The 72,089-nt window shown below is 36.7% G+C and overlaps 1 long non-coding RNA gene across 9 annotated transcripts; it reads right to left on the minus strand.

Annotated features, from left to right (window-relative positions):
• Positions 1-4,821: 4,821 nt before the first annotated feature.
• Positions 4,822-37,884, minus strand: LOC100619895 (uncharacterized). Of its 9 annotated transcripts, none has more exons than XR_001629774.2 (6): positions 37,569-37,884; positions 19,758-19,907; positions 15,393-15,477; positions 10,965-11,229; positions 7,230-7,280; positions 4,822-6,756 (listed from the first exon to the last, which is right to left on the minus strand). It is a non-coding gene; the product is annotated as an uncharacterized LOC100619895 (long non-coding RNA). The 9 variants fall into 9 exon arrangements; XR_001629771.2 differs by lacking the exon at positions 37,569-37,884 and adding an exon at positions 29,827-30,039; XR_467126.3 differs by lacking the exon at positions 37,569-37,884 and adding an exon at positions 26,029-26,211.
• Positions 37,885-72,089: the final 34,205 nt, after the last annotated feature.

A 72,089-nucleotide genomic window follows, 5' to 3' on the forward strand; every position in this document is an offset into this window, starting at 1 on the left:
AGGGAGAGAAAGAAAATGAGTCTTGTAACCATGGAAAAATATTCTACATCATCTAATTAAATAAAAATAAAAAATATTAGCAATCTTATGACTTAAGGGTTAATTACAATATTTTGCAATCACCCATTCCAACTAATACAGTTGAAAATGTAGGGATTAGCTATTTCCCCATATCTCAGAGGAGATATAATTTGTTTTTCTCAAGAAACCCAAAGAAAACATAGTTTCTGTGTCTTTTTATTCATACCAAATAATGAGAAATTAAATCATACACAAATTTGAGAAATACACAGGGATATCTTTCAAAAAAAATGACCATTTAATTTTACCCTTCACTCCTCTGGAATTGCTCCAGGAGAAACCTGAAATATGTTCCAAAGTCCCTGGAACCCCTCTTCGGGGAAATTCTTGCCCTTCTCCTAGACATTTCCTCTAGGAATATGTCTTTCCTGTGGCTGGTTATCTTTGCCGGGGCACAAGATAAAGAAATCCTTAAAAATATGCAAAACATGTGTTTATGTAGGGCAATGATGGAATAAAGCGAGGGCCAGGACTTAATTGAAGAGGGGTATGGAAAGGCAGAATTACAGTATGAATTTTTCTTAGGCATTCAAAAGATACATTCCACCTTCATTGTCTCAATCTTTTTCAGAGTTGCTGGTATGGACAGTAATTATGTTTGAGAAGGATGTTTCATTCCCTGGACATGGGGACAGACATTTGGAGATCCAGAAGCTCAAAACAGATTGCAGTATTTAAATTTAAATAGAGGAAGTAAAGTGAGGCAGCCTCCTTTCTTTACCTCCTCTCCCCTCTATTTGTTATTGGACAATCTGCTTATAGATGTTATTCTGTTTTCTTTTCTTAGAAGATGGAGTTGATCATGTTATTAATGGTTCCAGTAGATCAGCTCAATCTTTATGGCTTGATGTCATTTAAACATTCCATAGTTTCTCTATTCTGCACAGTCTGGGTCTGGAGTTGGAGTCCAGAAAATGTCTCTTCTTGGCAATCAAAGTTCCATGAAGTCTCTGTCTGATGGATATAGCCCATAGGAGCCTCCTGTGCTATGGCCCTGGGCTATAGGATGAAATATCTTGACAAGTTATTTGCAGTCCTATATTAGCACTTAGATAAGTGATTAGGATTTATTGGCTATTGTGGTCCCAATGTGGTTGTAGCAGCTAGGATATTTAAAATAGAATAACTATGTTCTAGGTAATGTAATCTGCATATAAAAGAACCTTGACCTGAAGGCAGGACCAGGTAAGTCTTGGAGTTTCAGGATGTAGGGATGTTTTAATAATAAACATGTTATTCATAATATAGGATCGGATTCTTGCTGGTAGTCAATGTGGGACAACTCAACAGCAGTTGAGTATATATTTGAACCATTGTAAAGTTGCAGTGGTGTCATTAGGAAAGGATGATATGGAGTTCTGAACTTCTGGTAGAGGCAGCTGGTCCCGTTATCCCAATGATGATCCTCTGTTGTTGTGGAGATGGCATCACCACCAACATGAGGGAAAAGATACTATATGAGTATGAGTGGGGAAATAGAACCTATATGATCTATTTGGGAAAGGCAACTGTGGGATCATTGGGAGCAAGGGAGGGAATGATGGAGATCAGAAAATAGTTATACTATATACTTAATTTTACACACCTCCATTAGAAGGACCTCCTAGTAAGTTAGTACAGCTAATATTATCATTCTCTTTTGATATAAAAGGAATTATATCATATTTAAGTGTATTATTAAACAAATATTAAACACAATTTTAGAGATAAGGACACTAAGGCACAGGGAGGTCACATGGTTTATTAGTGTTTATGTAGTAAATAGTAGAACCAAGATTCAACTCAAATGTGGACAATTAACATGACTGGGTGAGTGATTTGCTAGTAACCAGCAGAGGCAGCCCAACAACCCAGGTCTTCAGATTTCTAGCCTGTTGCTATTTCCACGTCATCTTTTAATTATTCAACAAGCATTCAGTCCAGACATTGGGGAGACATACACCAAGCATGTAGGAATATCTACTCTCAAGTATCTTCTTTCTCAACCTGAGGATTCCATAGTCAAGATCAAATGAATGAGAAGCATTAACAATATTCACAAGGCTTGATCAACAACACATGTAAAACCCAGTGGAATTGTGCATCAGGTATGGGAGGGGATTCATGGGAGGGGAGGGAAAGAACATGAATCTTGTAACCATGGAAAAATATTCTAAATTGACTAATTAAATAAAAAAATTTTCACAATGATGTGTGTGCAGTGGAACCTCCCCTAGAAAATGACCTAAAAGCAAAGTTTTCACCTTTAAGGCATTTCTTCTATCTACTCTTGGTTAGGAAGGCAATTCCTGGGAAGAAAAAAATGTTATGCATATTTTTTCCATGCATTTCCTTTATTTTTTTTTCTCCAGTTCAGGAGGAAGGTGGGAGGGGGAGAGAAAATGTTTGCTACTTGAAGAGAATTTGCCCTTACTACTTGTTGCACCTAAACTTAACTAAGGGCTACTTTAGTTTTAAACTCGTTGAAAGTTAGTCACCTTTATATATCATATATCAATATTTAGAATAACAGAGTAGTAAATATGTAAATCTATTAACATAGTTATTGATACACATACATATATGACCACGTTAGAACACATTTCAACAAATTAGCTCAAAAGGAAGGTTTGGTGTCTCAGATGCCTGGGGTCCCCTCTCATTCTCTATTTTCTCTCAGCTTTGTCCTTTTACTTCTCCCATGACAACCTTTATTAAAACCTAAACAAAGTAACAGACATTAATTACATGGTGATATAAACAACTAAGAAAATAATGGAATTGCTTCCAAGGGATATTTTCACAGGAATTGCAAGGCTTCAAGGAATATCTCAGAAGAGAATTACAAGTCATACACACTATTTGTTTTTAAACCCATACCTTCTAATACCAAGTATTGAGTCCAAGGGAGGAGAGTGGTAAGGGATAACAATGGGGGTTAAGTGACTTGCCCAGGCTAGGATGTTTCTGAGGCCAGTTTTGCAACTAGGACCTCCCTTCTCTAGGTCTGGCTCTCAATCCACTGAGCCACCCAACTGCCCCTCAAACAGTAATTTTTAGTCTTTCCTGCCTCCTGGTTTCACAGTCATCTAAAGCCATCTCTGATGCTGATGTTTCAAAATGATCCCAAAAGTTTGAGCCTCAAATCTCAACAATGCTGGCCCTCAAAACCTCCAGTGTCAATTTTTAATTAGAGCCCCAATCTGTAGCATCTTTTTTCAAAATTGTGTTAATACTAGATTTTGTCTACTTGTCACTTTAGGTAGTTATGAAAAGATACTCCTGACCAAGAAAGTACATGTTCAGGATCAGTAGATGTAAAGTTTTAAATGCTAACCCTAGATTTTTATTCTTTATGTGATTATATACATATAAATATACATATGTATGTATGTGTATAAATATATATATATAGTATATATTTGTGTATATGTATCTATACATATTAATATATGTGTGTATATGTATATATATAGCTTCATATGTATAATAGACCAGGAAATTCTAGTATAAATTGATTAGAACCCTTCCTCCAAATTCCCATGTTTCTCTTTTTCTTACCCAGAATCCATTATCCATTGTCTTATTCTCTGCTTTCTCATAGCACTCAATTCCAAAATGTCTCTTGCTAGGTAAAACATAGAAATAAGACAGGTCTTTCAAAACATCCCAAAATTGGGGCCTCAGAGAAGTACAATTCCAAATGGTCTTGGAATCTAGCAACTTACTTCATTGTTAAAGAATAAAAAATGTTCCAAAGCAAAGTGGGTTTGATTATGTAGATATGAAGAAAAACAAGAACATTTATGCACAATCTTCTTTTTTCTTTGTATTTGGAGATGATTAGGGTTTTCTTTGGTATAATGTGGAATAAAAAAGGAAAAAAGATAAAAAGAAAAATAGAAATAAATATTTTAAAAGAAAAATAGCTATTAATGAGAGGTTCCTGCCATAGGAAGCAGAAAAATCTAAATTTGTATATCCTAATGTATTAATAGCAGTAGACATTATTATTCAGAACTTTGTCATGTTCCAAGATACCTTACATTATTTTGAAATATATGCATGGATGGCTGTCAAGATTTTATCATCTTGAATATCAAACACTTTTTAACATTTGGGGGTTGACAGGAAGGAAAATGTGTCAAAATCCTTATAGTGGTGTACAAAGACTATGGGGCCTGCAAACCTATAGATTGGATTAAATCAGGATGAGGGTGGAAAAGGGAATTCCATGTGTGTTTTGATCTGAATTTTGAATGAAATCAGGGAATATAAGAGGCACATATGAGGAAAGAGACCATTCTAGGCATGGAGTCATTGATGGGGAACAACAAGTAGGCAGTACAACAAATTTATAGTAACAACAACCAGGACAATAAAATGTAAGAAGATTAAAAAGGTAAGAAGTGATAAAAGTTTGAGAGGTCACAGGATTTTATATTTTCACTTGGAAGTAGTAGAGTCACTGAAATGTTATTGAGTAGGGAGGCTGAAGTATGGAAGTGCATAAATCATCTCTGCTAGTGTAGGAAAATGGTATATATAATTGAGACATATAACAGGACCTATGGCAAAGGGTCAGACTCACCGATTTGGTAAAAATTGGGTGACAAAAGAGTCAAGTGAAATTGGGAAGAGGTGAACATGAAGACTTCACTGTATGCCTAGCAGGGTCCATAGTTAATTCTAAAAATCAGTGATCATTCCCCTTCCTTGCTACAAAACATAATACAAGGATACAAAAGCCAAGTACAAATATTTAGGATGACATTCATACAGGTAAGTCAGTTTATTTACTCTTACAACTTCTCTAGTGGTTTAGGGAAACCCTTCAGGTGTCCTTCACTCTTCTTCACAAGAACAGCTACTGTATGTGGGCATTTTATTTGTGAATGTCTGTTAACTATTATGTATTTTGCTTGTTATCAATATTAAGTATATAGTCAATTCTGGTGACCACCAAAATGTGGTTGGTGGTAAATGGGTGATTCAGGGGCCAATTAGATTCTGACATGGAATGTTAATGTGAGGGGTGGTAGAGGAGAGTATATATTAGAATGTAATTACTAGAAACTAAAAATGAACTATATTTTATCTATGACTTTTTCATACCTATTTCCTCCTAACCAAATAAAGGTGTTGCTTGACCAGTGCTTGAATCACTAAAGACATGATTCCTTGAGTGTTGGGGCTGACATTTGAGATCTCAGAGATACAGACCAAACATGCCATTCAACTATATAGCACATATCAACAAACCACACTATATAGCACTTGAATTCTGGGTCAGCATGGAGGACATTCCTTCATCCAATGGAGAAGAATCCCCTTGTAGATATTATTTTAAGTATTTTCTCCTGGGCAATAAAATTAAATGATATTGGCAGTTCTAGTAGACACAGCTTTCTCACCAATGGCAGATGGTTTAATGTTTCTTAAATATTGCAAATCTTCTCTTCTCTCTACAGAATAAGCTTAGTGTTGACATTCAGGAGCCACCTCTGAGTGTGATTCAATCTTAGCCAAAAAGTCATAGCCTATTACAACTTTGGGCTAGACTCAAGACAGTTGAGTTTCCATAGTCAGGGTCCTGAGTAGTTGATATGCAATGTACCAGGCCTGTCATGGATGGTGCTGTCATGCCTTGCAGCCTCAGTTCTGGTTGTCAGACACACAGGGAATGTCATAATATTGTCTAGGGTTGTCCTTTCCTCCATAGAAGCATTATTCCATGGCCTCTGTGTTTTGGAGATGTGGACATTAGAGCCTGGTGTATACTCAGCCTAGGAGGTTAGGACACAGTAGAGATGGGACACCTCCTAAACAAATGAAGGTGTAGTCAACTGGTCTGAGGTTGATGAAGTAGCACCATGGTAAGACCCAAAATGCTACTGTTGAGTGAGCTTTCAGGATAGCCTCTCCTCTTTGTAGGCAGGAAATGGTTATTTATTCCAGATCTGCAGAATCTTTGGCTGGTAGTCCAAGTCTGGTGGAATTGTGAATGAGTGAATCAGGCTTGGAAGAGATTTAGCTTGGTAGGCATGGACTCAGGCAGCTTCAAACTAGTGACTTGAGTGTGATGAAACTGCCAAGTAGGGCTCAGCTCTATCCTGGGAGTAGAGAATAAGTGGGATCTCAAATCAATGTTCATTGGAGAGGATATGAGCCACTGGTTGAAGTATGACAGGTACTATGGAATCTTGTGTATCTGGTCAGAGTCCAAAGAATTGTTTTCCAAAGAGTCAGGATGAACTAGAGATGGAATCTTGTGGTCAAGACTGGGTAGAGATGTTACATTTTGGTTTAGGGATGGTAAAGACACAGGGATTTCCTTAATCTTGTACTCCTTGTATATTGAAGGTAAAACTGTGGCCATATAATGTTGCTTTTGGGGTATGAGTGGTTTAGCCATGTTCCAATTGTCAAGATAAGCTAACAGCACAGCCATTTTCTGATCACCAAATTCAGATTGATGCTGAATTTTTTCCCTTTGTTTCTGGGATTCTGAGGATACAGGTATAAACTTTCTTTTTGAAAGTGGTAATAATTTGGTTCTAGCCTGATAAAAGTGTGGTATCTCCTTAGTTCTGGACAAGAAATCTTCTTTCAATAATGAATAATTCTGAAGATGGAAATATGGAAACTTTGGCTCAATCTTGGGATGATTGTCCTTTGAAGAGTATTTGGCCACTACTGCTGGCAGAAAAAGACAATGTAAGTGAGGATAAAGATCTGTTTTACACACATCATATATGGAAAAGGGGACTTTGGAATATGTAAAAGAATATGAAAGATCTGGTAAACACAATATCTTGCATTTGTACAATACTTTATAGATGTCAAAGCACTTTCAAAAACACCATCTCATGTGATAGATGAGCAGCTCATGAATAGTCATAATTACTGTGCCCCTTTGACAGGTGAGGAAACAAACAATTTGGGTCATAGATAATTATGGAGGCAAGACATGAAATTAAGAATAATATTTACAGAAGTCAACTTCCCAAAGATGATGGTCACACCTGGGATTAGAATCCATATCACCTGACTTCTAGATCAGTGATCTCTCTACCAGATCATGCTGATTTTTGAGGAGAGTATTTGGCAAGAGTAAGGAAAGATGTAGTGAGGTCCCATTTGAAATAATTAAAAATTAGAGTTTTTACCTTTTGGGAAAAGCCGCTTTTTTCTCCCCATTCACTTCCTGAAGGGTTTTCCTTGAGAAAATAACATTTTAACAATAACAAACTTTAGAGCTGTCATTGTACCACAAGAAGTAGTTAAATAACCAATTGTCTGTCCTTAATCACAGTTTGAAATAATTTCTTTTAAATTTACTTTTTACTTTGCACCATCAATGTTAAAGCTCAACATACTCTGTGATATCCTTACATGTTGGACTCACTTTCTCACAATTGTAAAACTCAGAGGCAACTGCTTACCCTGTCTCTCTATATTGACCTTTACTTTTTACCATAGTCTATCCTAAAATAGTGAAAAAATAATTTACATGGAGGACTATATGACTAAAAAAGGAATAGTGATACCCTAACTGCAACAATCTAGGAGGAATAAAAAAACAAGATAAACGGTTGAAGCTTTGCAGGAGAAATTTTAAATATCAGGCTATGATTTTATTTAGAAGAATCTTAGTTGTAAGGCAATCATAGTGGATAGAGCATTGGGCCTAAAGCCACAAAATCTTGAGTTTTAAATCCATCATCCAACACTTACAATGAACCAGTATTTGCCTTGGTTTCCTCAACACCAAAATGGGGATAAAATATCAACTTACCTGGAAGGATTGTTGTGACTATCAAATGAAAGAATATAAAGTGCTTAACATAGTGCCTGGCACACAGCAAGTTCCATATAAATGCTTTCCCCACCCTTTCATAAGACTAATTCTGCTTTATTTGATTTTTCAAAATCATCCCAACACAGCATCACTCCAGCCTTTCATGAAACCTCTTTAGTCTTAGTTTAAGCGTAATGAAATTAATTTTTGAGATTTAAAGAAAATTTTGCAACACTACATTGGATAATCATAAAATAACTGAATGATCATAAAAACTAAACCTGGGAAAGTACTAGCCCTAACCCTAACCCTAAGCTTTTTAAAACTCAGCTCCTATCCCCCAGTACATGCTCTTGGGAGAGATGGCAAAAGATCACCTTATCCGACTAGCCCTTCTATCTCCCTCTTTGGCTAATAAATCCAAAGCTGTCTCTGCAAAAAAGTGCTCAAGGACAGAAATTCTGGCTAGTCTGCTTCTAAGTGGTGCCTATACGCTTCTTTAGATGAGGGAAACTAAATGAGGGATGCAAGTCTCCAGCAGAAAGGAAGCAAGTGAATAAAAAGCCTGTTTACAGAAGTAGGACTACCATATAAAGTGGGGCATGGGAGTGGAGGCAAATACTATTATAAGAAGGGGAGGGAGAGAGTAGTGACAGATAATTCTTAAACCTTACTCTCAGTGGAATCAGTTCTGAGAGGGAAGAACAATCAAATCAATTGGGGTATAGAATTCTATCTTACCCTACAGAGAAGTTGAAAGGAAGGGGGAACAGTTAACTGATAGAAGGGAAAGAAAAAGGGAGGGAGTGGGAAGGAAAGTAAAATAAAGAAGGGGAAAAGGGGGACTTATTAAAAGCAAAACACTGCTGTGGAAGGAAATAGTGAAAGAAGAAAAGACAAGATTAAAATAGGAAATCAAATGATGGGAATAGACAGGTGGTAGTTATAACTCTGAAAGCAAATGGGATGAACTCATTCATAAAACAGAAGCAGAGAGCAGAATGGATTAAAAAACCAAAATTCTACCATATGTTGTCTACAAGAAACACAAATGAGGCAGGTAGACACACACAGGGTAAAGGTAAGAGACTAGAGCAGCATTTATTGGGCATCAACAGTAAAATAAGGCAGGAGTCTCAATCATGATATCTGACAAAGCCAAAGTAAGAATAGATCTGATTAAAAGAGAAAAGGAGGGTAATTATATCCTGATAAAAGGCAGTTATTAGACAATGAAGAAATATCAGTATTCAACATGTATGAACCAAATGAAATAGCAACCAGATTTTTAAAGGAGAAACTATTAGAGCTTGCCTAAGGGGGAAATAGATAGTAAAACTATACAAATGGGAGACACCTCCACCTTCCTCTATCAGATCTAGATAAATCAAACCAAAAAATAAATAAGAGATATGAATGAAATCTTATAAAAATTACAGTTAATAGATATATGGAGAAAAGTAAATAGGGATAAAAAGGAATATACCTCCGTTTCAATAGCATATGGTACATTTACAAGAATGACCATGTACTAGGTCATAAAAACATTGCAACCAAATGCAGTAAAGCAGAAATAATGCAACTTTTTCAGATCATAACACAATAAAAATTATATTTAGTAAGGGTATATGGAGAGGCAAATTAATTGGAAATTAAATAATCTTGTTCTCCAAAACTGGTGAGTTAAAGAACAAATCATATAAACAATTACTGATTTACTTGAAGAGAATGTTAATGAGTAAACAGCATATCAAAATTTTTGAGATATAGCAAAAACAGTAATCAGGGTAAGAAAATTTATATCCCTGAGTGCCCATATTAAAAAAAAAAAAGAAAGAGATTAACAAATTGCCCATGCAACTAAAAAAACTAGAAAAGGAACAAATTAAAAACCCTCAAATAAAGATCAAATTGGAAATCCTAAAAAATCAAAGGAAAAAATAATAAAATTGAAAGTAAAAGAACTATTGAACTAATAAATAAGACTAGGAACTGGTATTTTGAAAAAATAAACAAAATATTTGTTAATCTAATTAATAAAAGGAAAGAAGAGAACCAAATTAGCAGTATCAAGAATGAAAAGGATGATCTCATCTCTAGTGAAGAGGAAATTAAGGTAATTATTAATAGCTATTTCACCCAATTTTATGACAATAAATATGGCAATCTAGGTGAAATGGACAAATATTTTCAAAAATACAAATTTCCTAGGTTAACCAAAGAGGAAATATAATACTTAAATAATCCCATATCAGAAAAAGAAATTGAACAAGCCATAAAGCAACTCCCTAAGGGGAAAAAAAAAACACCAGGGCAAGATGGATTCACAAGTGAATTCTATCAAACATTTTAAGATCAGTTAATCCCAATACTCTACAAACTATTTGACAAAATAGGCTTTAAAGGGGGAGGCTTACCAAATTCTTTTTAATGACATAAAATATAGTACGGATTCCCAAGCCATGAAGACCAAAAACAGAGAAGGAAAACTATAGACCAATATCATTAATGAACATAGATGCAAAAATATTAAATAAAATATTAGCTAAAAGGCTATGAGGTTATCATATGGATATTCATTATGACCAGTTGGGATTTATGCCAGGAATGCAAGGATAGTTTAATATTAGGAAACCCATCCACGTAATTGACCATATCAACAGCCAAACTAATAGAAATCACATGATTATCTCAATAGATGCAGAAAAAGCCGTTGACAAAATACAACACTTATTCCTATTGAAAACACTAGAGTATATAATAAAGGGGCCTTTCCTCAAAATAATAAACAATATTTATTTAAAACCATCAGCAAGTATCATCTGGAATAGGGATAAATTAGATGCCTTCCCAATCAGATCAGGAGTGAAGCAGGGATGCCCATTATTTCCACTGCTATTTAATATTGTACTAGAAATGCTTGTAGTAGCAATTAGAGAAGAAAAAGAAATGGACAGGATCGAAGTAGTCAATGAGAAAATTAAACTATCACTTTTTGCTGATGGCATGATGGTGTACCTAGAGAATCATAGAAAGTCAACTACAAAGCTAGTTCTAGTCAACTGGTCTGAGGTTGATAAAGTAGCACCATGGTAAGACCTACCGAAAATACAATGAAGGAACCAGACCCAGGGCCTTTGGAAGTGCTGCTGTTGAGTGAGCTTTCAGGATAGCCTCTCCTCTTTGTAGGCAGGAAATGGTTATTTATTCCAGATCTGCAGAATCTTTGGCTGGTAGTCCAAGTCTGGTGGAATTGTGAATGAGTGAATCAGGCTTGGAAGAGATTTAGCTTGGCAGGCATGGACTCAGGCAGCTTCAAACTAGTGACTTGAGTGTGATGAAACTGCCAAGTAGGGCTCAGCTCTATCCTGGGAGTAGAGAATAAGTGGGATCTCAAATCAATGTTCATTGGAGAGGATATGAGCCACTGGTTGAAGTATGACAGGTACTATGGAATCTTGTGTATCTGGTCAGAGTCCAAAGAATTGTTTTCCAAAGAGTCAGGATGAACTAGAGATGGAACCTTATTATTATGCTCTAAAGATTGATGATCTGGAGGATTTGTATATGAACTGGGAGAACTTCCATTAACTGATGCAGAGTGAAATGAGCAGAACCAGGAGAACAATGTACACAGAAAGCAAAACATTGTGGAACAATCCAATGTAATGGACTTTGCTACTAGTAGCAATGCAACAAATCAGGACTCTCCTGAAGAACTTATGGGAAAGAATGCTATCTACATTGAGGGAAAGAAGAACTATGGGAGTATAAATGCAAAAACAAAACTTATGACATTACTTATCATATATATGACCTATATATATATGTGTGTGTGTGTGTGCTTTGGGGTTTAGGCTTTAAAAAATCACTCTATAGCAAAAATAAATAATATGGTAATAGGTATATCAATTGATTAAAATTGTACAACCCAGTGGAATTGCTTATCAGCTTTAGATGAGGGAGATAAGGAGGGAGGGAAAGAAAATGAATTATGTAAACATGGAAAAATATTTTAAAATAAAATAATTAATAAAAAAATAAAAAATAAAGTAGGACTAACTCATCACAGACCAGATATATTTTGCTCTATATAAAAGACATGATTTTTTCCTTTCATTGCAGACATCCTAAAAAGACAAAGCTCTAGCCTAAGAACAACAGATTTGCAAAAAACCTGGGTTTGAGTCTAAGCTCTATGAGTTCCTTTGGTTCTGAAAAGCTTCCTGAAGCCCACCTTTAGGTGTTGAGAAGAAAGTTTTGTGTCCCCTGAGTATCTTAAGCCCAGCCACAAAGAAGGAGGTGCTATGCCTGGGAGCCCTGAAACTAAGGTAAGCTGGAGCAAAGTATTGGGGAGTATTCAAATGAAAAATCACCAAGAAAAGCTGTAGCATATCCTCCCAATAATAATAACTAGAATCTTTAGATGGTACTTTAAAGTTTGCAGAGTGTTTTGCCCATATGCTATTAAATTGTTGAGGTGCTATAATTATCTTCATTTTACAGATGAGGAACAGACTTGTCCAGGGTCACAGAGGTAATGTCTTTGTAGGAATTGAAGTCTTGTCCCAAGTGGAACACTTTCTCCTCTACAACCCCTACCTGCCTCACCTTCCTAGTTCTTTTCTCTTTAGAGGAGTATATACTCTGCAAAGATAGGAATTATATCTTGATGACTTTTCGCCCCATAACAAGTGACTGTGGAATAAACACAATTACTGTTTTACATAAAGAAGTGGTCAGATTTCTCTTTCTGATAGAAATAGAATCTGAATGGTGATCTGGGGGAGGGGATTCCACACTCTGTATACTGCTGCCCTGTTAGGGTTAGGGTTGGGTTTTTATAATCTGGCCCTCCAATGGTCTGAGGGACAGTGAACTGGCCTCCTGTGTAAAGAGTTTGGGGACCAGCAACTTGCTATAAACGACAGCTATCATCATCATCTTCATCTTGTGAATGATTTTCCTGTCTTGTTTCTAAAGAAATTGGCCCAACTGCCCATCTTTTTTTTGAGTTTGAGTTCCCTAATGCTGTTTATTATTTTTTACAGCATTTACCCCACTCCAAGCATGATCCTTCACCTCCTAAATCCCTTGCTCAACATAAATTTGCTTTAATTTAAATTCTAGAATTATCATCAACTTAGAAATGGGAAAGACTTTCAGAGACCAACCTTCAGAAGTACAAGCCCCTGTTAGAAATTAAGAAATCACTGGGCTTTCATTCTGAGCTGAAGATGCAGACTTTAATTGATACATTAAAGCTGGAGATCTCACCATGCCCAGCCTGTGGCAAAGACCCCCTTTTAGATGTTCAACAGTGAGTTTGAGGGGTTTTTGACAGTTAATTAATTAGCACGTCATTTACAAGACCAAATGTTCATATTAGAAAACACAGTATTACATTTGGTAACAAGTTTGGGTAACATTTGATAGGAAGAAATAAATTCTGGTATAATGTCCAAGTAACCTATCTTGTCCACAATACTCTGGGGAGCCTGGATCAAACAATAGCTAGACATGCCAAGGTCATTTTCCTATAATCTCATCAGATCAGCTGTGTACTCACAACCGGTCCACATGAGCCCAGTTTATATCCTGATGTAGGAGTTTCAGCTTCCCTAGATAACTACGCAGACCTGAAGATTTTTATTCCTTCAGCAGAAGCTCTTCATCTAGTTATTTGCTATAATATTGAATACACCAAACCATTTCCTTTCTAATACTACGAATATTCTATTATTATCATTGACATCTTATACACAGTTTACTAAATGGGTCTCACTTTTTTTTCCTAAAAAATGTAGTTGCAGTTACCTAGCTATAGGATTGCATGTGATCAAACAATATAAAATAAATATTAAAATATTTTTCCTTTCACCCCTCAATTTTATAGATAAGGAAACGGAGATACAAGGAGGTTAAATGACCTGCTTGGATGGCCTCATGGATAAGAGCTTAGTCAGAAAGAACTGTTTGCATCCTGTCCAGACACTTCCTGGCTGTGGAACCTTGGGCAAGTGATTAGCCTCTTTCAGGCTCAATTTCCTCATCTCTAAAATGGAGAGAGATAAATAGCATCAATCTCAAGGGCTATAGTGTGAGTATCAAATGAGATAATATAAGTAGATAATAAGTAGATAAGTAGATAATAAGATAGATAAGTATATATATAAGTATATAAGATAAGAATAATAAGTAGATAAGAAGATAATATAAGTAGCCTTGAAGTATTCTATAAATATAAAATATATTAAATAATTTTAATTAATAAATTTAATAGTACACACACACACACACACACACACACACACACACACACACACATATATAAAACGTTGGCCAATGTTATTCTTGTTCAGGGTTACCCAAGCACACTGTCAGTAGCCAACTTAGATTTTGAACCTAGGTCCTCTGATGCAATTCAGCACTCTTCCTATCAGACGTTAGAGAAAGGATGACTTCTAGAGAGTTGAGGCTCATACACTTCAGTGCCACACAGCGTGATTACACAATCTCATCTTGTCTCCCAGCCCCTCTCTTTTCCACTTCTGCTCTAAGAACTTCTAGAACATGGCATGTCAAGGCACCTATTGATCCACTTACCATCTCTATGACTTTTTTTTCGTGACTTGAAAATATTTATTCAATTGATTTAGAATATTTTTCCTTGGCTACAAGATTCATGTCCTTTCCCTCCCCTCCTCCCTCACCCCTCCTGCAGCCGATGTGCAATTCCACTGGGTTTTACATGTGTCATTGATCAAGACCTGTTTCCATATTATTAATGTTTGCACTAGAGTGGTCTCTTAGTATCTCTATCACTTTCAACATCTAAGTATCTTGGCCTCTGTGGGTTGCCTTCCACTTTCAGAAGGTTAAGTTTCCTGAAGGCAAGGGCTGTTTTTGTTTTTGTTTTGTTTTGTTTTTGTATCTGTAACCCCATTCCTTCCCATGTTCCTTGATTCTTTTCGTAGTTTCTTGAATTCCAAGGAAGCATTTTTTAGGTCTAGATTTGTAATTTTACTGATCTAAGGAATTCCACAAAGGGGAAACTACAGTGCATGTGGACAAGTATCCTACAACTCATATTTCCAGAGTCTTCTAGGGTACCAAGAGCATTAAGTGACTTACTTAGGGTCACACAGCCAGTATGTGTAAGAGGCAAGACTTGAACCATTCTCTGAATCTACTATGTAACTTTGCCACTTTGAATTATCAAGAAATTATCTCTTGAAATTAACTTTTGGCCTAAATCATAGTGGATACTTCTAACTCTCTTGGCCAAAATTTCACAAATTTCCTTTCTTAAAGATCAATTAAGGGACACAGCAGTGGTCTAGCTTTTCAAAGGAATGTTGAGTTTGGCTACTAGAATTGCTAACTTAGACTCATTCCTCCATTTCTGGTGCTTTGCTCTCTCTCTTTTTTTTCTCTTGTGCTCAGTCCCAAAAGAAAGTCTAGAATATTTATCTGGTGATTCTGACCCTCTTTATCCCATCTCTTCCCTGGATTTCATAGGGCATCTCACCATTCAGTGCTTCAGGAATAACAGGAAGCAATCTATTTCAAAGATTTCTAAATCAGGAATTTTGAAGGTCAGATCATGTCCTATTCTGTAAAGAAGCAAAGATAAAATTAGTAAGAAAAAATTATTCAGAAAGTCACTCTCTCCTAAAAGAATTGTCTGTAGGATGAAAGTAAATGAAGCTACCCATGTATCTTCAGGCACTCTACCAGGACTCTGCCTCCAGGCACTGCCAGTCTCCAAAGTAGAGATCTGAAGTCATTCAGAGACCTCAGAGGATTAGCTAACAATGGCCCATCATAGTGACACCATCAGCTAATATAGAACAGACTCAAAAATAGTCCTATCTGAGCACTTTGCTGTTAGGCAGAGGAAACATCCCTGCTTCAATAAATTACATATATCACATTTGTCCTTTCAGCACAGGATTCTCTGTACTTTGGAAAAGCATTGAACCCAGGAGCTTTTAGTCCCAAACTTACTTACAGTTCTTCTTAAAAGGATATTTGTACCCCTGTCATTGATAAAGATGGTTAAGAATAATTGTCCAACATGAGGCAACTTGAGAAGAAGTTGGGAGAAAAGAAAGTTGTACATAGTAACAATGATGATCAGTGAATGGTTTAATTATTTTCAGCAAAGCAATGATCCAGGATAACTCCAAGGGACTCAAGGCAAAAATAGGGTATCTACCATAGAAGGAAGACTGAATCTGAATGCAGTTTGAAACATACCATTCTTCACTTCATTTCCTCCATGAATTTTTCTCTTGTATGAACCATGTGCCTTGTTTCACATCATGATGAATAGGGAAATTATGCATTACATGATAATATATGTTATTAATATTAATATTAATATAATATTACCTGCCTTCTTGAACAGGGGAGGGATGGGAAGGAGAGAGGAAAAAAGAATAAGACAGATTTTTGGACATAGCTAGTATGAGAATGTTTCTCTTGGATAAGTATATTTATTATAATTTTACATTTATAACAAACCACATATATGTTATGTTCTATATTTAAAAATAAAATCTAATTTAAAAGAAAAAGATCTTTGGAGACTTTATATCTGTTAGATGGAAACAGAAATTGGTGTGAAAGATATTTTTTAATAACATTCTTTAGTAAAATGACCATAACAAGGTGGTTATAAAGATCAAAGGAAATAATAAAAATTAAAACATTGTGGAAAGGAATCTATTTATGTGGGCATAAGTCCCAATCCATTGGGACACTGTACTTTATGTTTATCTTTGTATCATTCTCTTACTCTTGCTTGTATTATTACTCACTGGATTTCAATTCTTCCTGCCCCAGTAGAGAATACCATGGTTTTGAGTGTAAATGAACCAACACAAAGGACAAATGACCCTGAGCTGAGGGCCCCACAAATGAGAGGTGTATACCCCAGTTGTGATAAAACTTGTAAATACTTAATAGAGGGGGTTTTATTGTATGTGTATAGTTATTTGTAGACTTATGGATGTCATAGATTTAGACCTAAAAAAGGATCTTAAGGGTCATTTAATTCAACATTTTCTCATTTTATGAAAAAGAAAATTAAGGCATAGAAAGGTTAAATGATTTGTCTGGGGTCATAATAAAGAGAATGTAACAGAACTGGGATTCAAATTTGGGTTTCTGGGGGACTTTATGATCCAATGGTACTAGCTTCTTTGCTGTTCCTTGAATACAACATCCTTTCTCTTAACTCTGGGCCTTGTCACTGGCCATCTCTTACTCCCAGAATCACTCCCTTCCTTTTCTCTTCCCAGCTTCCCTGGTTTTCCTTCAAAATTCAACTCAAATCATACCTTCTGCAAGAGATTTTTCCTCCCCTCCCTTCTGCTAGTACCTGCCTTTTGTGATAACTTTCCATTTCCTCTGCATATATATTGTAAATGCATAGTTGTATGTCATCTCCTCATTCAAATGTAAGTTCCCTGAGGGCAGGAACCATGTTTTTGCCTTTCTTCTTATCTTCAGTGCCTAGCACATTGCAGATTTTAAATAAATACTTGTTGACTGAATGGATGACTTAAAATCCAGTGATCATTAAAAGGATTTGAGACAATAATTTCCTTTCTTCAAATCCATTTTTAAAAGTATATATCTACCTCTAATATGTTAATAAGTATTAATAATATATTAACAATAATATTTCCACATTGGCAGCCATTCTATGTTGCAAAGAGAAAAAAAAAAGAGAAGCAATGAGACATGTTTGTAGAGTGATCGGTAACCTACTAAGGAAGCACATCATTAGTCATATTCATTCTACCTTTGTAAAGAGCTATTCTTATATTTTTTGCATATGTTCATTGTTTGCCTTGAAAAAATCAAACTTTGTGTTGGGATTATGATCCCAAAAGCATAGTGCAAGTCCTTTGGGCTCTAAGCTCAAGACTGAAAAGTCAGTGATGTGGCTTAGTAAGAAAATAAAGGTGCTAAATAAACTTCATGCTACAATGTCTACAGCCGTTATCTACCTGATTGACCAGTTGGCTAGAGACATGGAGTATGCCAATCCCACATCCATTGCAGTCCCAAGTTTAAACGTCAACTTGCCTCTGCTATGCTCCTGTACTCTGAGAACTATACAGGTCTGAAATGGTACCCAAAACAGACATTGCTGATGGATTATTTCAAGCTATTGTGTCTCTCATGACTATCTACCAACAGTGAAGGACACAGTCTAGGAGATGATGTCAAGGCCTTCCCAGTTTTGGCATTTTCAGATAACAGTGACCTCTCTTTTGATTTCCAAAGGACAGCTAATGTAAAAAGTTTTATAGTAGTATAGTACACAATACTCTCATATCACATTCTGACTCAGTGGAAGATGATTCTAGTTAAAAAATGCTTCAGTTTCAAAAATTTTATTTGCTGTACAGTCACATATTATGAAAGTTGAATATTGTCTGAAACTGATTTTTTAATTAAGATATTAACACAAAAGGTCATAGAATTCTAGGGAATTACTTGTGAGAAAAATGTTTCTCATGTTACCAATTTTATTTTGTGTACTGTGTTTTATGAGTTATTTCAAGATTACCATGTTAGAAAAAGTCAATATTAGAAGAATTAATTTTTGCCATAAATAACTGTATGCAGAAAAGTGTTTTTAGCAGTCTTTAGCAAAAGATTGCAGTTTTTGCTAGTTGTCAGAACCTAACTTCCTATTTCCTATAGATTCAAACTATAAACATTTGCATTTTTAACTTTTGCATCATTTTCTAGAAAGGTTACTCCTGTGAAAGTTGAGCATTGACTGTATTCTCTCTGGACTGGAAGTTCCATAATGGGATCCCTGTAAAACTTCTAAATACATTTTGTATAAGGTATGACCTGAAAATTGTTTCCCAAAGAGATGAGATGGTTATAACCTTATTTAGGGTTTTTTAGGTGCTTGACTGAGAATTTAAAAACTAGAAACATGAAGGTGATGAGCCCCCTAAGTATATAGAAAACAAACATTTAGAATTGTCCACAGTGCATCTTTAGATTTTCAGAATGCACTTTAGAAAAAAAATTTCTTTATTTCCTTGTAGAATAGCAATGTCTTGGATAGTAATAAGGAAGACTAGAAGGACAGAGAGCATGTGAGAAAAGATAATGAACCCAGTTTTGGACATGTTATATTTAAAAGGTTAAAAAATGAACTACTAAATAAAACTAGGAGCTAACTATGAAAAAAACCCAGTAAAATAGAAAAAACATTTGTTATTTTGATTTTCTTAAAATGTGAAAATCAAATTACTGATATAAAAAATGGAAAAGACAAATGTACCACCAATGGTAATAAAGTTAAGACAACAATTAGGAGTTATTTTGCCCACTTAAATATCAGTAAAGCTGATATTCTAATGGAAATGAATATTTTTCAAAAAATATAAATTGACCAGATAAACAGAAGAGGGGAATATGCAAATTATCCTATCTTAGAAAAATGAAATTATATAAGCCACAATTGAGCTCTCCAAGAAAAATCCCCAGGACCAGATGGATTCACAATTTAATTCAACCAAATACTTAAAAAAAACAATTCCAGGTCTATATAAACTATTTTAAAAATAAGTAAAGGAGTGCTAAAATTTTTTTATGACACAAATATGGTTTTGATATCCAAACCAAGGAGAGCCAAAACAGAGAAAGAAAACCATAGATCAATTTAATAAATATTATTTTGTTAAATATTTCCCAGTTACCTATTAAAGAATTTTTAACATTCTTTAAAAAAAATTGAGTTCCAAATTCTATTCCTGTTTTTCACCCATTATTTTCCCTCTTGGAGAAGGCAAGAACTTTGGATTAGGTTATGAGGAGGGACAAAAGGTAATGGGAGAAAGGAAGAAGCCCTTACTTGGGAGGGAGGGAATTCCACTGATGGATGTTCTTCTGGGTGAAGGGAGATGAAGACTTCTCACTGAATAAGGCCTAGGTTTTTTGGGTCATCAAAAGTCTACTTGTTGTAGGAGGCAGTAGAATTGGAACCCCTGAGGACAACTGGCACCTAGAGAAGTAAAAAAAGCATGGATTGAGGAAGATTAATTGTCAACAAGAGAGGGTCAATGGTGGTGAAAATTTTCTTAAAATACTGAAGGTTATCTCAGACTCTTGCAATGATTGGTATTCCGAGAGGAAGGCAAAGTAGACAAAGGAAATTCAGTGAGTAAGCCCTACAAAGCAGTGGTAGAAAATTCTTAAATGGCAGTGTCTAGAATGGATACCTTAGAAGTTTTATTTGATAAAGAACAGAGAGAAGAGAGCAACTAGATTATAGGAGCCTTGAAACAAAGAATGAGAGCCTAGAGTAAACAGCAAGAGGATGATGATGAAATCCTTGTTAAAAATGAGCACAAAAAAATGAAAACTTAGGAGAAGACAAGGGGAATCTACTTGAAAGAGAGGAAAAATAGATTATAAAAATATAACATCAAATAAAAACAGGAGAGAATAAACAAAACACTGAAAGGAAAGGGTATAACAACTAAGAAGAGAGTATCAGGGGTGAGGGAAGAAAAGTTAAAGTAACTGAAGAAACTTAATACTGTGTTTCTAGTAGAAGAGGTTGAAAATAGTAATTTAAAAAAATATTTTATAGATGGTAGAAACTATAAACCTTACTTAAAATTTTAAATGTGACTGCATTCAACAATCCAATAAAACAAAAAAGCAACAAGTTGCATAAGAGAACAAAATCCTACAAATTGTTGTAAAAAAAAAACACATTTAAAAAACATGACATAACAAAGAAGGGATGAAGAAAAGTTAATATGCAACAAATGAATCCAAAAAAGCAGGAGATGCCATCAAAATATAAGAAAAAGCATAACATTCAGAAAAATAAAAAGGGATAAGCATGGAAACCACATTATGCTGAAAGGAACTATAAGCAATAAACCAATATCAGTAATCAATGTATATGTTCCAAATATCTTAGTAACCAAATTAAAATAGGAAATATCTGAATTTTGAGAAGATATAGTAATATAACAGTGACAAGAGACTTCAGTATCCTAGAAAAGTTTAACAGAAAGGGAAAAAAATTGGAACTAATTCCTGGAGAAAGTAGAGTTAAAATACTTATTGGGGAGGCGAGGTTATTCAGTGGATAGAAAGCCAGGCCTAGAGATGGGAGGTTCTGGGTTCAAATCTAGATTCAGAACACTTCCTAGCTGTGTAATTCTGAGCAAGTTACTTATTCCCAATTGTCTAGCCCTCACTGATCTTCTGCCTTGGCACGAATACTAAGTACTGATTCAGATAGAATGAAAGGGTTTAGAAAAGATCTATATCCCAAAGAGATAAAGATAAGGGGAAAAGATCAATTTGTACAAGCTCTTTTTGTTGTGGCAAAGAATTGGAAAGAGAAGAGACAAACATCAACTGGGAAATGGCTGAACAAGCTGTGGTATATGATAGTATTCGAATACTATTGTGCTATAAGAAATGACAAACAAGATGATCACAAAAAGACCTGGAAAGACTTAAAGGAAGTGGTGCAAAGTAAAGTGAGCAGAACCAGGAGAATGCTGTATATACTAACAGTAATAATGTAAAATGATCAACTGTGAATGATTTAAGTATTATCAACAATACAAGGAATCCAAGACAACTCTTAAGGCACTCATGACAAAAAAGCCTCCCCATAGGGAAAAGTCTGAATGTAGTTTGAAGTATACAATTTTTCACTATTTCCTTAATGAGTTTTTTTCTTGTATAAGCAATATTGTCTTCTTTCACAACATGAGAATCGTGGAAATATGTACTGCAAGATAGCACATGCATTATCTGTTATCTCAAGGAGGTGGGGAAAGGATAGAGGAAGAAAATGTGAATCACAGTTATTAAAAATTGAAACTAAATGTAATTGGGGAAAATATTTTAACTTTTCTATAGTGGAAAAAAACACAGGACTTGAATGCAGAGATATTAGAAGACATATCCAGCCTACCAGACATGGGAGTACTACAGGTATTGTTAGATAATACATATGTTTTCAGACTTTCTCAATGTATCAATCAGTTATGCTAATTTTTTCCTCCCTAAAAAAAAAATCACCAATTTCCATATGGGATGGCTCTTGAAGCTCTCTTCATGGTGATATAAAAAAGAGAAAACTTTTTTTTTTTTTTAAAAGGAGAGACGGATGTGAGATATTGTTTCAAAAAAAGAAATGAAAAAATTTGGCAAGTGACAGGATTTGAAGGATGATAGTGAGGCAACCACATTAAAGTTGTGAACATCTGTGACTAGGACAGGGTTTCTTAACCTTCTTTGTTTAGAATTCTGGTATTCTAATGAACTCATTAAATCCATTCATAGTAATTTTTTAAATATGAAATAAAATACACATCATTTCAAAGGAAACCAATGATACCGGAATGCAGTTATAAAAAATTTAAATTCATGAACTCAAGGTTGAGACTCACTGATTGAAGAATGAATGAATGAATGAAGAATGCCCCAGACATAGAGAATGAATGAATGAAGAATGCCCTAGACATAGAGAATGAATGAATGAAGAATGCCCCAGACATAGAGAATGAATGAATGAAGAATGCCCTAGACATAGAGAAATATGGAAGAGGGGTTGGACTGGGGGAAAATATTGATTCTGGTTTTAAGTTGAATTTGAAAAGCCCATCGGATACTTAATTTGGTAGCTGCAATATACAGTCTTCTTGTTTCATCAGAGAGTTCTTATTTTGGGTTTATAGCAACTACCAGAAGGAAGTTGCTCTGAAACACTAATGGAAGAGTTCTTTATTTTATTTTTTGTCATAGACCTTTTTGTCAGACTAAAGTCTATATCTCGATCCCATATTTTATTTTATTATTTTAAAAAACATCATTCTGAGAAAGGAATAATCATCAATTTTATAAAAAATAATGAACCTCTACACTAAGAGGAGTTAAAGTTTGGTCCTGGGTTGATAAGTCCCTTCTCATTGTTGAGCCTACAAACACTTACCTTCTTCTATGGTTAGTCTCAAGAGAATCTATCCCGTTTATCCCTGGGAACTTTATACAACCTGACCTTGACGTTCTTTTCCCCTGCACAAAGTTAGTACCTGAAGGCTGCTTACCAGTAACAACTTCAAGAAGATCAGTAAAGAGAGTATTTCAAATGCCTCTAAGTTCCGGAACTGTGAACTAATCTAATTCCAGCTTGTGGTCCCTTTACTTTCAAGATTTCTGGGAGTCAAGCTGGAGCCTTAGAAGCAGCAAAAATCAATCCATCTGTAAAAACCCTTCCACACCAATAAAAAACAAAGCACTTTGAGGGGGACAAATATAACAACAGGACAGAGCTGGGAGACCCTCCTGCTTGATTCAACTTAAAAGGTTGCAGAGAAGGTTGGATTCTTGGGTTTAAGGAAAAGAAAGAAGGAAGGTCCCAGGACCCCTCCCCCACCTACTATGCTGAGGGCTCCAGCCTGGAGAGAGGTGCCTTGTTATCATAGCTACTTGAGGCTCAGGGCTCTGACCACAGCTGGCAGGGAAGCAGCTGGAGGAGAGGGGCAGAGAGGAGGGCAGCCTGGTTGCAGCCTTCAGCCACCCCTCTTCCATCTTGGGCCTCTCTCTCTGGAAGCTTTGACCTCAGGGAACATCTAGCTCTGCAGATCAACTCAACTGGCTGAATCGAGTCTATCAATAGTGCAAAAAAGAAGCCTCCACAGGGCAGAAAAGTTCAACCTCCAATGCCCCTCCCCCACCTACTGCACTGAATCTGGCTGACTGGGAAGGTTGCAACCATGACAGAATACCTTGGTACCACCAAAGGAAACTCAGGGCTCTGACTGGGCAGCTGGCAGGGAGGTAGATGTCATAAAGGAAGAAAGGAGGATGAGGGTAACTACCTTTAGCCTATAAACCTTCACTTTCACCTTTAGCTTCTGCTGACAGCTTAGCTCCTTGAACCTAATCCAGTTAATTAGCAGAGCAGAAAAGAAGCGCCTTCAGGGCAGAAAATCCCAAATTGACAAATCTAGGAAATAGACAGAGGAGCAAGATTACATCCAATAAGGAGCAGGAAAGGAGGAAAAGTTATGGGTAAACAACAAAGAAAAAGAAAAAAAGAAATTATAATAGACAGCTTCTATTCAGGTAATGAACAAAGAACAAATGGAACAGAGGAGGACCAAGGGACACCAAGCAAAAACTCAGGAACTCTAGTGAATTGGACAGGCTTTGAAAGAACTCAAAACACAATTCAAAAAACAATTAAGAGAGGCTGATGAGAAAAGAACTTAAAAAGCAAAATAGATCATCTGGAAACAGAGGCACATGAACTAAAATGAGAAAACAGTGTTCTAAAAATCCAGATTGATGAATTTGTAAATAAGGCAAAGAAAGTAAAAGAAAAATAGATTAAAAGGAAAAGGAGGATCAAAAAGCCAAGGATGATTATAATCAAACAACTAGAAGCAAATGACTTCACAAAGCAGCAAGAGTGTATAAAACAAAATCAAAAGAATGAAAAAATTGAGGAAAATATGAAATACCTCATTGATGAAACAACATACATGGATAATAGATCCAGGAGAGACAATTTAAGAATTATTGGACTACTGGAAAATCATGACCAAAGAGAAAGTCTGGGAATCATTCTACAGGTAATTATCCAAGAAAACTGCCCTGATATTCTTGAACAAGAAGGTAGAGATTGAAAGAATCCATAGATCACCTTCTACATTAAATCCCCAATTGACAATGCCCCAGACTAAGGAAAAGATACTCCAACCTGCTAAAAAGAAACAATTCAAATATCAGAACAGGCAGGATTTCACAGGACCTGGCTGAAACCACACTGAAGGACTGGAAGTCATGGAATATAATATCCAGAAAGCAAGGGAACTGGGTCTAAAACCAAGAATCAACCACCCAGCAAAATTTACTATATTTTTGCAAGGGAAAGTCATTTAATAAAATAGAGGATTTCTAAGAATTCCTGAAGACCAGATTTAAACAGAAAATGTGATGTCCAAACACAGAACTCAAGAGAATCACCAAAAGGTAATTAAGAAGGGAAAAAATTTTTAAGAGACCCAATAAATTCAAATGATTTGTACTCCTATATGAAAAGATGATATTGGTAACTCTTAAAATGTTATCATCTGGGTAGCTAGAAGATGTATACTTAAAGGATCAATGGCAAACTGTATAGGATATGTCAAAAATATATTTTAAAAAGTGAATACTGGGAAAAGAGAAAAAATGGAGTAAATATTATTTCATAAAAAAGCACATGGAGGGGGGAGGGAGAGAAGACCAATATAATGTAAGGGTAGAAGAGGTTGGTGACAGGTAATACTTAAATCTTATGCTCATTGGAATTGACTCAGAGAGGGAAGAACAATCAGATCCATTGGAGCAGAGAATTGTATCATGCCCTATAAAGAAGTAGAAGAGTAATAAATGGGTTGGTGAGGAGGGGAACAATACAAGGGAGGGAGAGGTTGGGTGGGTATTTAAAAAGTACTATAGTAAGAGAGGAATAATAAGAAGGAGGGGAGGAGAAGGGAGTAACAGTAGGGAGAGGAAATGGGAGAAACTGACTAAAAGAGAAAACTTGGAGGGGACGGTAAGAGGGATAAGAAAAAGGTAGAATCAAAGGAAGAAGTCAAAATGGAGGGGAATGCACAGACAGTAATCATAACTGTGAATGTGGAATTAACTCACCAATAAAAATGAAGGAGATAGCAGAATGGAATCCTACCATATGTTGTCTACAAGAAACACACTTGAGGCAGGTAGACATACACAGGGTAAAGTCAAGAGGGTGGAGCAAAACTTACTGGGTTGCAACTGAGACAAAGGAGGAGTAGCAATTATTATCTCAGACAAAGATAAAACAAAAATAGATCTCATTAAAAGAGATAAGGAAGGTAATTACATCTTGATGAAAAGCAGTACAAATAATAAATATCTGTACTCAACATATATGCATCAAATGGTACAGCATTCAGATTTCTAAAGGAGAAACTAAAGGAGCTTACGGAGGAAATAGATAGTAAAACCATACTAATGTGGGACCTTAAAAATAAGAAAGAAGGGAAGTGAATGAAATATTAGAAAAATTAGAGCTAATAGATATCTGGGAAAAATAGGGATAAAAAGGAATATACCTTCTTTTCAGGAGCACATTGCACATATTCCTTCAAGATTTCCCTGAAGGAAAAGGCTAGGGGATTGAATTGCCAATAAAAATAAAATGGCTAAAATGAAAACCAGCAAGTTGAGAATAATAGCTGTCTCTCCTAGGAGGATTGTGTCCTGGGAAGACACTTACAGTAGACTGAAGTCTTTGTTTATATATCCTGAAATGAAGTCTCCATGACAAAGTCTCCATGACATCACAAAGCACTAGCTTCCCTTTACAACCTGTAGTCAGTTGCCCTTACAGTAATGAGTACTGACTGGGACAGAAGGTGAAGGGAAGTTGAAAGTTGGCATCCTATGTATGAGTATTGCTTCTAACAATGAATATAATTAGTTCTGCCTTGAAGTTGTATCAAATGTTCAGTTTCCTGTTTATTCTCAGCAACTTAGTTCTCCACCAACAATACCCTCACCAAACATACTTCCATCATCCCATTTTACCTGAGAATGCACTAAGTTTTGAAAATACAAAAGTCCTGAGTGTAGAAGTAACATATAGTCTGATTTCCTTCCATCCTAAGGTAACATTTATACCCATGTCATGTATATGAATTAAATTTTGTAACTTTTTCAGTTTTTCAAAATGTTAAGAAGCTGCTCTGAGAATGGATATGTGGTTTCCCTTTTACATAGGACCTTTATTCTACAGACCTATCCATCTTTGGATCTTGTAAAAATGAGGTGGAACACAATGGAACAGCCCAAACAAAAGTTCCAACTGCTTTCTCCATCATCACATTTTTCTCCTTCTGCCCTAAAACTGTATTCACAAACTTCCACAAATCCCAAACCCATCTTTGTAGCAGTTGAAAATAATCAACTTATCCTTTTCTCAGTCTATTATCTCCAAGATCAAATTTTTAAAATCCATTTTTTGACATTTAAGCTTTTTCCAACTCAATATATTCCTATATGTCCAGCCTTCTTAGACTTTATTCCCTTCTATAGATACTCTGTGAAATAATCATAACAGATTCCTGCTATTTCTTGCATAAGGCATTCTATCTCCTATATGAATTGAATTGACTGTTTTCCATGCCAGAAATGCTTTCCCTTCTCATCTGCTTCTCATAATTTCTTTTTAAGTTCAAACTCTAGCTTCTATAGGCAGCCTTCTTCTAGTCCACCTACTGGCTAAATTCTTCTTTAAGGTTCTCTCCATCTATTCTCTCTTAAATGCGTATATTAATTTACATTTTCTTTTTGCCATGAAAGTTTAGTTCTCTGTAAAGCAAGGACTAAGATTTTACTTTTGTTTCCCTAAACGTTAGTACCAATCCCCAGCAAATAGTAGGTACTTAACAAATTCTTGTTCAATTCCTTTTCCCCATCCCCCTTCCCAGAAAGACCAGATTCCCTGGGAATCTCATCCTTCTCCTCATCAAAGGTGATACTGGTTACTTGTGCAGTCATCCTTCCCAAGTGTTAGTTAGCCAAAGATTGTTTCAGGAAGAGAAGAGAATGAGACATTGAATCTCATCATTTAGATAATCCATAAACTTCCTTCCTGCTCTGAGATTCTGTTCCTTAATGTTTATTATTTATAATCCTTTCTCCCACTCATGTTAATTTGTCTCCACTACTTCCTATATTTTTTCACAATCATAAACTATAAATTGACTTGAGGGCATACTTCCTTTCTATGGCTTATTTGTCTCATTTCATGTAATGCGTCAAAGTTACTGGTTGCCCAGTCTACATACAACAAATTGTTAATTGCATCTTTGGATCTCATGCTAATTATTTTCTAGTTAGATAAATGGGAGGGTAGAGGTTGTCTACAAGATGGTATAGGCCAAATTTTTAGGGAATAAAGAGGATGAAGGGGAGAAAAAAGGATATTTTTGCTGAGCTATTCCATTTATGCCAGCTTACAAGATTTGAAAATGGATATACAGATTCAGTGTTCCTTGTACCACTTTTTTTCTGTTTTTTTTTCTAACATATGTCCCAAATCTCTAATGAGCATATTTACAATTGTGAGAATTAAAATTAATATATAATTGCTCAAGTATTATATTTATAAGATTTATTAATAACAACTTGAAATAAAAAGCTAGAGTAAAAACTTGTCCACCTCGACCACGATCTTGAAAAAGGAGAGAGGGCAGAGACACCGAACTATATGCAAATGTGAACATGCAACATGGTGGGGAGAGGAACAGAATTCTGGAAAATATCGAAGGACTTCTGGTCTATTCTCTCTATATATGTATTGTAAGCTAAAATTATCCATATATATATATATATATACATATTTATAACCTCCTTGTCTTTCTTAAGATCATTGCTCCAACTGCAGCTGGCTTAGGTTTCTCGGCCTTTCTAGGGCAAACCTAGGCCCACTCTGCAACACTCAGAGTGAAAACCCAGTTTTCTTCTATTCTTCACTGTGGATGTTCTTCCTTCAGCTCCCCAAACCCCAAACTTTCTCTGTTTCCCAAATGCCACTTGGAAAATCCAGGTTCCCCTAGAGAGCCGAAGTTTTCCAGCACCTCTCAAATCAAGATACACTCAGGAGAGTGTCCCAAGTCCAGCTGGTCACTTTTCCAGCTGGTCAGACATTCCACCTCAGGATTCTCTGCCAGGAACCTTGCCCAAGATTCCAAGCTGGGCCCAAGACAGTGATCTGTCCTTAGTCACTAAACCTCTTAATTAAATCCTACGTCTATTATATTCCTAATAACTTATAACCAAACACTCATTGGGTGTACCTAAGAGCCTGTAACATCCCTATATAAAGGCAGCAAGAAAATGAATCAGTGAAAGAGTCTTGTTACAAAAGGCTTAATTATCGACAAATGGTCTGCCCCTTGCCTAGAATGTTCTTCCTCCTTGTTTCCATCTCACAAAGTCTTCTTTGGCTTTAAAATAAAGCTTAAACCCTATCATCTACATGAAGCTTGTTCTGATTTTTCTGATTCTTTCAAATACTAATTCCCCCCTCTAAAAGCAGTTTATTACAAACTACTTTGTGTGTGTGTGTGCGTGTGTTTTATAATTAATGCATGCATATTGAAGAGTGTCCTGAAAATCTTAGCATATAGGTTAAGCTTTAAAAAAAAAACCCAACATACTAAGAATTTTGGGACACATTATGCATTACGTTTTACATTTATGCTATCTATGTTTTGTATGCACTTCATTTGAATATCAATTTATTGTGAATAGGGATTACAGGGTGATTCATTCTAAGAAATGACTATTAAAAAAAAAAGAATATCTTTGGGGGCCCACATTTGGTTTCTGCAGTCTTGCACGTTGTGATATCACAATGTTTCTCCCTTGATTAGTTTTCAAATTTATGCCACATCTGCAGAGATTCTTTTCATGACTGATTTTGCAGTTGTGGTGCTGGCCAGGCTGGACTTGGCCAAGTCAGAGAAACCTTAAATTAGAGCTGTTCTTGCTAGAGATGCTTGCTAGGAAACTGGTACTTCATGAATAGCTCTCCCAAGGTGAATCCAGTAAAAGGACTCACCCTTGTTTTTCCTGCCTGTGCCTACCTATTGTGCATATATTGAACTGGACAAGCTTAGAGAGAAAAAATTGGTTGCCCAATGGGCTGCTCTGATAGAACGTTAATAATGTTCCAAGGTCCCAAAATTGGAATCTATAAACTATTTCCTAATAAAAAAGGAAACCGGGTTATAAATTCTTCCATCTATACACACACACACAAAGTTAGGAAGTACCTAGACTAATTTTTAAGACATTGACCTAGGCGCTATAGATGACAAAATGAAAAAAGAACTGTTTTTTACCTTACAAAGTTTACCATGTAATAAATATATCCTCAAGTAGTCAGAAATTCTTTGTGCTTCTCAGGAAATATATGGAGATCTGCTTAAAGGATTATAAGGGAAAGTCACCTCATAAGGATGAAAAGGGAAAATCTCATTTTGGAATGTAGCTAAAATTTAAAACAGTTTTGTTTCATTTAGTAAGAGTTCATATAAAAAGTAAGATTTTCACCTCAAGTTCCCCATATAGTAAGTAGCTCCAGGGAAAATGGATGCTTTGTGATGTCAGAGTGACCTTGAATCCCAAGACTCAGTCTACTATGGTTTTCTGAGGATACATATCCAATTGTCTATGCCAGCAACTACTTCTTTTAGGAGAGATATTTCACTAAAAAAAGAATACATTGCTTTTTCCACTTTGTTTTATTTCTATTCAGTACTTTTTTGTTTGTTTCCACAGTTAAAAGTCTAGCCTGTCCATTCCCAAACCACTATTCATTTCAATTATCCAGTGCTCTGATCAAGGGATATTTGGAATATCCCAATTGCTGCTCTTGTTACTACTTACTGGTAAGAAGTTTCTTGGAATGGGTTGGGCTGGGCAGAAAGAGAGGAATAAATGCTCTTGGGAGACACCAAGATTACTGATGATTCTTTTGGCAAGAAAAGGTAGGAAAAGGGGGAAGAGAGTTAGAAGAGGATCTATATAAAACATATTTACTGAAACTAAAGGGCTATAGCTTTGGAAGGAGCAGCCCTCTTGGATGGGTCCCACTTTCATTGGAGAAGAATGAATATTTTCTAGTTCTTCTTTTCTAGCATCCCTGTGGGCATGATTTTCTCTTAGTCAATACCTTCATTTTAAAGAAGTGAGTCTTTTAAGTTTGAGTAAAATGGAACAATAAGAAAATGATTTGTCCAAGTCTTCTCCTTCTGAGAGAAGCAACTCCATCTCTTTCCTTATTAGGACTTCTTTTCCCTAATACCACTGCATAGCTCATTCTTTTCCCAAGGGAATCCATGATTATCCAGATTTACATGTTAATCTTTTCTTTTAAACCAAAACTTATTTTTTTTCAATTAACAATGATCTACTTTTTCCCTCTCTTAATCACACTGGACCAGTGGAATGGGGGAAAAACCTTATACTAAATATGCAGTCAAGCTAAACATACTATAGAATTGGCCATATCTAAAAAAAAAAAGAGATGTCTTAACATGCCTCTCCTCCCAGCTCCCAGGGGTCTATCCCTCTCTCAGGTCAACATGTCTCATCACTGGTCATCTAAAGCTATGGTTAGTCATTGCATTCATCAGAGTTCTTACATATTCACTGTTTGTCTTTACAACATTGTTTTAGGGCAAACTATAAAGAAAGTTCTAAGAAGAGTTTCTCTTCCCTTTCTTCTTCTTCCTAACTAACTTCACTTGGTAGTACACTTCTACTTCACTTAAGATCCTTTTGTTCTGTGTATTCACATTTTGGTTATTTTTCAAATTCCTATTTATTTCCATATCTGAAAAAGTTGTCTGTCACCTATGTTAAAATGTTCAGGGCATGAGAGCCAGGCACAGAGACAGGAGGTCCTGGGTTCAAACCTGACCTTGGACACTTCCCAGCTGTGTGACCCTGGGCAAGTCACTTGACCCCCATTGCCTAGCTCTTACCACTCTTCTGTCTTAGAACACAGTATTGATTCTAAGATGGAAGGTAAGGGTTAAAAAACTGTTTAAGGCAAATAAACTTCACATTATAAATTTGTAAATTCATGTTCTAATTTAAAGCTTGATTATAATTATACTATGTAATCTCCAGAAGGTGAATATTTTGTGATTCAAAAAAAATGTGTTCTGTGATTCAGTGATCTAGATTTTTTCCCCTCTCTGGATCAAAACTTTTTATGAATAGATACATCATTTTGGAGAATGTAATCCTAAGAATATTTGACTTTGTAAGATGCTGAAAACCCTCTCACCATCACCTTCTTACCTGGGGGAGGGAGTAATTAAGGAGCAATTTTGAGTAATTGGTTAAGGAGATCCTGAGGACACCAAGGAGGAGAAGGCTAATGAGATGGACCAAATAAGATGCCATTTGAAGATTCCATACGAGTATAAATGTTCATATAGGTACAATTTTAATGCTGGCCCTAATGAAGGCAGAATAGTAGTGATCCACTTGTTCTAAAATAACAAACTCTAAGTACCTATTATGTACTGGGCATTGGAAATACAAAGATAGAAAGAAAACAGCCCCTGCCCTCACAGAACTCTCATTCTCTTTAGAGAAAAATTACATGTACGATATATATATATATAACGTGTAGCATCTCTGCCCCCTTAAGTAAGTTCAGATATATTCAGAATACAGCTATCCTTTTACTGTTTCCTGTCTACCGCAAGGACACTTGAAATTAACTGATGGACTACAACTGTGATTATGCCAAAGGGGCAATAATCCACATTCCTCAGACCCTCCATCATGCTGGCCACAAAGTATGTAAGAACAACTCTTTGAGTTTCTGGATCTCCTGAATTCCCCAGGTCATGCCCTCTTGAATAATAACTCACCTTTTGTTAGAAAGGGTTATACTAGATGGCATCTAAAGTCCTATTCAGTTCTTTGGAGGTCCCTTCCAAATCTATATTGATGCTCCTGTGGAGTTACAGAATTTAAAAATAACAAACACACTTCTAAAAAAAATCTCTCCTTAAAATTAATTATATCTGAAAAATTTAAAAATTTATGTCTTAAAAAATTAAAAATGTCTTATTTTCAATGAAAGGAGTGATCCAAAGCCAGAATAAATGCTACATCCTATACTGTAAAATAAAATAAAATGTCCTGTATCTTGCCAAGCATGTTAATTTTCCTTCCTCCACTCCTTCCCATCTTCATTTTTAAAACTTAGATGTGGTAATCTTTAAATGTGTAATGAAAAATGCTATTAACATCAGAAGAGGTATTAAAAAAAATCTTGATTAGCATTGTTACAAGTAGTGCTTCCTTAAGGCTTGGAATAAAAGCAGTGCTGTAATTAGTGTGAAGCTATTGAGACAATAGAAGAGGAAGTGAAGCTGGAGTAAACAGCATGAAACTACCCTCAAATCAACTTTGTAATTCATACTCATGAAAATGTCAAAGTAATGAAAGCAAATTCATGAAGATGGATTAAAAAATCAGAAAACAATTAAAAATGTAATGACATAATCTAGAAAAAGTAAATTAATTAAAAAACAAATTCATATGAGTGAGAAAAGGACTATAATGGTTTCTAATGTTCTACAAGAGCATGTGTTGAAACTGGGCACTTTCTAAATGTCAGTGCCCAGAGAGAAAGTAATGCCACAGTAGTTATAGCTCTGCTTTTATACTAAGACTGTCAATGGGAATATTATTCATGTCCATTCATCGATAAACATCTACTAAGCTACTACTTTGTGTACTAATAAGCTTCTACTTGTAAAAATATTCATTTCAGAATGAATTTTTAAAAATTTAATTCTTCTAATTTAAAAATGTGTCTAAGGAACTTTCTGGTTAGTATTTTCACTAGATATTTAATGAATAAATCATAAAATAGCATTTTAATACACATTAATATAGATCTGAAATTTACATCACAATTATAACATGTATTAGGTATTATATGTTTTGCAAATTTCTCCCTTCCTAGAACGCCACCTTGCTCTGCTTTGACTTGAAACAGAATGTGAAATTAATCATTTTCTTTTAGAATTATAGTCACAGTTAAGAATTTTTGTGACAGGAATTTTTCTGATATCTATAAGCAATTTTTTACTATAAAATCAGCTATATGCAACAACAATTACTTTAAACTAGCCTCTTACCCAGAAATATGTTCCCCAACCAACTCTTGTATAAAAATCTTTATTAGGGAATAATTTATTTGGACTTTTTAAAAAATGGAAATACTCTAAGAAGGTCAATAATAGTTTTGTTTAAACCTTTACCAAACAATGGGCAAACGAAAGCAAGAGAATAATACAAGTAGGAATCCCCAAACACTTTGCTTACTTTAAAATGTTGTCAAGTATTGGATCTGACTACTATTACCTGTTTCTCTTGCTGATAGATAACTTTTTTCTCAACTACATAGTCTCTAAGAGTAACACCCTCTGTGCTTTTACAAAGGCATCTCCAGAAAAGACTCATACAAAAATATTTATAGCCATGCTCTTTGTGGTGTGTGATAGAGGCTGGCACTAGAGGAAAAAGTGCCAGACTGAAGAGTATGTGAAATTGATCATCTTAATGGGGGAGGAGCCCCAGGAGTGGAATCCTGAGGAGAGAAGACTCTGATGAGGAGAGCAGTGAAGATCTTTCCATCTTGAGATGTCGAAGAGAGAAGGTGGATAAAGACTTTCTCCTGAGGGTTACCCACTTTTCCTGCTGGTGACTAGGAATCTTCCCCCCCAACACTTCCCAATTGAAGGGACCTTCTGAAGAGAAACCTGAGCAGACTTTACCTCAGCTCCTGTTGCCCAGGGGTGAGTCAACCTGACTTTCTCTCAGGGGCTCAGGCTGCTCAGTTCCCCCCAAACTTGAGGAGGAGGAAAAGGGTATAGATAGAGACAGGGATCCCCTTTTCCCACTTTCCTTTTCCCATTTTTCCCTGCCCATTATTCCTTTTGTATTACTTGATTGAGTTATCATTAAAAGTTATCTGTTCCCCAAGCTGAGTGTGAGTGAATGGATCAAGGGGAGACTCTTTGGTCTTGAGTAGTGGAGGGGGGGACAAGAGGGACAAGAGCGAATTGTGGAGAAGAAAGTGCCAGCCTCTATATCACAAGTGGCAAAAAAATTGGAAAATGAGGACTTCCAATTGGGAAATGGATAAACAAGTTGTGGTATCTCTTGGTGATGGAATACTATTGTGCTAAAAGGAACGATGAACTGGAGGAATTCCTTGGGAACTGGAAGAAACTCCAGGAATTGATGCAGAGTGAAAGGAGCAGAACCAAGAGAACCTTGTGCACAGAGATTGATACACTGTGGCACAATCAAACGTAATGAACTTCTCTACTAGCAGCAGTGCAATGATCCAGGACAATTCTGAGGTATTTATGTAAATGACTGCTATCCACATCCAGAGAAAGAACTGTGGGAGTAGAAACACAGAAGAAAAACAACTACTTGGTTATGTGGTTTGATGGGGATATGATTGGGGATGTAGACGATCACTGTAGGACAAATATTAATATGGAAATAGGTCTTGATCAATGACACATGTAAAACCCAGTGGAATTGCTTTTGGCTATGGGAGGGGGGTGGGAGGAGGGGAGGGAAAGAACATGAATCATGTAACCATGGGAAAATATTCTAAAGTTAATTAAATAAAATCAATTACCCTGAAAAAACAACAACACTGTATGTAACAGGAGTTCATAACTTCATAACTTCCCTATTCTGATTTGGATTCTGAAATGATTGTGTTAATGATTAATAAGTTTATAATAAAAAATAAAGTACAAAAAAACCCCAAAGGCATCTCCAGGAAATGTTCTTAGAATGCCACATTATCACTGTATTCACCCTTGGGGGTCCCATGGACTTAGTGCACTAAGGTTACTTCTAGTTCCAAACCTCTATGGCATCTGTGTAACTTTTATAAAGAGATCATTTATGAATATCTGGAAAGCTATTTATCCTTATCAAATCTCATGAGGGAGGAAGTGAAGAAATCCTCTAGAGACTGAATGGCATAGGAATGTAATATATTATGCTGTGAGAAATAACAAATATGAAGAATTAAGAGAAATTGTGAAAATCTGTATGCATTGATGCAGTGAAGGGGAAACAGGAAAACAAGTTGATAACCATAGTGAAGGCAGCATTTAAGCTGATCAATACAATGATAGTATTGATGATGAAAAGTACTTTCCATTTCTAGTGCAGAATGAGACATATATTTCAGATATGTTGATGTATTTTGGCTGCACTTGTATATTGGAAATAAAGATTCTATGGATTGCAAAGAAATTCATAGAGATATGTCAGCCATATAAAAGAGAAAAGGGAATTAATATATATATATATATATATATTTAAAACCCTTACCTTCCATCTTGGAATCAATACTGTGTATTGGCTCCAAGGCAGAAGAGTGGTAAGGGCTAGGCAATGGGGGTCAAGTGAGTTGCCCAGGGTCACACAGCTAGGAAGTGTCTGAGGCCAGATTTGAACCTAGGACCTCCTGTCTCTAGGCCTGGTTCTCAATCCACTGAGCTACCCAACTGCCCCCAATTAATATATTTTTAAAAAGAAAAAAGTGATACTGCCTAGTGCCACAGCATGCAATTCTTCAATGGATAAAAAAAGAAACCAGTGAATAAATTAGTTCAATTAGAAAATCCCACATGCTAGCTTTCCTAGATACTTGGAGAAGACTCAGTTAGGAATCTGAAGACTGCATAAATTCTCTGAACTATTTGTCATTTTCTTAAAGAATGTATGAATGTGTATTCTTTATTCAAGAAGCTTAAACACAAATGCCAGGCTCTGTGCTGGACTCTGGGGACAAATAGACCAAAAGGGAATAGCTTCTATCCCTTGAGGAGCTTAATTCTATTGGGAAAACAACACATTCACAGATGAGCAAATGCAAAATATATACAAATATAAAGTGGTATTGGAGAATGACATTAGCAACTGTGGCACTTGAGCTGACCCTTAAAGGAAATTAATACCTATAAGAGGCAAAGATGCGAAGAGTGTAATTCAGGGAGTGTGGGGATGGTATTATCATGGGTAGAGTATGTGCAAAGGCATTGGGGTAGTAGATGGAAAGTTGACTGATAATAGTAGCGATTAGACCAGTTTGGGTAGAGCTTGCTATGCCTAGAAAAGTAGGTTCTCACAACACTGTGGAAGGCTTTAAATGACAAAGGAAAAGAATGAAACATGAGTATATAATTATTGTGTTACCTTTGTATATTATACAATGGAAACTATAGTTCTCAGAAGCTACTATGTACATCAGTATCCTTTTAAAGGAATTTGCTACATAATCTCACTACTTGTTGGGTGAAAAGGGTCTGTGGTTTGAGTTCATACTTAGAATCACAATTCAGAAATCAAAAAGTCAAAGTATGACCTTCAATAAAGATTAGAAAAGGTAGTTGTTGCATTTTGGGAATGTAAGGGTTTAAAAATTAAAGGGTTGTACTAACTATATAAAAATGTGGTGACTGAAAATGTATTACTCAAGTCAGGATGACTTTTTTATGGTAGCTTATTTACAAAAGGAGAAAGTGAAAATAAGGAAATGAGAGAGAGAGAGAGAGAGAGAGAGAGAGAGAGAGAGAGAGAGAGAGAGAGAGAGAGAGAGAGGGAGAGAGAGAGAGAGAGGAGAGAGAGAGAGAGAGAGAGAGAGAGAGGGAGAGAGAGAGAGAGAGAGAGGGATGAGAGAGAGAGAGAGAGAGAGGAGAGAGAGAGAGAGAGAGAGAGAGAAGGAGGGAAAAGAGGGAGAGGGAGATGGAGAGGGAGAGGGAGAGAGAGAGAGAGAGAGAGAGAGAGAGAGAGAGAGAGAGAGAGAGAGAGAGAGAGAGAGAGAGAGAGAGAGAAGATAATTACTCTGGTCCTCTCCCAACAAGGCAGGGCTTCCGAGGCCTCAGCAAAGAGGGGCCCAGAGGTAAATCAAACTAGCATTCTAGCCACAAGGCCTCCTCCAAGCCAAAGGCCCTCTCCAGGGGCTAGTACTTCCAGAAAAGCCAGGAAAAGAGTCAGCCTTTTCACTCACCCAGGTGGTAGTCCTAGAGGAAAATCCAAGAGCAGTCTGAGGTCTCAAGCTGGAGCTCCTTCAAGTCCAAGTTCGAAGGCAAAAGACCTCTCATAGGAAGTTTTTCCCACTTTTAAAGATCCTTCCTTTTGTCACTTCCTGTGCCTTCCTTCTACTTTACATGAACCAGTTGCAGCTTCAGCTGCCCAGGGGGGCAGTCAGTGGGTTTTGGTTTGTTATAGCACACATGAGTCACAGACCTCCCCCTACTTAAGGATAAGTGGAGTGTAGAGGCTTCTCTGATTGGTAAGGGTCATTGGGTTACTTGGAGCCCTTTCTCCTTTCCAAGGTTGCAGTCCAATTAGTCCAAGGTTTCATTCTCAACTGACAAAAGCTTATTTTTTTTTTTTTTTTTAAGGAGTTTTTTATTTATTTATTTTTTTTTTAAAATATATTTTATTTGGTCATTTCCAAGCATTATTCGTTAAAGACATAGATCATTTTCTTTTCCTCCCCCCCCCAACCCCCATAGCCGACGCGTAAGTCCACTGGGCATTAGATGTTTTCTTGATTTGAACCCATTGCTTTGTTGATAGTATTTGCATTAGAGTGTTCATTTAGAGTCTATCCTCTGTCATGTCCCCTCAATCTTTGTATTCAGGCAGTTGCTTTTTCTCGGTGTTTCCACTCCCATAGTTTATCCTTTGCTTATGAATGGTGTTTTTTTCTCCTGGGTCCCTGCAAGTTGTTCAGGGACATTACACCACCACTAATGGAGAAGTCCATTACGTTCGATGATACCACAGTGTGTTTGTCTCTGTGTACAATGTTCTCCTGGTTCTGCTCCTCTCGCTCTGCATCACTTCCTGGAGGTTGTTCCAGTCTCCATGGAACTTCTCCACTTTATTATTCCTTTTAGCACAATAGTACTCCATCACCAACATATACCACAGTTTGTTCAGCCATTCCCCAATTGATGGGCATCCCCTCATTTTCCAGTTTTGGGCCACCACAAAGAGCGCAGCTATGAATATTTTTGTACAAGTCTTTGTGTCCATTATCTCTTTGGGGTACAGACCAGCAGTGCTATGGCTGGGTCAAAGGGTAGATATTCTTTTGTCGCCCTTTGGGCATAGTTCCAAATTGCCCTCCAGATGGTTGGATCAGTTCACAGCTCCACCAGCAATGAATTAATGTCCCTACTTTGCACATCCCCTCCAGCATTCATTACTTTCCTTTGCTGTTATGTTAGCCAATCTGCTAGGTGTGAGGTGATACCTCAGAGTTGTTTTGATTTGCATCTCTCTGATTATAAGAGATGTAGAACACTTCTTCATGTGCTTGTTAATAGTTTTGATTTCTTTATCTGAGAACTGCCTATCCATTTCCCTTGCCCATTTTATCAATTGGAGAATGGCTTGATTTTGTGTACAATTGATTTAGCTCTTTATAATATGAGTAATTAAACCTTTGTCAGAGGTTTCTATGAAGATTTTTTCCCAATTTGTTGTTTCCCTTCTGATTTTAGTTATATTGGTTTTGTTTGTACAAAAGCTTTTTAGTTTGATGTAGTCAAAATTATTTATTTTACATTTTGTGATTCTTTCTATATCTTGCTTGGTTTTAAAGCCTTTCCCCTCCCAAAGGTCTGACATGTATACTATTCTGTGTTACCCAATTTACTTATGGTTTCCTTCTTTATGTTTAAGTCACTCACCCATTTTGAATTTATCTTGGTGTAGGGTGTGAGGTGTTGATCTATTCCTAGTCTCTCCCACACTGTCTTCCAATTTTCCCAGCAGTTTTTATGAATAGTGGATTTTTGTCCCAAAAGCTGGGATCTTTGGGTTTATCGTATACTGTCTTGCTGAGGTCGCTTTCCCCAGTCTATTCCACTGATCTTCCTTTCTATTTCTTAGCCAGTACCAAATTGTTTTGATGACTGCTGCTTTGTAATATAGTTTTAGGTCAGGGACTGCAAGGCCCCCATCATATGTGTTTTTTTTTATTATTTCCCTGGATATCCTTGATCTTTTGTTCTTCCAAATGAACTTTGTTATGGTTTTTTCTAAATCAGTGAAGAAGTATTTTGGTAGTTCAATGGGTATGGCACTAAATAGATAAATAAGTTTGGGTAGGATGGTCATTTTTATTATATTGGCTCGTCCTATCCATGAGCAGTTAATGTTTTTCCAATTGTTCAAGTCTAGTTTTAGTTGTGTGGCGAGTGTTTTGTAGTTGTGTTCATATAGTTCCTGTGTTTGTCTTGGGAGGTAGATTCCTAGGTATTTTATTTTGTCTAAGGTGATTTTGAATGGGATTTCTCTTTCTAGTTCTTGCTGCTGAGCTGTGTTGGAGATATATAGAAAAGCTGATGATTTATGTGGGTTTATTTTGTATCCTGCAACTTTGCTAAAGTTGTTGATTATTTCAATTAGCTTTTTGGTTGAATCTCTAGGATTCTTTAAGTAGACCATCATGTCATCCGCAAAGAGTGATAACTTGGTCTCCTCCTTGCCTATTTTGATGCCTTCAATTCCTTTATCTTCTCTAATTGCTACTGCTAGTGTTTCTAGTACAATGTCAAATAGTAGAGGTGATAATGGGCATCCTTGTTTCACTCCTGATCTTATTGGGAATGCATCTAGTTTATCCCCATTGCAGATGATATTAGCTGTTGGTTTTAGATATATACTGTTTATTATTTTTAGGAATGACCCTTCTATTCCTATGCTTTCTAGTGTTTTTAATAGGAATGGGTGTTGTATTTTATCAAAGGCTTTTTCTGCATCTATTGAAATAATCATGTGATTCTTGCTAGTTTGCTTATTGATGTGGTCAATTATGTGGATGGTTTTCCTAATGTTGAACCAGCCCTGCATCCCTGGTATGAATCCTACTTGATCATGGTGAATGATCCTTCTGATCACTTGCTGGAGTCTTTTTGCTAGTATCCTATTTAAGATTTTTGCATCTATATTCATTAGGGAGATTGGCCTATAGTTTTCTTTCTCTGTTTTTGACCTGCCTGGTTTTGGAATCAGTACCATGTTTGTGTCGTAAAAGGAGTTTGGTAGAACTCCCTCTTTGCTTATTATGTCAAATAGTTTGTATAGTATTGGGATTAACTGTTCTCTGAATGTTTGATAGAATTCACAGGTGAATCCATCAGGCCCTGGGGACTTTTTCTTAGGAAGTTCTTTGATGGCTTGTTGGATTTCAATTTCTGATATGGGATTATTTAGGAATTCTATTTCCTCTTCTGTTAGTCTAGGCAGTTTGTATTTTTGTATATATTCATCCATTTCTCCTAAATTGGTGTATTTATTGCCATATAATTGGGCAAAGTAATTTCTAATGATTGCCTTAATTTCCTCCTCATTGGAGGTGCTGTCCCCCTTTTCATCTTTAATGCTGTGAATTTGCTTTTCTTCCTTCCTTTTTTTAACTAGATTGACCAGTACCTTGTCTATTTTGTTTGTTTTTTCAAAGTACCAGCTTCTTGTCTCATTTATTAAATCAATAGTTCTATCACTTTCGATTTTATTAATTTCTCCCTTAATTTTTAGGATTTCTAATTTGGTTTTCTGCTGGGGGTTTTTAATTTGATCGCTTTCCAGTTTTTTCATTTGCATTTCCAATTGATTGATCTCTGCTCTCCCTTGTTTGTTAATATAAGCATTCAGGGATATGAATTTACCTCTGATTACCGCTTTGGCTGCATCCCAAAAGGTTTGGAAGGATGTTTCGCCATTGTCATTTTCCTCGATGAAATTATTAATTGTTTCTATGATTTCTTCTTTAACTAAACGGTTTTGGAGTATCATATTGTTTAATTTCCAATTGGTTTTAGATTTGGTTTTCCATGTACCATTACTAATCATTATTTTTATTGCCTTGTGATCTGAGAAGGCTGCATTCATTATTTCTGCTTTTCTGCATTTGTGTGCTATGTTTCTGTGACCTAATGTATGGTCAATTTTTGTGAATGTGCCATGTGGTGCTGAGAAGAAGGTGTATTCCTTTTTATCCCTATTTATTTTTCTCCATATGTCTATTAATTCTAATTTTTCTAAGATTTCATTCACTTCTTTTACCTCTTTCTTATTTATTTTTTGATTTGATTTATCTAAATTTGATAATGGTTGGTTTAAGTCTCCCACTAGTATGGTTTTATTGTCTATTTCTTCCTTCAATTCTCCTAGTTTCTCCATTAGAAATTTGGGTGCTATATTATTTGGTGCATACATATTGATTAATGATATTTCCTCATTGTCTATAGTCCCTTTTAACAAAATATAATTACCTTCCCTATCCCTTTTGATCAGGTCTATTTTTGCATTGGCTTTATCAGATATCATGATTACCACTCCTGCCTTCTTTCTATCAGTTGAAGCCCAGAAGGTCTTACTCCATCCTTTAATTCTGACCTTGTGGGTGTCAACCCGCCTCATGTGTGTTTCTTGAAGACAACATATGGTAGGGTTTTGGATTCTAATCCATTCTGCTATTCGCCTATGTTTTATGGGTGAGTTCATCCCATTCACGTTCAAAGTTATGATTGTCATTTGTGGACTCCCTGGCATTTTGATTGCCTTCCCTAATTCTAACCTTTTCTTCTTCGGCTCTACCTTTTAGTCCAGTGATTTACTTTGAAACAGTCCCCCTTGTCCCCTCCCTTGATGTTTCCCTTTTTAGTCCCTCCCTTTTTGTTCCCTCCCCCTCCCCCCTCTCTTACCCTCCCTTTTTGTTCTCCCTCTCCCCCTCCCCCCCTTGGTTTTCCCTTCTCCTTACCCTTGTTGGGTAAGATAGAATTCAAGATCCCAATGGATCTGGAGGTTTTTCCCTCTCAGAGCTGATTTCCCTGAGATTGAGGTTTAAGTAACCCCCCCCCCCTCTCTTCCTCTCCTTCTTATAGGAGTTTTCTTCCCCTCCCCTTCCCATGTGAATCTTTGTGTGAGAATGATTATTCTATTTGGTCTTTCTTTACCCCCTATTTATACATTACATTTTCCCCACATGTTAGTATACATAGGTTGATACAAATGTAGTCCTTATAGAAGAGAGTTTGAGTAAAAGAAGAAGATAACATTTTCCCCTTTCCTTAATATTTACCTTTTCAGGTATTCCTTGCTCTTTGATTTTCGGTATCAAACTTTCCACAGAGCTCTGGTCTTTTCTTTGCAAAAAGTTGGAAGTCTTCTATTTTGTTGAATGCCCATACTTTCCCTTGGAAGTATATAGTCAGTTTTGCTGGGTAGCTGATTCTTGGTTGGAGACCCAGCTCTCTTGCCTTTCTGAAGATCATGTTCCATGCCTTACGATCATTCAGAGTAGAACTTGCAAGGTCTTGGGTGACCCTGATTGGCATTCCTTTATATCTAAATTGTCTTTTTCTGGCTTCCTGTAGGATTTTTTCTTTTGTTTGATAGCTTTGGAATTTGGCAATTACATTCCTGGGAGTTGTCTTTTGGGGGTTTAGTGTAGAAGGTGTTCTGTGAGCTCTGTCAGTGGCTGTATTGCCCCCTTGTTCTAGAATCTCTGGGCAATTTTCTTTGATTATATCTTGTATCACCATGTCCAGTTTGGTGTTTATTTCTGGCTTATCTGGGAGTCCAATTATTCTTAAATTATCCCTTCTCCCCCTATTTTCCAGATCTATCACCTTGTCGGTGAGATATTTTATGTTCTCTTCTAATTTCTTGGTATTTTGGCTTTGCTTTATTGATTCTTGCTCTTTTACACGATCGTTGTCTTCCAGCTGCCTGATTCTGGCCTTTAAAGCCTGGTTTTCTTTTACAGTTTGGTCAAACTGGTTTTGTAGATGCGTGAATTTCTTTTGCATTATTTCCAACTTTTCCTCCCAGAAGGCTTCCATCTTTTTGGTCATTTCTGATTCAAATTCTTCATAGGTTTGTGGAGAGTTTCCATTTCCTTTGGAAGGTTTTGGAGCATTTTCTTTTATATTATCTTCTGTCTGCTCTGTATTTTGTATTTTGGCTCCATAGAATGTGTCCAAAGTCGCCCCTTTCTTCTTATTTTTCTTGGTATTTTGGGGCTTCTGTGGTTCTGTGGAGTTTGTCATCTCTGAATGTGGAGGATTAGTTTTTCTTGTCTCTTTCTGGTGTTCAGAGGCAGTCCTGGGCAGATAGTTCTATGGGCTTTCCCTGGGTTAAACTGAATATGCCTCACTGGAACTGGAATGGAAGGGTCGGACCACAAGGCCACACTCTCCCCCCGGCTCGCTTTCCGGAAGTTGCCTTCAGAATCGCTGGCCGTGAGGCTGTTTCGCAGGCCTGCGGGGGGATGGGCTGCCGCTTCCCCAAGCTCCGAGAGCACAGACTTTCACTGAGACTTGGATAGCAGGATCCAGCCCGTGAGGCTGTCTTGCCCGCCCTGAGGGTTGCTGTTGTTTTGACCAGCTCTCTGCAGCGGAAGCCCCAGGCAGTAACTTTCACCGGGACTGTAGAAGGCCCTGAGGGTTGTTGTTTCCGAGGACCCTGCTCTCTGAGCCGGCCGGGCTGCGGCTTCCGGGAGCCTTGGACTCTGCGCTCCTACCCCTGAGGTCCGAGTGATCTCAGGTTCTGGCTTTTAAGGGGAGCCGTACCTTTTGAACCGGGTCCAGGTCCAGGAGGAGGGTTCCCAGGGTCTGTGCTGTTGATCGTTTTGAATTTCGGCGCCTTAGGAGCTTATCGTTTGAGATTGGTCGGGAAGGGTTTTCCGGAGATCTGAGCTTTAGCTTTCTCTAAGCCGCCATCTTAACCGGAAGTCCGACAAAAGCTTATTTTTGAGAAGGGGGTGGTGGTATGTAATAGAGGAGAAGAGAAGCTTAGCCCAGCACAGCACAGCACAGATGAAAGAGTATAAAGGATAAGATTGACTTCAAGGTCACATTATAGTGAGAAAGGGAAAGAGGGAGACTGCATGAAAATCATCCTCTGATGATTGTATACAGTAAGTAACATTTAGAGTATAATAAATACTAGCTGACAACTTCTCTTATGAATTAACAAGATTTGTGAAAACTAGGATGCAGTTAATTAGCAACCAGGAGAAGAGCACAAATGGTCAAATGAATATAATTCTAAGCACAATCTATGTGACCCTCAAACCTCCTTGTGCCCCAGTTTCCTTATCTGTCAAATGAGAGGGTTAGATGAGATAGTCTCTGGAGAAACTGTGATCTTATGAACACTAAAACAAAAGTATTCATATACCAGCTTTATTTTTAATTGCAAAATTAACCAACATGAAATACATTCAAACATAAAAAAGATTGTACATGAAAAGTTATTTTAAAATAGTTTGTTTTAAATTAAGTATATATTCAAACTTAACATAGATAAAAAAGGTGCATCTGGTTTCTATTTCCATTCTAAAATGTTTTTTCTTTGCCTTGTGTAATTTTAGGTTTTATTATTGTTCTTTCTGTTCTATTCTTTTTTTAAATCATTGCCTATTAATTCATTCTAGCTCTCTCACCCCCATCAACAGAGGCCTCCCTAATAATAATATGCATAATTAAGTCAAACAAATCAACACATTGACCACAATTGGAAATGTGTGTCTCACACTGACCATCTAGCCCAGAACTTCTCTGCTGAGAGGAGGGTGAATCAGAAGTGTTTATCAGCTGTCTCTTGGGGATGAAGCATGATGTTCCCAGCCTGAAAAACCTAATCACAATTTCTTCTTGGATTTGGGCAGATAAGTATTGGAGGTGCGAGAGAGATTTATTTCAGTCCCTGAGAATGAAGACAGCTACAGAATCCTTGAAGACCAAAGTTTAATCACATGGTTGCCTTGAAGATGTAATGAGGTAATACATGTATGTATTCCTCAGAGAGTCTAAAAGCAGCCAATCAAAAGATTTTTACTTTTTAAAAAATCAAAAACTTATTTTCTGTCTTGGAATCTGTACTGAGTATCTGTTCCAAGGAAGCAGAGTGGTAAGGGCTATGCAATTGGGGTCAAGCGACTTGCCCAGGGTCATACAGCTAGGAAGTGTCTGAGCCCAGATTTGAACCTAGGATCTCCAATCTGCAAGCCTGACTCTATTCATTGAGTCACCTTGCTGTCCCTCAATAAGTATCTATTACTTGCTTATTATATCCCAAGCCAAGTGCTAAGTGCTAGGGATAAAAAAAAAAAAGCAGAAACAGATCCCTGACATCAAGAAGCTCACATTCTAATGAAGGAAATAACATATCAATAGCTAGGCACTTACAAAATAAATAGCATGTAGATGGAAGGCAATCTGAGAGCAGGAAGCATTCATGTCTGAAGTATGCAAGATGCCTGAGAGTGAGGAGGGCTTGGTGACATGAAAGCTGCCATTTTGAGCCAACTAGGAGAATGGGGGTACCCTTGGTAAGAATAAGGAAGTGTGGAAGAAGGTAAAACTTGAGGAAAAAGATGCACTGTCTTTTGGACATGCTGACTTTGAGATGCAAGAGTCCCAAGTGACACAGTCAAGTATCCAAAAGGAGCTGCTTATTTGTGACCAAGTGAAAAACAATATGTGGATGGCTCAAGCTTGGCCCTTGGTGTGGACGTGCCACAATGGGAAAATCACCAGACCAACACCTGCAAAGGTTTAAGAGGTTAGCTTAGATCTACCCAGGGCTACAGGTGGGCCAATAAGCCCCAGTTGGTGAACAAAGCACTGACAAAGTCCAAGACATAGAATAGGAATTCACCTTCCTGGTTACAATGCACAAACCACTGGAATAGTGCTACAACTGTACCACCACATGCCCCTGCTACTTAGTTCAAGGCCACAGCTATGAAAAGATCAGAACTGAACCAGTACAAGGCCAAGTTCCAAAAGCAAAAGAGATATCTTGATTTATACTCCAGAGCAAAATCTTCCCAGTAAGAAAATTCTGACCACAGGTCCAGAAGAGTATTTTCATCAGGTCCTAATAAGAATGTCAGCACTCAAACTGGTATGCCTTTCATGGTCCCACAACTTTGTCATCAGAAGGTCTCAAATACCAGACTAGGTCAAGAACCATAACGTCCATGGACTTTGGAACATAGATGAGAACAATAACTGATCTTGTAACATTAATGTGTGAATCAGCCAGGACCCAATGTGGCATCCTTTCCATGCATATAGTGTATAACACATTAATATATAAATAGAGCATCATGTCAGGATACATGATAAATCTTATTTTCCTATTTTTCTATGATTGTTTTCTGCAATCCCTTATGGGATTTTTACACTATTACCAGATTTATGTTATTTGCTGTTGGGTTGTGGGTGGATGGAACCTATTACATCTATAACACTCAGAATCATTTATTCCTATATACCTCTACTGAGCTTATGTTTATTAGTGTTACATAAATGTAGAAATCTGTTTGTTTTTTTTTGTGATTGTTAAGAAAATAAGGGCAATAGTACAATGGCTGACCAGAGATTCAGAAGTGAAACAAATGTTATTGGTAATTCAAACTAAAATTGAAACTATGGAACAAACTATTAAGGATGGAATGATACATAATAATGGTGTTGGATATGGTTTACAGGAAAATGATATGGGTGATGATGTAAATGACATTAATATTAAAAAAGAGAATGCAGAATTAAATAAGACCCAAGTTAATCTGTTTCCTCTAAGGGATATACCAGTCATCACTCAGGATGAATTATTTAAAATTAAAACCCATAAGCTCCAGAAAACCTAGAAACAATCAAGTGTAGAACCCTTCGCTTTTTTGTCGAGTCAAATAAGGTCATGAAAGAATTCCAGAGGGTGATTAAAATCTTTGATGGGGTGCCTTGAGATTAAAGATAGAAGCTCCTAAATAGTGGTCCCAGCACCTTACAACAACCAATTCCACTTTGCCCCTGTGGGCACCCTCCTTCTATTGGAAGCAGCCAAGCAAAAAACTACTACCCAAAACATGAATATATAAAACAGAATTCATGGGCTGTGTCCTTTGTGAATGACAAGGATATAGAAAAAAATCTTCACATGAAAAAACACATATCGATGGCTCAAGACTCACTCCTTGACCTTGAGATTCCACAATAGGAAGACCACCAGACCAATACCTTCAACGGTCAACAGGCTTAGGTTTGGACAAGGCCAATGCCACTGCTGAGTCAATAAGGCCCAAGTGGCAGAAAAAAGTTCCAACAAGATAGGACTTCACCTTCTCAGTTACGATGCACAAACCTCTGAAATTGGGCTATAACTGCAGGACCACAGGCCTCTGCCTCTTAGTCCAAGGACAAAGCTATGAAAAGATCAGAAGTGGACAAGTTAAAGGGCCAAGACCCCAAAGTAAAAGAGATCCTGATCTGTGCTCCGGGACAAAATCTTCCCAATTAGGATATCCTGGCCATCAGTTCATAATATATTTCTCAGATCCCAGTAAGAGTACCAAGACCAAACTGCATGCCTTCTATGATCCCACAACAGTCAGCTATGTCATTAGAAGGTCCCAAATATCAGACCAGGGCAAGAAGCATAATGTCTTTAGACTCTGGACTATAGACAGAGAAAACTAATTTTACAGTGTTCATGAATCCCTTAGTCGTGGTCAACAGGGAAGTCTTTCTGTGCAATGATCATCTAGATAAGCCTCTTGCAGACTCAGATGACAAGACAAATGATACAGCTGAACCACTGCCACATACTGATCACCAACCCACAAGTACACTAGACACCAACTTTGGAGCAGAGAAGCTATTCCACGCCTAAATCAACAGACCACTACTCAGATGGCCAGTGATGACATGCAGAAACTTGAATAGAATGGGCTTCACAGCACCAAGATGAATCTATACCTAGCTTGACCCAAGAAGCCAAATATCTACTGGGGCCCAGTCACCAGGCCAAACCTGTCTTCAGCCCCCAGCTCCACTCTGAGGTCATACAGGGTGCCGACCATCAGCATATACTGCAACTGCACTGAGACCAGAATATCTGGCCAGTTGAAACCCACGTTAAACAAATATCTGGCCATAACAATATAGCAGAGGTTGCCTTTAGCTCTGAACACCCAACCATGACTCCACTTGGTCACCACCAAGCACAGGTAGTCCCTTACTATGACACTGGCTTCCGGGCTCCACCTTCACTATATCACATGCATTTTCAAGCTAAGGACCCCACATCTAGGAGCAAAGCTGTACAGGGCTCTGAAATCCAAGCTGTACCTCTGCCCTTTATTTACCAAAAGGCCAGGAACACACCAAGTTCTTATCCCTTGGTCACACCTCCACTGACCACAACTCTACCTGGTTCCAGTCCCTGGACATAGTGCTTCTACCAAGACTTGGGGACCATTTAGAGGCTTCGCCAAACCCCAGTGACTGATACACAACTCCATCTAACCTATCCAACCAGGTAAAACTTTTATTTGGCAAAGAATACCAGAGCATACTCCCAAGAGGTCTGAATGATAAGACAACACATCCAACAAGCCAGTACTCCTCATGGCCCCAGATAACAGACTGAGGTTCCAATAGGTCAGTATCACCAGGCTAAGGCTGCATCAAGCTCTGACCACTGAGATGAGACTCAATCTGGGTTCCAACACCAGACCCAGACTGTTCAGAATAGAGAAGCTCCCTGGTATTTAAATGACATCAAACCATGCACCATCCATGGGCGGACTCTCCTCACACAAACTGTTGATGACATCATCAATTCCAATCCCAAGGAGAAATTAAAAAGTGACCTTAATAACCAGGTTTTCTTGTATAGGATAAAAAGATTTCCCAATCCCATTCATCAGCCTGACCAATATATGCCATCTAGTTATGCATTCTAATTAGTCTGTGTCTCATGGATTCTAAATGGCTGCTGCCACAATCAGAGAATGAAAAACCTTTTTCAGGCACGATTGGTGGCCATACCAACATCTCTGTCTGGTTCAGAGAAGACCAAAGTGAAAATTTTCCTTAAAGTGCCCTACTCAAAGGAATGCTCCAATTCCAGCCTTGGATACTTCAATTCTGCTAAGACTAAAACTTCAAACCCTGAACCAACTTTTCAGTCCTGCTCCCAATCAGACCCTATGTCTCCAAAGTTCACCTGACATGACTTCCTCCTTGCCAAAGACCAACAGTCAAGGGAGATTAAAAAAAAAACCCAACTATATGTAAAGAGTCATTCCTGATGAGTGATACCCATGAAAAGCAACAGTACCAGAGAAGAGGAACAAAGGAGATAGGGGACACTTTTGAGTTTTCTCCTAAAAAAATTTCAATGAAAGCAAAGTAAAAAATAAATCACCAGCTTTTTTTTTAGAATTAATTGACCCTTTATGTGTCTTTCACATTTGTATCTCATTATATAGATTCTCCTTTCCCAGGCATAGAGATTGGGAAATCTCTCACATTCTCCCTTTCATTCAATTCTTTACTCTAACTTCTAGTCAAACAGATTGTACTCAAACTGAATGGTTCTTCATGGGAAAGAAAAAACAAGCAAACATCATTTCTTCCTCTGCCATATGCTGTTTTTTACTAAGTTAGCAAATCTCGCCCCCCGAAAAGACATCCATGATATTTATAAAGCCTTTATTCAGAAGGGGATAACCCCAAATCCTAGCCTCAATGGAGAATCATGCTGATAGTTCCATACTTCAGTATTTCAATAATTCAAGAATTTAATCAATAATAGTATAGATGACAAATATGTGAAGCCTTAATAGATAAAATTAACTTCTATTCTGTTTTAAAAAATAATTCACCATGATCAGATAATGAGGTTATTTATCCAAACATAAATGAGCTTGTCTTGCCATGAAACACTATGTTGGATCAACATTTGAAGTCTTTACAAATTGGCAGAACATAGAACAGCCTTGAAGAACTCACTATCTCTGCACTATGATGTGGCATCATATTAACATTTCAGATGGCAAGATTATTATAGTGGAAATAAAGTATTCTGTACTCCTTAGAGCTGTGAGGTTTATAAGATGAACCATTTCCTTGGTAAGGTCTGCACACAGTAGTTTTTGCTGTCCTCTCAATCCTGGTATCACAAATCTCATTATACACAGAAACCCATCTTCAGGGGTGGAATGAGGCACTGAATAGACGGGATGAAAGTGTTAAAAACCAGTGAATTCCAGGACATTCAGTCATCAAGTGGATAGTATGGTTTTGTGGACAGGTAAAGACGTCACATTAAATTAATCACTGGGTCCTTTTTTGTTTGCCATTTCAAGGCTTTGTGTGGCGCTCCCTAGTTTCCTGAATACTGGTTTATTTCTGATTAAGGAGATCTTGTTCTATTCCATTACAATGAAAAAATGGTTGACTCTAAGAGCTACCTATACCTCATTCTGTCTAAAGGTTCCAGATGATTAAAGTCAATTACATCAAGTTTATTTTTAATAATTTCTGCTCTATTAATTAAAAATGGACACTTCAAGGTAAGAGTCTGATCCAGTTATTTTGTGAATCACCTCTAGGTTAATCTGGGGGTGTTGGTTGTGCTATGATGCTACTGTTGAGGAAAATGTGGAGAAGGTATGGTAAGAGCATATCACACCAGCCTAAAAACATCATTCTTAACTTTAGACCTTCTTTGCCTTTTCAAAGTTCTTAATTTTGGACCTTTGTTTTCTACCATGGATCCCTTTGACAGTCCATCACTCTTATAGAAAGCTCAGAACAATGTTTTAAAATACTTGAAGTAAATAAGTTCATAATGATGTAACTTTTCCCATACAAGTTCAAGAACCCACATAGATCTGTACTGTGGTTTTGATTGATATTTAGTAAGAGGAAAGTGTCAGGAAATGTCGAAGTGAACATACGTGTGTTTGTGCCTTTTCAGCAAGCATTTGGTGAGAGGTCATAGGTCTCTTTGTGGGCCTCATCATCACAAATTTTTTTATACTGATGAGATCCATATACAAAATTTCTAGGTCTTTTGAATCCTTTTTTAAATCAAGAGTTCTTATTCTGGTGTCCAAGGTCCAACATAGATTTCAGGGAATCCATGAACTTGAATGTAAAGTAATTACATGTTTATTTTCACTAATCTCAAATCAAAATCACCATTTCCTTTAATTAACACTTTGTATTTAATAATTCTGATAAGAGGGCCAGAGGCTCAACTAAATTGTGAAAAGAGTCCATGAAACAAAAAGGATAAGAATTCTTTCTCAAGACAGACTATTTATAGAATTTAGAGGGGAAGTTACTGTTGGAGAAAAATGTTCAGGATTTGTTCTGTCATTTTTTCTTTTGGATATTAAAAACCTATTAAGGGATTTACTTTCCTTCTTTTCTCCCTTGCCTCAACTTGTCTCCCACAAAGCTCTAGGATTATTCAGGGATATCACAGGAGAAATCTCTAGAGGATTTAGGACTTTCTGATGGAGAAAATGGAGAAAAGGTGAACCTAAGAAAAATCTCAACTCGTGTTCTGATTTATCTTTGCATCCAGAAACTGAATGGATGAATGAAAAGTTTTCATGTTCCACCAGCATAAAGGCATTAGCATAAGATCAAGAGATGACTTGTTCACTACATGAGTGAGCAGTTTGTCAGTCCAGTGAAGGTACCATGATGCTGCCTGTAGTCACTAGAAATTAGAGTTTCCACTTCCAGTTAGTGCTAGGTGTAAGTAACAGACATTTTCCATTCCTCGTGTGAAGAGTGTTTATGCTCAGATGCTTTCCCCATATCCTAGGACCCAGACCCACCAGGACCAGACAAACATAGCACATCTTCTCTGTCAGATTCTTAGGGCAAATGACTACCATCACCCCTCAGATAGTCTCTACAATTCATCTTTAAATCTATGACCCCATGATCCAATGAGCCTTAGTTCAGTCTCTGCATTTCTGATGCAAGGTTCTCTACTATTCAAATCCCTCAACTTAGAGCTTCCACCCACTTTAACTACTCGTAATTCACTTCTTATATTTAGAGCTGTGCTTTTTTCCCACTGAAATCTCTACCATTATTTTATTTATAGACATTGTTCTATCAAAGTGTTTAATCAAAATGTTAACATAAAGGTTTAAGTATAAAATTCACCATGTGCACTCTACACCCCAAGCCTCTCCATTTAGTCCTGCTCCCATATCAAAGCAGAAAAAAGATCCTATTGGGATTGATGTCTCTTGCCCTACTTCCAGGCATAGCCTCCTACTTGTAGGTCTGTAATAAGCCTCTGATCTTACATGCCCCTAGCTTTCTTCTTAAGGAGAAGGGAGTGTCACTCTCCTATACACAGAACCAGTTGGAAACTATGTGAATCTTACTTGATGGGTGCAGGAAATGAAATGTTGCTCTGATATATCTCTGCACATCTCAATCACTGTTTGGACCCCTCTGGGTCCTCAGTGCTCATATCTGAAGTCTGAACAGAAGTTTGTTGAATACCTTCTCTGTTTTTGAGGATAATCTTTATAGGAAAGAAATAATTTTTCCTATAATGTTTCATTATGTTTCATAGAATTCACTTGTAAGTTTATCTGTAGAAGGTGGACCATCCCTGTGGGCTCACCCCACCCCCAGCAGCCTGTATCACTTGCTCACTTTCTCTGGGATTGGGGATTTTAAGTACCTCTAAAAAATTGAATATTTCATGTTTTCCTTAAAATTGTCAGTTTCACTAGCAGATAATTGTATGTAAAAGCCTGATAAATCCTTATTTATATTTTTAAAATAACTTTAATTACTTTTGTTTTTGTTATTTGCTTTTTCTCTTCATCAGCTTATTATCAATTTTGTTAGACTTTTCAAGAATCAGTTCTTTGCCTTATCAGATCCAGAAACATTACATTTCTGTTTTCCTCTATTTCTCCTCTAGTTTTCAGATTTTGTCATTTGTACTTGTTTTAATATTTCTAATTTTTTTAATTCCTAAGAATTCTAATTATATATTCATTTTATTGATCCTCTGTATTCTGTTAATATTCTTTTCAGAGATAAAGTTTCTTCTGAGGACTGATTTACAAGTATCCCTGAAATTTTATGTTATTTCATTGTTACCATTTTCTTGAACTAATGTTCATACTTTCCATTATTTAAACTTTGTCCCATTTATCATTCAAAATATTATTCAATTTGATTTGTCTATGACTTGTTTATATTTATTTGTGGATTACCATTTTGATTCATTTATTATCTGAAAAAATTGCTTTCATTTTTCTTTTGTGTTGATTACTTTTTGCCTTAGTACATCAATCAACAAGTATTGGCAATTCAAATACAAGGATTAGAATGATCTGTGCTCTCAGTTAGGAATAAATTCTAAGAAGACAAATTTTTGTAAAGGTACCATGAAATGCTAAGAAATATTGATATACTTTAATGATCTAGTTCAAAAATGTGTGTAGGTCATTTGATTGTAATGCTATCAGCAATTCGTTCAGTGTGGTATTTTCCTTTTTACATAGGTTTGATCTAATTCTGAGAAAATAACAAAATCTTCTGTTACTGCATAATTAATTTTTTTTTGCTCTTTGACTCTGCAAATTACTATGTACTTAGATATATGAGCATATATATAGTTATTTTTTCATTGTCTAGGATGCCTTTAAGGAGAATATAATTCATCTTTTGACTTTATCAATTCTTGTTAACTTTATTCAAAAAAGCAGAATCATAACTGGTTTTTAGTAATATAATATTTCAATATTGTCTCATTTGAATCCTACATGTCTGAGCTTTATTATGTTTCATTGTAAATAATAAATTATTTTGTTAAGAATTGTAATCTATTTTGTTAAATTATTTGCATTTTCATCAATTAAACCCTATTTTGTTGTTTTTCCCTCTTATTTTAAGCCAACACTTATTCTCCACTACTTGTTTTTATTAATCTGATCTTGATCTCTTTCCATTGACCACCCTTCTTGTATCCATCACATACACATTGCTAACCTGCCAAATCTTACTTTTATAATAATATTTTCATTCTCTCCCTCTTTTCCCCCCTCCTCTCTTCTTTCTTCTGGTCTTTCCTCTCTATTCTCTTCTTCTTGCTCCTTGCCATTCTTTTCTCTTTTCCTTCTCAGTGGCTTAAGACAAGCAGCCCTTCTTGCAACCTTGACCTCATCATTCAAGGTTATAATCCTTGTGGAAACACTGTCTGGTAATTACATCTATAGATGCCCCTTATTGGCCAACTAATGACCCAGAAAGAAAGTTCTTATCACAGAAGTCTTTGGTTTTTTTCAAAGAGTTTACTATCAGAAACAGATATGGTTCTATTACTGTGAATGACACTAAAGATGCATTACCCATCTATCTTGCTTCTTCTTCATGAGAAGAAGCACCAAATCTTTTCATCTGACTGCAACTATACCTGCGGGCTATATGGTGGGTAGCCTCATAATATTAGGCTGCAAGTTCCTCGAGAGTAGGGATTGTATTGCTTTTATATTTGTATCTTCAATGCTTTCTAAAGTATTTTATATATGGTAAACACTTTAATAAATACTTCCCTCAATTGCTCATCAGCTCAGGGAGAGGGGCGGGAAAGAACATGAGTCATTTAACCATGGAAAAATATTCTAAAGAATTAAAAATATGTCCCTCATTCATTCCCTTTCACAACTCAGCAAAGAATCTAGTACCAACAGAATTTGCCCTGTGCCCCACTTATCCATTCTCTTAATTTCAAAGACATAAATTTGTGACAATCTTTCTCATATGTTGCACACATTCTGACTAATTTATTTACTCATTTCCCTATTCTAAAATAATTTTTCCCTCAGATCCTTAAACTGGTGGTTCATGAATTAGTTTTTTTTCCTTTGTATACATCTTTATAAATGTATTTATAATATAATTGGTTTCCTTTGTAGTTCTATGTATTTTACAGATTTACAAATATTCTGAGAATGGGTCCATAAGATTCATCAAAATGCCAAAGAGGTTCATGATATACTAAAAGTTATAGTGTAGAATATAATAACCGCAAAGACTGACATTTACATAGCATCTTAAAATTTGCAAAGTTCTTTACATATACAGTTTTATTTGAGGTCAGTGAGGTAGATAATAGTATAGACTATAAAATCTCTACCTTACAGGTAAGGAAACTGAAACTCAAGAGATAGATTAAATGACTTGTCCAAGGTCATGAAACTTTTAAGTATAAAGAGGAAATTGAAACTCACATCTTTCTAACTCTAAATCCAGGTCTTTAGCCATTACATCATGAGGCTTCAGTCACCTAAGCTGCTATTACTAGCTTTGTGCTTATATAATCCTTCATTGTTCTATTCCTGGTTCTCATTTGGTTTGACCTTCTATGGCATGTAAACTTTATTCTCATTTTTATCATGCTCATATTTAACTATTATATATATATTATATATATATATGTTGTTTTGTTTCTCCTCTCTCTCTCTCTCTCTCTCTCTCTCTCTCTCTCTCTCTCTCTCTCTCTCTCTCTCTCTCCTCTCTCCTTCTCTCTTTCTCTCTCTCTGTCTCTCTCTCTTAGAAATGAACTTTATTCCGCATTAGCTGCCTAAAATTTTTTGGTGTTTTAACAGTTCCAAAATTTGACAATGATGCTTCTTGGTTAGTAAACTTAGAAGTTTATCTTGATGTTCTGTGGACCTATAATTCCCTGGGGAATGGTATTCAGGGGTTTTTCCTCCATATCTTTTTTTTTTCACTAGAAAAACCATAGTAATTAGAGTATCTCTTTGAATCATGTCATCATTTCCAAAATTCTAGTTTTGTAGCATACTCATACCTACTATTCCTGTCTTCTGATTTTGTATGATTTCTTTCCCTCTACCATGCCTTTTTGCATTCCATGTCTGTCATTCTATTTTTAAAAGAAGCTACTATTTTGGAGAATGTTTATGTACATCATTCTAAATTAAATAAAGTCTTTACTCTCCTTACAAAACTTAGTTCTTTCTTAACAGTTCTCATTTCCATCCTTATTTCTTTGACCTCTTCATTTAATAATATGATTGCTCTTAATAATTCTGGAAATTTTTCAGAGGTGCTTCATTGTTATTTTAGGGGACCCTTATTTTTTTTCATTTTGCTGGTTACACTGCTTTGAAGTGTTTATTAATTATGATTTTTTCCATAGATTGCCCATTTTTTTCATCTTTTTTCAGATTTAATCAATCTCTGCTGATCTCTTCATTGCTTTTTCTATGGTGTCCCTATTGTAATTATGCTTCTCCTAAATGCTTTCCCTTCTATACTAGCTAGTTTTTTTTTAATTGTTCATTGCTGTTATGATCCTTCCCCCAAACTGTTTTTTTTTTGGAGTTCCTTTCTTTATGCTTCTGGGGTTGGGTAGAATTTTTAACCTACAAAGAGTAGAGATGACTAGTCAGGTCAGTGCCTCAGGGATACTGAAAAAAAAAACCACTTTAAAATGAAAGAACTAAAAATGAATCCTCTTTGGAGTGAGATAATTGAACACATTTCATCTCTCTCATGAGGAGATTAAAATATGGCTAAGAATTGTGCTTGAGAAGGATATTTCCTTCCCTAAACATATCACAGTCATTTCAGACTGAGAAGGTGCAAAATAAACAAACCACATAACTAGTTGACATATATTGACTTGGTTGATAAGTGAAATAACCCCTCTTCTGCCAAAGTATCTACTTACAAGTAGAAATTTCTATTTTTTAATTAGTAAGAAAAACAATTATATAATTAAAAAGAGTTACTATCTAGTGGTGCATGATTAAAGTCTTTTAAGTACCATAGAACTATTCTATTCTGTCTGGTGTGGACCAAGATTAAGCTTCATTTCAGAGATAAGTTCAAACTCACCTTGGTGGACAGAGATCATTGGAACCTCAATATAGTTGCTTGGACCTAGTAGAGACATGGTTCTGACGTATCAATTTGGTGGAACTATTGCCTCATCATCCAGACTACTTGAGGGCATGCTCTGTAGCTCTTTACACACTTGGATTCCTGCCCAGTGATTTAGGTCGAGGCAGGAGGGTAGAGGGAAGTTTTAGTCTAGACATTAGTACCTAATACAGAACTGAGCAGTGTGCAAAGCTAAGAATCTGATCAGAGTCAACTGGAATTATGGCCAGTGGAAGTTTGGCCCAGGGATGGGGAGGGCCTGGTAGTAAAGTAAGGACATAAATGTGGCTTGAATTCCAGAGTCCCAAATAGCCTTGCTCGTGATCTAGGCCCAGTGGAATTGGAGTCCTTAATGTTTGAGAACTTGGAGTCCTTAATGTTTGAGAACTTGGAGTCCTTAATGTTTGAGAACTAGTGAAAATGAGGTCCAGAAGACAGAGCCCCTCTACAGGGCATCCAGTGCTTAATGATGGGTACCCAGGAAGATTGTAGAGTAATGGTCACACCCAAAGAGGAATTTTACTTCATTGCTCAGACCTAATGTTTTTCATGAATGCGGTTGCAGAAACCATTGCAAGATCAACATTGTGGTCTGTATCTAATGAAGGGGTGGTTAGGGATGAGGACCGAGGGAGTGCTGTCTTGGCATGATGCTATGGACCTATTTTGAGTTGAGGTTCCTGGTTGTAGAGGCAGTACATGGCTCATTGGTTGAAGGAGCATTAGGCCTGCAGTCAGGAAGACCTGACTTGGAAATTTAGCCTCAGACACTTCCTAGCTATGTGACCCTGCAAAAGCCTCTTTATCTCTTATCGCCTCACAGAGGGATCCACTGGAGAGGGAAATGGCAAACCATTCCAATATCCTTGCCAAGAAAACCCCATGGATTGCTGTTGTCCATGCCGTCACAATGAGCCAGACAGGACCAAACAACAACAACATTGATGGTTGAGCCACAGTAGATTGTCGTCTTCATAGAAAGGCCTAGGACCTACCCTTTTGGGGTTATTCGGACAAGTCCTTGTAGATCAATGCCACTTTAAAGTGGTGTCCATTGGATGAGGCCAGAGGAATTATGGCCTGATTATTTAGAACTAGTGCAACTTTAGCTAAATGATTGCTCTACTGTGTAGGCAAGTCTTAGCGACTCCTAAGTATCTTACCATCCTAAGCAGGGACTAGTAGAGCTTTGATGATGCGGTCAATGCCTATGAAAAGTTCAGAGAGGATTCTGATCCAGTTTCCCAGTTACTGGCCAATTTTTTTTGGCTCTCAGTTCATAGAATGAATTGCCTTGATCTGATGTTTGAGAACTAGTGAAGGAACAAGTGTGGCAGTCAATCCCCATTTGTGGCATGGAGGGAATGTAGCTTTGGCCAGGGCATTGAGCTTGGGGCTTGTTGGATGGGTCCTCCATAGCCCAGAGTATTGCTCAGAGTATAGAACTGAAGAGCTTGCCTTAAAGAAAAGAATGTTATCTGAGCCAAGCTTTGACCGTGACACATTAGTTCAGACTAGATGTTTTCAGATGCTGCATTCACCAGGAGCAAAATGACATAGTTGAGCAAATGTAGCCCAGTGTGGAGGGATGAAATGTTGGAGCCAGGCAAGTTGTCTGCTCTTGGTCCAGCATCCGATTTGGTGATGTCATCTTTAGTCTGGTGACTGGGGCTTATTCGCTCATCGTGACCCAAACCTTGGAGCCAGGACATTTTAAGGATTCGTCTCTGGTTTTGAACCAATAGTCTAGACATAGAGCAACTTCAAACCTGAAGTCCAAGCTAATGGCAAGGGCAAAACTGAGGCATTTGGCAGGTGTCTGTGTTGCAGAGATATTTTAGCCATATCCTTTTAATTCAGACATATTGTAGTCTGTTTTATACTTTTAACATCAATACTCCATAGAGGAACAACTAATTGGGTCAAAGTCCTACATTTGATACATACTTGCTATGTGACCCGGGGTAAGTCATTGAATATCTCAGGGCCCCAAGCAACTCTGTAAGAGTGTAAATTGCAGAATAATTTCCAATCTGCATTGGTAGAGGGAGTTAGTTACCTCAATGGGATATCCCTTCACAAAGGAAATCCAAAGATAATGACAAAAACAAACAAACATCCTAGTGATTGCCCAGAGGTATAAACTGTACAACAGAAGCCAAATGTCTGAGAGAGTGAAAGAACACATTTAAGTGCTAAGGAAGAGGGGCTAGTATCTAATTCAGTGACCATGGTGTCACTACTAACTTGGCCTGGTGACAAAAGCCTTTTAGAAGGACATGGACCAAGGCTGCTGCTGAAGAAGGGATCACATGAGAGCAAAAATAGACAGAACATCCTGAAAATAAGGTAAAGCCCACCATTAGGGAGCAAGGCTTGAATACTATACATGTGTCAATTACCAGCAGAGAAGGGTGAACATGAATAGAGTAATTTTGAAGGAAAAATGTTGGCCAAGGAAACAGAGTTTATGGAGTCGGGTCAGTAGAAACCCCCAGGCTACATTTTATTCCACCGGATTGATGTATCTTGAAGGAGATTGCTAATAACAGAAAAAATTCATTTTTCCAACAGGAATATCTGGTCTTTATCAATTTCTGTGACTAAGGCTTTCGCACCCTCACTGTTGCTCTTTTCTTTTCTATTATAAAATGCTACTGATTGACTACATACTGTAAACCAGACTAAAAAGCTTAAAAACCCTATCTGTATCCTAAGAGGCTGAAGCTACTACAGACCTGAACAATATTCCTTAATCTACTGATGACTTTCTTTTCCTTTTAATTTGGCTACTTATTTGAAACTCCCTCCCTCCCCGCCAATGGAGGATAAGATTGCCGCTGGAATCTCAAGGAAATCAGTCTGGAAACTCTAACTATGCAAGTTCGGACATTTCTCTAAACTAGAAATGCCAGAGTTTTGACTAAGGTTCAATTTAATTGATTCTGGCAGATTTAAGCATTCATGTGCTTTTCTTTAAAATAAACAAATTACATATCATCAAACCAAGGCTGCAAAACCATATAGATCAACTAGACCCTTGTCAAAACCCACCCTATTTCCCCTTTTATATCACCCAAATAGTCATGCTTGTGACTCTATATTTTCCCTAATCCCAAAATGACTTTCACCAGAAGGAGCTATAAAGATCACAAGCACCAGAGTATTTCAAATATCTCACAATTTAAGTCCATCTTTGAATAGTCTTGGTTGCTAAAATTTCCTACTTTACAGATACTAAAGGAATAAGTCCCCAATAGAAACAAAAATAAGAAAATTAATCAATCTCTTCAGACAAATAGATTCTCCTGAGAAGACTGTGTCCTGGGATCCAAAGAAAACAAGATAACATATACCTTTAGCAAGATCAAGTCTTGTGGTATCAGACCATATAGGAGACATGAGGTCACCAAGAAATCATGGAGCAACTATGGTCCATAGTCATCTGGGGCTAGTTATTGTAAACAGAGATGCAAAAGGTGACCCTTGTCCTTTTGGAGTCTCCTGGTAAAGATAATACGAAGAGCTTGGGCTTTTGGCTCTACTGAAAATGGAATTTTTTGCTTCTCCTGAGGAGCTGATAAGTGGTTCCCTTCTATCCTTTCAACATCAGATTTAATATTTCTCTTAAAGAACACAGCATGAGATCCTGTCCCAATATAGATCCCAACTACCATATAGTAATCTATTGCTGTGGACATTGTTTTGTCTACCATGTCTCTGAGCCTACTGTCTTGCAAATAACAAGGAAATGAACATTTTAGTGCAAAGTAATACATTTAGAGTCATGTTTCTCTTTCTGATAGGTTCTCCATTTCTGAGTCTTGGAAAGAATTAAATATAGTTCAATGAGAACATCCCCAAAGTGTTTTAGTTTCATTTGGGAGCATAACATATTCACCCTCTTCAGCATGTTTTTTTGGCCTAAAGGGATAAAACATTGTTTTCTCTATTTAAAGAGGTATTGGTAGCTTTGGGGGGTTGGTTTTTCAATTGAGAATTTCTCAGACACCACTTCAGCTAAAGTGAAGCCATTTTAGCAAAGACCACTACCAGGTCCAAGAGTCATTCATCTAGAATACTAAATCCTTTACATTAAGCCATTCAAATACAGAATCTTCCTGCTTTCCTTTCTCCTTCCCTTTGCAGGAGTTATTCAGAAGCTCCCCTATTCTTGGTTTAAAGTGAACCAAAAGGAAACTGCTCTGTGGTTCTGTGGAACTGGAACCCAAAGGCTGTCCTGGATAACTCAAAGAATATGTTCCTTTCCCTGCTGTACATACTCTTGAAGACTTTTCCTTTTCCAATTTTTGGCCTCAAAAGAATAGCAGTCCTTAAGGTTCCCTTGGTACAATATCATTCACACCTAATCTACTTTTGCCTGCTCAGAGCTGCTACCACAAAACAGAAAGCTGCTTAGTAGTAAGAACTTCAAGAAGACCAGGAAATATAATCATTTCTATACTCTTAAGTTCATGGAATAAGGAGGAAGACTAAGGTACAGCTGTGGTCATCATGGTAATTACAAGCTTCTCCAGGTACAGGAAGCTAAAAAACCCAAACTCCCCAATAGAAATATAGAAACTGAGGACAAAATCAGTTAGTTCAGAAAAATAACAAACTTTCCTGAGAGAACCATATCCTGGGATGTAGAGAAACAAAATGTTTTCTCACTTAACAATAGCAGGACTGAGTCTATGGATATTGGTACCAGATAGGGGATCAGAGGTTACCTTGACCCAATAATGTACCAGATGAATATTATCCACCTGTAGTCAGATTTCCCTGACCCATCTTGAGGGTCTGGCCAGTACTGGGGTAAGGGGTGGTGAGAGTGGTACTTAGAAATGGTGTCCTATGGGCTGTGCTGCCACACTGAACACAATCTGCCTTGAATCAGTAGCAAACACTTAACTTTTCAGCTGGTTCTCATCAACTAGATGTCCCCTCCCATGGACCTTTTGAGAAGAGGACTCAGTAGTTCTGGGCAAGTGAAAAACTAGGGATTATTAGGTTTCTGTCTAAGTTCCTAGGCTTCCTCAGGCAACATTTGTTAGCAGGTTATAGGCAGATAAGAGAAACTATACATGTTATTCCTAAGAGATTTGCTATCTATGTTAACTAGGAAGGAGGAACCACATAGAGTTATAGATTTTTGTTCTTTGCAGGACATTGGATCTACTTTGGCATCTCTGGATCTTCTGAATATAAAACGACACAGATTAATCAGTTCCAAAAAAGTTGTTCCTCCCCCTCAACCCCATTTTGCCATCATTGTCTCCTTCTTCACCTAAAACTGTACCTCTTAGCCTTTCATATCTACTCAACCTTTACCTTTGCCTCAATAGAAAAATCACCAATCTTAAACTAATTGCCTGCAACTGAGACTAGTCACTAGCAATTTTGGATCCAAGGACAAATAGTAAATATGCCCACAAACCAGCTTTGATATTCATATGTGAATATGAGAAGTCATTGAGACAAATTGAGAAAACTCACTGACAATAAATGATGTTACTATAAACATCGATTCTTACAGACTATAGAGAACTAGCTTTGAAAACAGTAGTGTGAAAAAGCCCAAAGTCTGAGACTGCCCTTCCTACCACACCATGTTAGGACCAGAGCCCAACTTTAACATAAAGTTCTAAATCAAGAAATAGATTTCTTAGTGATTAGAATCTCAGAAATAGAGCAACAGAGGACACACAGTCCACTCCATAGTCCCAAGGATCCCATATACTTTCTACTCCACCAGAGATGCCTCCAGAGACTCCCACTCAAACCATTTGCTTGAAGAAAGATAGCAATGGTTTAATTCCCTCTTATAATGGGAGAAGTGTTGCTGTTTAAAGAGGGAGGCTGAAAGTCAAATTTGCCTTGGGAAAGAGGATGTTGAATGTTACTTTGGGTATTTTTTCATGGAATGGAAAGAGAAACAGAGTGCACATGCCAATGATAACTTCCTTTCTAGGTACTCAGAACCCAACTTCTCTGTTTCTACTTTGTGGCATTTGTAATGAACTTGAGTCAAGAAGATTCAAATCTCACCCTAGAGATGCAATTGTTATTTGACTCTAGGCAAGTCACTTAACCACTCTGTGCCTCAGTATCCTCATCTATAAAATTAACCATCATCAGTTTCAGTGTTTTGAGGGAAATCATTCTATATACACATGACTTATCTGCTTACAAACAAATGAATGAACAAGCTTAATCTTTAAGGAAACCCTGAAGACCTGAGAATGTGAAGATCAGTCCTCAGTCCTAAGCAAAAGACTTAAAATAAACCTTTGACTTGGTGTTGTGTTGTTATAATGACCAGTAATGTGAAAATTCTTGCATAGAATTAAAATTGACCATTTTGCAAATTATTTTCATGAATGAATGAATAAAAAATGAAAACTGCATAACAGTCAACAAATCACTGTTAAACATTTAACAACTAATGTTGTTTGTACTTCTTTTAAAGTATTTTCATCAATGACATCCACTTGTAATTATTCCTTCTAAAGATGAGAGAAAGAGAAATAATAGTGGGGAGGGAATAATGGCCCTAGTTAGCCTAATTCTTTTTTTTTTACAAGAGTGAGAAAAAGGAACAAGGGCTCATTAAGCACCTACCATGTGGCAAGGAGTGTGCTAAACACTATACATCTTAAGTGCAATGTCACTTGGGATCTTATGAGAGTGAGAAATCTATATGGACTCTTAGTGTCCAAGTCACTGTAAACAGTAAGGGTAATAGATGTTGCCTTATGACAACTTTCTTGTCTAATAGGCTGTATGCCATGTTCCCTTGTGGTCATTAGCATCTCCTGTTCTTAAACCATTTAAATAACTGGAAAGGATCAATATGATTGGAAACCAAATTGTAAGGGGTTGAAAAGTGAGTGAGAAGAGAGAAAATGGAGGCTCCTACTGTAGATGGTCTTTTCAAGGAGTTTAGCTACAGAAGAGATACAGGGCAATAGTTAGCAGGGAGAGAAGAATCAAATGGAGAGATTTTCATAATAAAGAAGACACAGTCATGTTTTAGGCAGTAGGAAATGAACCAGTAGAGATAGATTGAAAATAAATGGAAAAGTAGAGGTGACAGAAGAGGAAATAGGATGGAATGGGATCAATTGAACTAGTAGATTAGCCTTTGTAAAGAGAAGGAATAAGGGCACTTCATCATATGAAATAGAAGTGATGGAGGAGAAAGTGGCAGATGGCAGATCTGATAAAAAATGAAGGAGATGGAGAAAGAGAGAGTTCACAGAAAATGACCTCAATATTTTCAGTAAAATATGAGGCAATGTTCTTAGCTAAGAGAGTAAAGGGAAGGGGAGCATAGAATGTTTGAGGAGGGGTGAAAATATATGGAAGAGTCATGGTGGAGAAAGGGATAATGAGTTGAGAAGGGAGCTATAGTAAGATTGTCTATCAGTAGCGAGGGGCAAGTGGAGGTTATGAGACATATATTTTAGTGGATTAATTGTATTTTTACTTTCCCTTTTATGTATAGAATCAGTGTTTGCAATGTATTCTCCTTGATGCTTACTGTACCAGAATCTCTCTTTCCTCATTGTCTTTAGTGAATCAAGTATTAGCTGCTAAGTGAGTTTCCCCAAACTTTATGGCCATCCTATACCTAATAACATTCTAATATTCTAGTTCCTAGGATTTCAAACTGGAAGGTATCTGAGAGTTTCTCACCCATCCATCCCCATTTGTTAAAAATAAATGTGAAAACTGTTTATTACTGTAAAATTAGTAGCTTAAGAAAGAAGTCCCGTTTTTCTGTTTATTCACTTACTGTGTTGACAAACATTAGAATGATATTACTGACAATATTTACAAAGCTAAACTTTTTATTTACATATATAGTGGAAGGGAATTGACCTATGATTTTATTATTATAGGGAATTCCTAAATAAGGAAACTCCTTCTACCAAAGCATATCAACATCTTCTTTGTACCTTTTAGTCTTAGAGAGGTGCCTAAAAGCCCTGAGTGGTTACATGATCTGTCCAGAGTCACACAGATAATATATGTGAGTGAGTGGATTGGAACTTGGTTTTTATTGGATCCAAGGCCAAGGCCAGGTCTCTGTCTATTACATAATACTACATCTCATATACTACAAACTACATTCTTGTTTGTATTTATGTAAGTTAGTCAACAAAGTTTTAAGTACCTACACGATGTCAAGTATAAGGATACCAAAAAAAAAAAAAGAAGAAGAAGAAGACGACGACAAAAGACATTCCCTACCATTTAGGAGTTCAGAGTCTAATTGAAGATACAACATGAAAACAACTAAGTAAAAATAACCTATATTTGGATAAATAGGAAATAACAGAGGGAGAGTACCAGAATAAAAATAGACTGAGAAAGGTTAAAGACATATATAAGATGTCGATTATGTATGATATATAAATTTTCAATGTGCAGTACTATAAAATAGTCATGATTTGGTGACTTCTAAATGCTTTTTTTTAATTGAAAAAGGGAATGGCAAAAACATTACCCTGATAGAGTGATTTTAGGAATTTTCCTTTGCATTTAATCACTTCTATCTTGACATTCTCTCCAATTTTTTGGTTAAAAAAATTGAACTATAGAAGTCAAAATATCTATTAATGCAAAGGAAGAAATGATGTTTGTTTCTAGTGTATTAAGAAGGCATGATGACCAAAATGGAATAATGTAGAAAGCATTTTCATATTAAACTAACTCAAATTTTTAAGTGAATCCTGAAATAAGAATGTCCATTTCAAATTGCCTTTGCAGCAATACTGACCTGGCCATATTGTCCTGTAGATAAATGATGTCTATGGATCAAACCTAATTTGAACTGCCCACAGGTTACATTTATGCACAATTCAAAGTTCCATGAAAGAAAATGTAAGTTCCTTGAGGGCAGGAACTGCTTCTGTATAAATTTTATATTCCCAGGAGTTCAAACAATCAATGTTTTAAATATGTTTAATCAATGTTTTCTTATTCATTGTCTCTTCCAACAATGTTTCTCTTCTCCCCCTTCCAATCCCTTCTACCTCTACCCCAAGAGTCTTGAGATTCAAAGAAACTTTCTATGGTGCAAATGTTTCCAGTGAAAATAGTTTGCTCATTTTTTAAATTTATTGAGCAGACTATTTAAATAATAGGAAGATATGCAGGGGGCAATGTGACCCTGGGTAAGTCACTTAACCCCCTAATCTAGCCCTTACTGCTTTTCTGCCTTGGAACCAATACATAGTATTGATTTTAAGATGGAAGGTAAGGGTTTAAAAATAGGAAGATATCCTATTACTGACCTCAGCCTCCTATTAGCATCCTTGATCCACTACAGTAACTCCCTGTACACTTCCAGCCTCAGGTCCAAGTTATAATTTCAAGTGAAAAAAGCCTGAAGCTCAGAGAGATGACACTATTCATTATATCACAAAATTAGTAAGTAATAAAGCTGAGGTTTCTCATTTCATATTTGGTGGGTGCTGTTTTGGGTGTGTTTACTAGGTACAAAATATCAATTGGAGTATCAGGCTTGGCATTCAGTAACGATTAGACTATACAAATCTTTGCTATTTTCTCATAGAATGCATCAACTAATATGTATATACTGTAAATGCTATTCATGGTACATAGACACAAGAATGCTTTTGGCCTTTCTTTTTGTCACTCAGTAAAACCAACAATTTCCATAGGTACTCCATATCTTTCTTTTTTCCACGATTGTGTGGCCTTGAAGACTATCTTGCTCTGTCATTAACAGTGTTCTTTCAGAATTATCAAATTTCATTTCTATCCTCTGCTAGTTTTATCCCCTGGAAAATAAACATTAAGAGAACTAAATTGGATCCATAGCATATTCCCAAAAGAAGCAGAGCCCAAATATTTTATCAGTATTTATTGTGAAAACAAATCTGAAATTCCCCCTGGAGGAACCCTTTCAAACTCAGTCTTTCAGTTTAACCACCACCTAAAGACTAAATCTCAACTATCATTCTATTAACAATTTTTTTTCACTCCATCCCTCTCTGATAATACAAGATCTGATAACACAAGTTGCCAACATTCTATATATCTTTCTTGAAATCCATAGCTTTCTTATGATCAAAGAAATATAGGATTTTAGTGCTGAAAAGAGTCATCTGAGGAATTAATTATTAATAATAGAAATTTAAGTTCAATAGTATTTAGTTGGGAGAATAGTTTTGGGCAAGGAGAGCTTTCTTAGGATTCCCATCTTAGCATTTATGCAACTAAAAATGCATAAGCCTGTTTCTGGCCATGATAACTGTCAAGAAATAATCTAAAGGTTGTAGAGTCCTCATCTTGCAACATACCAAGGATTAACATGCTAAAGAAGAGTGACTCAAATTGAGAATTATACTTCCCAAAATAGAACTAAAGACATGGAGATGGACTAAAAAGAAGTTTTGTTTTCTCTGTAAAAGTATGAGAGAAATGGAGCAAGGTCACTCATGTTTGTCTCTTTGGAAAGATAAAAGTAGGTTTTCATACAACTGAGAACTCTATAGGAGGCGAAATATTTTGGACAGGTCCAAGGACTGATGAGACCTTCAATAATGGTCAAGTGAAAGGCTAGAAAATTTCTTAGGGGAATTATATATTCCCTCATGGGCTTTTTAGGATAGTCAAAGCATAAAGTGATGTTAGCTAGATTTCGTTGTACTATATTGTACTATTTAAGTACAAAGAGTATTGTCAGTTTTAATTAAAGGTCCATGACTAGATCTTGTACAAAGGCAAAAAGACTGATTATATATAGTAGCTATTCCCACAGAGCAGTAATTCAACAGGGGACCATTGCCTGGCATTGTCAGCTGTTGGTTAAGTTTATGCCTGTTTGCTATATATAATAATATTTCTTTAAGCACAAAAGGAGTCTTCTTGGTCCAATTCAGTAATAAAAATAAGGAACAAGTACTATCAGTCAAATGTTGATTCCCAGCAATTAGCTTTTCCAATAAGCATAGGAGGATGTTCTTGGGGTAAGTCCAAGTTTTTCATAGCTTTCAGGGAACTGATAATCTCTCTTTCCTACCTCCTTTCAATATGGGTGACAATGCTCTGATTAATTTGTATGTACATGTGTTTTGTGTGAATTTTTTCACCCATGTTCTGTCAGCATTAGCTTATTCTGTCTCCACCCTCTGCTAGTTTTATCCCCTGGGAAATAAACTTTTAGATTGCATCATTGGATCCCTAGCACATTTCCAAAAGAAGCAGAACCCAAATGTTTTATCAGTACTTATTCTTAAAAGAAATCTTTGTAAAAGTAAGAGAGTTCAGCCCACACAGAGTAGAAAAACTGCACCTTTCTCTGACTCTCAAGTTTCAAAGATTCACACAAACATTATATCTAATTCATGGAATATTTAAAAAAGGAATAAACTCCAATTCATTAATGCTGGCTGGAAGTTTGAGTCTTCTTTCCTGATAAAATGAACATATTAAGTCCCCTTTAGCCTTCAGGAAAGAAAGAACTTCATACGTAAAAATGAAACATTCCCTGATCTCAGAAAACTTCTGAGTTCCTGGAGAGTGAGTGATACAATATGCATATGAACACATAAATACAAAATACAATCACTTAAATATACATAACATCCATGGTTCAGAATTGTATATTCTTCTTTTAAACCATGACTTCTTAGCTCTCATTCTTTTTTTTTTATAAAGTTTCCTTAATCTATACTCCGAGCCCATTATAGTCTTTATTCCTTCCCATTTCTCCTCTTTACCAGTCCATCATATCTTGTCTACAATCACTTTCCTCCCTTTGAAAATTTGACCCTGTAATAATCGGTAAACATTTTATTTTTTCTGCCCTTGTAATCAGGGCTACATTCAAAATTCAATTATATGAACACTACCTAAGAAATATGCAAAAGTGAAATCAGCTCAGTGGTCCTGACACAATGAATAAATATGACTAATTGTGATTCTGGTATGGTATTTTTGCTCTAATGGTTAGGACCAAATGACAGCCTAGCTATAGCAGTAATCTAGAGGCTCTATAATGCTGAAGCTCTGGCCCTAAGACAGGAATCTATCTAATGGCACTTAGACGACAGCCAGTCCATCATCCTCTGTGGTAGTCAGGGCACCATAATTACTACAGAGCCCATAAAGGATATGATGTCTTCAAAACTTCAGCCCTGAGCAAATGGTTCACATCTAAGGTCCCTCTGTAACCATGGACTATATATGGTCCAGAGGAGAGGAGGGGCAAATATGATCCTCTCCCATTGGTATCTTAACAAGGAAGCCATACCTCTGGACCTGTCCCTATTCTTTGTTGATGCATCAGTCTAGCACCTCAGATATGTTGATGGCACAGCTTTGGACTAAGATTTGGTTTGAGGACCCTAGTTTTTTCTCCTAATTTTTGACAGATTATTCTGTCTTCCCAGGATCTTACAGTGCCTAAGGAAATACTCGTGAATTTTGCATTCATGAGATTGATCAGATGTCTAGACCTCTCAAAAGTATCAGGATAGGGAAGTACAATCCACTGAAAGCACCAGAGAGGTCTCTAACCTCCAAAGAATGTGACAGTTGGTAGCTAGGTTCTGTGACTGTTAGAATCTGGAAAAGTGAACAGATTCCCTTTGGAGGCAAACAACCGGAAGGAAATTGAGCCCTCATTCTCTATTATTATGTCCCTAGATACACTGAAATAGAGGGTCAGGTATCTAGTCTTTGCATCAAACTTCAGGGTGTTTACATAAGCAAAATCACTAATTCCAAATTTTAAAGATGGCTTTAGGGAAAGATGAAGAAAGGAGGAAACAAAGATTAATTTCTGTGGCAAGGAATAAAGTATTTTAAGCTCTAGTAAAAGATTTTACTTTTGTTCTGGATTAAGAATTGTGTGTGTGATGAGATTCAGTGTGTAATTCTCAGAGTAGTATTTGGCTTGTACCCACCAATTTTCAAGACCCCTGTGTATCACCCTTAGACTAAAACTGCCCCCTCATCCCATAAAATTTTTAGTTTTCCTGACCTATTTTCAAAAAAAACCTTGAGAATAGTTTATCTGTAGTCAGAAAAGAAAGCCAACTATGAGATAAGCTAAAGGAACAAAGAACATTGAATTTCAATTGTAACTTTACTGTCCCAGGCTGAAAATCCCATGATAGTCACAGGGTTTGTTTATTTGTTTTTTATCATGGGGGTCTCTAGAGGGACGTAATGTTGAAAATCATGAGCTCAAGATTTGAAATGTCACAACTCCGCCTTGGATGAGAGGAAAGGAGGAGAATCTTGTGTCAGTATTATTAAAGTCTGTGTTTACATGTAGAAGAGAGGATATTTTTGGCCTAAGTAAGCTTGTGTGGGCAGCATCCCTTTTCCTCCCCTTCCTCTCCCCACCTCTTCCCTACTGTTCACTGTTTTCTCCATAAAGCTGCTTTTTGTCTGCCAGCATCTATCAAGTCTCCTGTCTGCTCATTAGAGTGATTTCTGGTGGTGCAAAATTCCACTCCAGACAAGAATCTTACATATCTCCCTTCAGAAAAAACTAGGTATCCATACCTCAAGAGAATTTCTTCTTGTGGAGTGTATGGTTCAAAACACTCCTCATTGTTCTGACAGGATTCAGAGGTTCATAGTCTACACACTCTTTCAAATTCTAGGAAGTACATAAAGTCCTAACAATGTTATCATTCCACCACTGAAACCAAGTCACATTCCCTACATTAAAAACTCATTCTCCAAATGTTTTCTTTCTGAATTTTAAGTAACTGTTATTTTGATTTTGCTCAGTTATACTTTTTTTTTTTACATTTATAGAACAAGAGATGTATCACAGGAAGCATCATCCCTTATTGGGTGTTTCCTTCCCGTTTTCTTTTAACTGTTTCATGAAACCATAAACCTTTTAATGAACAAGGGAAAGGAAAAGGAAAAGAAAAGAGAGTAAGCTAGGGATGAAAAGAGGAAGAAGGAGGAGAAGGGGGATAGTTCTCATAATTGGTTTACAAAGAAGAATATGGAGGGAACAGAAGGCAGGGAAGAACTTTCCTCACTAAATTTAGACAACAGAAGATTTTAAATACATGTACAAATAGCTGGATAATGGAAATATATTAAATTGGAGAAATAAATGGCAGTTAGGGAATATGGAGAGGTGGAATAAAAAAGAGGAAAAATTAGGGATAGAATGGTCATAAGCAAAACATTATTTTCAGAGTATGGATCCTAAAAAGAAAAGTGGATCAGGAGGAGAGAAAGGAGGTACAAAAAATTGTCAGGATCTAGATTAAGTGAAGAGAGAGGAGTGAGATCAGATGATTTCAATTGTAGATTACTAATTTTTATTATATTTATTCACTATTTTCTTCATTATAAAGTGGAGTTTGGGTGCTAGTGGTGAAAGAGTTATAAGAGATTACAGTGGAGGGGAAACATAATTATCAATAATAGCTATGAATGTGAATGTAATGAGTTTCCTCATAAATGGAGAAGAGTACCATGGAACAAACAGAAGCAAAAATATGTTCTGTATAAGGTACACATTTGAAACATAAAAATGACAACAGATCTAAGCTGAAAGGTTTGCAACATTTTTTTCTCATCAAATAGATTTACAAAAATAGAGATGACAATAACCAGATACTGCTTTTTAAAAAAGAGATAAGCAAGAAAATATATCACCACATTTAATAAAAGAATAGCAATACTTAATATGTGTAATAAATAATATAGCAACTTAGCACTTA

Source organism: Monodelphis domestica, chromosome 4 (assembly GCF_027887165.1).
Source record: "Monodelphis domestica isolate mMonDom1 chromosome 4, mMonDom1.pri, whole genome shotgun sequence".
Taxonomy (NCBI): domain Eukaryota; kingdom Metazoa; phylum Chordata; class Mammalia; order Didelphimorphia; family Didelphidae; genus Monodelphis; species Monodelphis domestica.